This window comes from Muscardinus avellanarius (genome assembly GCF_963383645.1).
Source record: "Muscardinus avellanarius genome assembly, chromosome: 5".
NCBI classification, from domain to species: Eukaryota; Metazoa; Chordata; class Mammalia; order Rodentia; family Gliridae; genus Muscardinus; species Muscardinus avellanarius.
In genome coordinates this window covers 89,322,130-89,391,636 of record NC_137790.1, presented here as the reverse complement: position 1 = coordinate 89,391,636, position 69,507 = coordinate 89,322,130, and the positions used below count along the sequence as shown (strand labels likewise).

The 69,507-nt window shown below is 49.7% G+C and overlaps 5 protein-coding genes across 9 annotated transcripts in view; 3 read left to right on the top strand and 2 right to left on the bottom strand.

The window, feature by feature from the left end:
* Positions 1-15,258: 15,258 nt before the first annotated feature.
* Positions 15,259-31,046, top strand: VWA5B2 (von Willebrand factor A domain containing 5B2; the record flags this gene model as incomplete). 3 transcript variants are annotated; one of them, XM_080695829.1, is made up of 19 exons in its annotated part: positions 15,259-15,397; positions 15,465-15,635; positions 19,058-19,277; positions 19,461-19,618; positions 20,156-20,287; positions 20,497-20,621; positions 21,236-21,391; positions 21,852-21,962; positions 22,042-22,250; positions 22,331-22,442; positions 23,145-23,330; positions 25,820-25,991; positions 26,080-26,393; positions 27,046-27,235; positions 27,341-27,694; positions 29,799-29,936; positions 30,028-30,108; positions 30,212-30,411; positions 30,498-31,046. In XM_080695829.1, 19 exons carry the CDS (start codon positions 15,259-15,261, stop codon positions 31,044-31,046), a joined length of 3,717 nt encoding a protein of 1,238 aa, XP_080551955.1. The 3 variants fall into 3 exon arrangements, with proteins under 3 accessions (XP_080551955.1, XP_080551954.1, XP_080551953.1); XM_080695828.1 differs by having other exon boundaries at positions 30,188-30,411; XM_080695827.1 differs by having other exon boundaries at positions 19,058-19,289; positions 30,188-30,411.
* Positions 31,047-31,479: 433 nt separating this feature from the next.
* ALG3 (ALG3 alpha-1,3- mannosyltransferase) lies at positions 31,480-40,403 on the bottom strand (the record flags this gene model as incomplete). The annotated part of the gene is made up of 9 exons (XM_080695535.1): positions 40,202-40,403; positions 36,894-36,993; positions 36,652-36,799; positions 36,387-36,547; positions 35,671-35,791; positions 34,852-35,057; positions 34,391-34,469; positions 31,782-31,924; positions 31,480-31,642 (listed from the first exon to the last, which is right to left on the bottom strand). Exons 1-9 carry the CDS (start codon positions 40,395-40,397, stop codon positions 31,480-31,482), a joined length of 1,317 nt encoding a protein of 438 aa, XP_080551661.1. The 5' UTR covers positions 40,398-40,403.
* Positions 40,404-41,093: 690 nt separating this feature from the next.
* On the top strand, positions 41,094-52,059 carry EEF1AKMT4 (EEF1A lysine methyltransferase 4; the record flags this gene model as incomplete). The annotated part of the gene is made up of 3 exons (XM_080696310.1): positions 41,094-41,289; positions 50,987-51,270; positions 51,772-52,059. 3 exons carry the CDS (start codon positions 41,094-41,096, stop codon positions 52,057-52,059), a joined length of 768 nt encoding a protein of 255 aa, XP_080552436.1.
* Positions 52,060-53,554: 1,495 nt separating this feature from the next.
* CAMK2N2 (calcium/calmodulin dependent protein kinase II inhibitor 2) lies at positions 53,555-54,576 on the bottom strand (the record flags this gene model as incomplete). Its single annotated transcript, XM_080696057.1, has 2 exons — positions 53,555-53,625; positions 54,408-54,576. 2 exons carry the CDS (start codon positions 54,574-54,576, stop codon positions 53,555-53,557), a joined length of 240 nt encoding a protein of 79 aa, XP_080552183.1.
* A 12,727-nt stretch (positions 54,577-67,303) lies between these two features.
* LOC308263325 (endothelin-converting enzyme 2) overlaps positions 67,304-69,507 on the top strand; it is a gene marked incomplete at both ends in the record, with an annotated part of 20,672 nt that continues 18,468 nt past the window's right edge. The window contains 6 exons of one of the 3 annotated variants that reach the window (XM_080696308.1): positions 67,304-67,339; positions 67,641-67,727; positions 68,074-68,209; positions 68,393-68,608; positions 69,032-69,156; positions 69,241-69,387. In XM_080696308.1, the coding sequence (XP_080552434.1) occupies positions 67,304-67,339; positions 67,641-67,727; positions 68,074-68,209; positions 68,393-68,608; positions 69,032-69,156; positions 69,241-69,387 (747 nt within the window). Of the gene's footprint in view, positions 67,343-67,640; positions 67,728-68,073; positions 68,210-68,392; positions 68,609-69,031; positions 69,157-69,240; positions 69,388-69,507 lie in introns of all 3 variants that reach the window. The other 2 variants (XM_080696307.1, XM_080696309.1) reach the window with 2 other exon arrangements.

The following is a 69,507-nucleotide window of genomic DNA, read 5'->3' as shown; positions in this document are numbered from 1 at the left end:
TAACTTGTTTTGTTAGGTTTTTGCTTGTTTGTTTGATTGGTTAATTTTCTTGTTTGGTTAGTTGGTTGGTCTTTTGTTTTGGTTTTGTAGTATTGGGGTCTGAACCCGTGGCCTCCATGCTAGGCAAGCACTCTGTCACTGAGCTATACCCCCAGCCACCTACCATACCGTTTTGGTTACTGCAGCCTTGAAGTATGTCTTGTCTTGATATCTGGTAGAGCAAGCTCTACTCTTTATTCTTCTTTTTATACATTGACTTTGTTAATTTTGAAATTTATTTCTCTATACAAATATTGGAATATGTTTTTGTTTTGTTTGCTCATGGTCCTAGGAATTGAACCCAGGGGCATTCTATCTCTGAGCTATACCCCCAGTTCACTCCCTTTTTTTTTTTTTTTTTTTTTTTTTGCAGAACTAGGGATTAAACCCAGAGGCATTCTACCTCCGAGCTACACCCCCAGCCCTGTTTTTTATTCTTTATTTTGAAACAGGGTCTCACTAATTGCAAGGGCCTCACTAAGTTGCTGAGGCTGGCCACCCACAAACCTGCGATCCTCCTGTCTCAGCCTCCCAAGTACTGAAATTACAGTACACTACCACACCTGGCTCTGGAATACATTTTTTAGATTTTTCAGAAAATCGAACAGATCTAAATTAAGATTGCAGAGAGAGAGAGAGAGAGAGAGAGAGAGAGAGAGAGAGAGAGAGAGAGAGAGAGAGAGAGTTAGTTTTACAGTACTGGGTATTGAACCCAGGCACATTCTACTCCTAATCTACACCCTGGGCCCTATTTTTTTTTTTTTTTTTTTTTTTTTTTTAGGTACTTGGGGTGGAATCCAGGGGCATTCTACCTTTGAGCTACATCCCCAGTCCTATTCTTTATTTTGAAACAGGGTCTCACTGAGTTGTAAAGGGCCTTACTAAGTAGTAGCTGAGGCTGGCCACAAACCACAATCCTCCTGAAGTGCGCACCTCCACGCCTGACTTCAGCCTTATTTATTTATTTATTTATTTACTTACTTATTTATTTATTGGTACTAGAGGTAGAACCCAGGGTCATTCTACCTCCAAGCTACAACCCCCAGCCTTGTTTTTTATTCCTTTTTTTTTTTTTTTTTTTGGTACTGAGGGTGGAACCCAGGGGCTTTTCTACCTCTGGGGCTACACTCTCAGAGCTACATTTTTATATTTTACTGGAAACAGGGTCTCACTAAGTTGCTGAGAGCCTCACTAAGTAGCTGAGGCTGGCTTTGAACCATTGCAATCCTGTCTCTGCCTCCCAAGCGCAGGGATTGCAAGCGTGCGCCACCACGCCCGGCTTACTCTTTATTTTGAAACAAGGTTCTCACTAAGCAACAGAGGCCCTAAGTAGCTGAGGCTGGCCGCAAACCTGTGAGCTACTGTCTCAGCCTCCCAAGTACTGGGATTACAAGCATGCACCACTATGCTGACTTGTTCTTTTAATTAATTATTTTTTTTTGTACTAACAATTGAACCCAGGGGCATTCTACCTCCAAGCTCCATCCCCAGCCTCTTTTTTTTTTTTTTTTAATTTTGAAACAGGGTATTGGTAAGTTGCTGAGGCTGACCTAAAACCTGTAATCCTCCTGTCTCAGCTTCCCAAGTACTGGAATCACAAGCATGAATCACCACAACTGGCTTGTTTTGTTTGTATATATGTATGTGTGTGTATGTGTGTGTGTGTGTGTGTGTATGTATATGTATATATATACATGCATATATATACATATACATACATGTATGTATATATACATATATATGTATGTATATGTGTGTATGTGTGTGTGTGTGTATATATATATATATATATATATATATATATTTTTTTTTTTTTTTTTTTTTTTTTTTTTTTTTGGTACTGGGGATGGAAGCCAGGGGCATTCTACCTCTGAGAGCTACACCCCCAGCCCTACTTTTTAATCTTTATTTTGAAACATGGTCTCACTGTGTTGCAAAGGGCCTCACTAAGTAGCTGAGGCTGGCCTCAAACTGGGATCCTCCTGTTTCAGCCTCCTAAATGTGCCACCATGTCTGGCACTTAATTATAACTTACAAGCGTGTGCCACCATGTCTGGCACTTAATTATAACTTAATTCATCCCTCTTGTTTTGTCTTTTCTTTTTTTTTTCTTTTTTGCAGGACCAGGGATGGAACTCAGGGTGATTCTACCTCCACGCTACACCCCCAGCCCTATTTTTTAGTCTTTTTGTTTTATTTTATTTTATTTTTCTGGCACTGGGTGTGGAACCCAGGGGTTTTTTTTACCTCCAGGCTATACTCCCAGACATATTTTATATCTTATTTATTTATTTATTTATTTATCTATTTTGGTGGTACTGGGGGTGGAACCCAGAGGCTTTCTACCTCCGGGCTTATATTTTATTTTTTTTTATTTTGACTTTATTTTTATTTCTTTTTTTTAATTTATTTTTATTGGTGCATTGTAATCATATATCACATTGGAATACAAGACTTGAGAGGATATACAAGCACACATCATCCAATTAGCCCTCATCCAGTCCCCATCCCATTCCCTCCCCCTCCCTTGATTCCATGCTTGTTTGGTGATTAACTTTGATACATATGTTTATGTACCTCCTGCTTTTTAAAGAGGCTCCATCCTCCCCTATTCCATACCCTCTGATTGTTCACCTTAACTGCTTCACTATAGGGCCCTTTCTATAGCTCGACCACTTCCTGTTGCCTCTTTCCTCCTAGTTATTGCTGATTAGGGGAAGCATCTGGTTTTAATTTTATGCGATATTTCTCTGTGCATGCCGCGTTGCAAATACCATCCCACTCTTGACGGCCCCAGTTGTAGCCTGGCTACCCGGTGGACTGATCCAGACCTCGCTGGCTCAAGCAGCAGCCTTGTCTCATGGGAGGCCCCGATTCTGGTCTCGCTGGCCCCGACACTGGCCTAACCCCTCAGCTGGCTCTGACCTCGGCCTCAGAGGCCCCAGCACCGGCCTTCCTCATGGCAGGCTCCGATGCTAGCCGATGGCCCTGGCATCGGCCTAACCCCTCAGCAGGTTCCGATCCAGGCCTCGGAGGCCTCAGTAGCGGCCTTGCTTCACGGAAGGCTCCGATGCCGGCAGCTGGCCCCAGCACTGGCCTAACCCCTCGGCAGGCTCCGATCCTGGCCTCCGAGACCCCAGCACCGGCCTTGCCTTGCGGCAGACTCCGATCCCGGCCTCGCTGGCCCCAGCACCGGCCTAACCCCTTGGCAGGCTCCGATCCCGGCCTCAGAGGCCTCAATAGCGGCCTTGCCTCACGGAAGGCTCCGATGCCGGCCACTGGCCCTGGCATGAGCCTAACCCCTAGGCAGGCTCTGATCCTGGCCTCGGAGGCCTCAATAATGACCTTGCCTCACGGAAGGCTCCGATGCCGGCCGCTGGTCCCAGCACCGGCCTAACCCCTCGGCAGGCTCCGATCCCTGCCTTGGAGGCCCCAGCACCGGCTTTGCCTCATGGTAGGCTCTGATCCCGACCACGCTGGCCCCATCACTGGCCTAACCCCCTGGCAGGCTCCGATCCCGGGCTCGGAGGCCCCAGCACCGGCCTTGCCTCACAGCAGGCTCCGATTCCAGCCTCACTGGCCCCAGCACTGGCCTTGCCTCACGGTAAGCTCTGATCCCAGCCTTGTTGGCCCCGGCACTGGCCTAACCCCTCGGCAGGCTCTGATCCCAGCCTCTAAGGCCCCAGCACCGGCCTTGCCTCACGGGAGGCTCCGATTCCGACCTCACTGGCCCCAGCACCGGCCTAACCCCTCGGCAGGCTCCGATCCCAGCCTCGGAGGCCCCAGCACCGGACTTGCCTCACGGCATGATCCGATCCCGGCTTCACTGGCCCCAGCACCAGCCTAAACACTCAGTAGGCTCCGATCCCAAGGCTCCAGCACGGGCCTTGCCTCACGACAGGCTCCAATCCCAGCTTTGCTGTGTTCGTTGCCGACCTCAACCCTTGGCAGGCTCTAATCCGAGCACCCTCTTCGCCCAACCATTTGTCCCACGTTCTCGAGGGTGCATGGTGGTAGCAATCTGCCTCTGGGGTCATTACTTCAAAGGTTCCAGGTGTAATGCATCAGATCTCTGCCTCCCCTGAGTACTGGCCACTGCCATTGCCACTTCCTCCACTATTTCAAATCCTTCCCAAGCTCTTTTTCCACTCTGAATGTTGTCCAGTGTTCCTAAGCATGCGCGACGGTAGCATTCGACCTTTGGTGTAATTTCTCAAAAAAAAAAAAAAAATAATAAGGTTGGTAGGCTCCAATTTCTGCTTCTCCTGAATACAAGTCTCCACCGCCAACGCGGAGACCGCTTTCAGCACCGCCTTTCTCCTTGGTCTCCGCTAAAGTCTCTCTCCTTACAGGTGATGTCCAAGATTCTTAACAATGTAGAGAAGAAGCAGTCCTCCTTAGCGGGGAATTTTTCCAATAATTCCAGTTCATTTATGTTTGTGCTTATCTCTACTTCTTTCCTTTTTTCCTTCTTTTTACCCAGTGCTAGCAAGCACTCCACTACATCACCATATAGACTCCAACAGCCTCCTGAGGGAAACAGAAACATGCTTTTCAGTATTGGGGATTGAATCCCGGGGGGACTCTACTTCTGAGCTGTACCCCCAACAAGATCCCCAGCAACGTACAAGAATCTGCTTAAGAAAATAAAAAGGCCGGGCGTGGTGGTGCACGCTTGTAATCCCCGCGCTTGGGAGACTGAGACAGGAGGATCGCACAGGTTCGAAGCCAGCTTCAGCTACTTAGTGAGGCTCTCAGCAACTTAGTGAGACCCTGTTTCCAAATAAAATATAAAATAGGTCTGGGAGTATAGCCTGGAGGTAGAAAAACCCCTGGGTTCCATCCCCAGTACCACAAAAATAAATAAATGAAAAAAAGAAAGAAAGAAAGAAAGAAAGAAAGAAAGAAAGAAAGAAAGAAAGAGAGAGAGAGAAAGAACAGGGCTGGAGTGTAGCTCAGAGGAAGAATACCCCTGGGTTCAATCACAAATACTACAAAAAATAAAAATAAAAAGCCAGGCATGGTGGTACATGCTTGTAATCCCAGTGTTTGGGAGGCTGAGACAGAAGGATGGCAGGTTTGAGGCCAGCCTCAGCTACTTAGTGAGTTCCTCCAAGACTTAGTGAGACCCTGTTTCAAAATAAAGAATAAAAAATATGCAAGTGGGTATAGCTCAGAGGTCAAATGCCTCTGATTTTCATCCCCAATCCTGCAAAAAAATAAAAAATTAAGAATTAAAAAATAGGGCTGGGGATATAGCTCAGAGGTAGAATGTCCATGGATTCAACCCTCAGTACCACATAAATAAATAAATAAATAAATAAATAAATAAATAAATAAACAAACTGGGGTTGTATCTTGGAGGTAGAATGCCCCTGGGTTAAATTCCTATTATCACCAAAACAAAACAAATAAAAGGTAAATTAAAATTACTTCAAATGAATCAGAGATTTAAGTAAAATTCTAGAACTCTGAGTAGCTGACATAGAAGAAAGTACTTGAGACCAGGACTTGGTTAAGAGTTATTAAACATGATACCAAAGCAAGATTCATAAAAGGAAAAATGATAAATTGTTACTTTGATTTGTGTTGATGAAGATATAAAGTTGAAATCCTTATACATTGCTGATAGGAATACAAAACGTTCAGTTGGTGTGGAAAACCCCAATAAATTAAACACAGAATAGTTACTAAGTGACCTAGCAATTCTATTTCCAGGTATATGCACAAAAGAATTAAAAATACATAGGTGAAGCCCGGCGTGGTGGCACACGCTTGTGAGACAGGGGGATCGCGCAGGTTCGAAGCCAGCAGCGCACACTGGCTTAGGAGACCCTGTTTCCAAATAAAAAATGTAAAAATAGGTCTGGGAGTGTAGCCTGGAGGTAGAAGGGCTTCCAGAAACTCCAGTACCACCCAAAAACAAAAAAAACAAAAAAAAACAAACAAAAAAAAAAACATAGGTGAGCCGGACATGGTGGCCTACACTTATAATCTGAGCATTTGGGAGACTGAGACAGGAGGATCTGGGTAGGATCTGGGTTCTCAGCCTGCTTAAGCTACTTAATGAGGCCCTTTGCAACTCATTGAGACCCTGTTTCAAAATAAAGGACAAAAAATAGGTCAGGGGTGTAGCTTGGAGGTAGAATGTCCCTGGGTTCCAAATCCAGCACTGCAAAAATTAATTAATTAATTAATTAAATTAAAAAATAAAAATACATAGGTGAGCCAGACATGGTGGTGCATGCTTGTAATCCCAGTACTTGGAAGGCTGAGACAGGAAGATCGCAGGTTCAAGGACAGCTTCAGCAAGTAGTAAGATTTTTTATCAACCTAGTGAGACCCTTTTTCAAAATAAAAATAAAATACAGCTGAGGGTGTAGTTTAGAGGTAGAAATTCCCTAGGTTCAAACCGCATAGCTCCCATCAAAATAAATAAATAAAAATGCATCGGGGGAGCCAGGCGTGGTGGTGCATTCTTGTAATCCCAGCATTTGGGAGGCTGAGATGGGAGAATCGTGGTTCGCAGCCAGCCTCAGCTACTTAGTGAGGCCCTTTGCAATTCAGTGAGACCCTGTTTTAAATAAAGAATAAAAAATAGGGCAGGGGATGTAGCTTGGAGGTTGAACACCCCTGGGTTCCAGTACTGCAAAAAAAAAAAAAAAAATAGGTGGGCTGGGAGTTTAGCTCAGTGGATGGTAGAGTGCTTGCCCAGCCTGCCCAGCTTGCCCATGGCCGTGGGTTCCATCTCCAGCATATCTCTTCTCCCTTCTCTCCCCCCTCTCTCCTCTTGCACTTTCACTCTCTCTTTCCTCTGGAGACCCCTGACTAACTCTGCATCTTAATCACATGTTCAAAGTTAACATCAGTGGTAATATTAACTGACATGTACATCATCCTGATGTGATATAGCGAGAAGAATACATCATGTATGCAGTATCCCTGCCAAAAACGCATATCCTGAGTCTGATCATGAAGAAAGACAAACTCAAACAGGAAGACATTCTATAAAGCAACTGTCCAGTACTCTTTAAAAATTATCAGTATCGGCCGGGCGTGGTGGCACACGCTTGTAATCCCCGCACTTGGGAGGCAGAGACAGGAGGATCGCGCAGTTTCGAAGCCAGCCATGCACGCTGGCTTAGGAGACCCTGTTTCCAAATAAAAATGTAAAAATAGGTCTGGGAGTGTAGCCCAGAGGTATAAGGGCTTCCAGGATCCCCAGTACCACCAAATATATATATATATAATCAGTATCTGCAGTATCTGGCCAGAGGCAGTTGTGCACATGTGTGGTGGGGAGGGGGTTGAGGCTGAGGCATGAAGATCATTTGGGTCCAGGAGTTCAGGGTCAGCCTGGGCAACATAGAGAGTCTGTATTAAAAAAAAAAGAAAAGAAAAGAAAAGAAAAGAAAAGAAAAGAAAAGAAAAAGCCAGGCGTGGTGGTGCACGCTTGTAATTGCCCCAGCTTGGGAGCTGAGACAGGAGGATCACACAGGTTCAAAGCCAGCCTCAGCTACTTAGTGAGACTCATCGCAACTTAGTGAGACCCTGTTTCAAAATAAAGAATTTACGCCAAGCGTGGTGGCGCACGCTTGTAATCCCTGCGCTTGGGAGGCAGAGACAGGAGGATCGCGCAGGTTCAAAGCCAACCATGCACGCTGGCTTAGGAGACCCTGTTTCCAAATAAAAATGTAAAAATAGGTCTGGGAGTGTAGCCCGGAGGTAGAAGGGTTTCCAGGAACCCCAGTACCACCAAAACAAAAAACAAACAAACAAACAAACAAACAAAAAACAAAATAAAGAATTTAAAAAAAGGTCTGGGAGTGCAGCTCTGAGGTAGCATACCCCTGGGTTCCATCCCCAATACCAAAAAGAAGGCATTATGGCGCACACCTATAATCCTAGTACTTGGGAGGTTAAGATAGGAGGATCACAGTACCAAAAATGAATAAAAATAAGAATAAATAAATAAATAAGAGCTGGGCATGGTGGCACACACTTACAATCCCAGCATTTGGGAGGCTGAGACAGTGGGATTGCAGTTCACAGACAGCCTCAGCTACTTAGGCCCTTCACAACTCAGACTATGTTTCAAAATAAATAATAAAAAATAGGGCTAGGGGTGTGGCTTGGAGGTAGAATGCCTTGGGATCCATCTCCAGTACCACAAAAATAATAAATAAATAAATAAATAAATAAATAAATAAATGAGTAAGTCAGGAGCAGTGGCACAGACTTGTAACCCCAATGACTCCAGAAGCTGAGACAGAAGGTTGGTGACCAGCCTAAGAAATTATCGATTTCCTATCTCAAATAAAAAGGACTGGCCAGGTGTGGTGGTGCATGCCTGCGATCTCAGTGCTTGGGAGGTTGAGCCAGGAGGATTGCAGGTTTGAGGGCAGCCTCAGCAACTTAGCAAGATCCTGTTTCAAAATAAAAAAAAATAAAATAGGGCTGGGGTATAGTTTGGAGGTAGGATGCTTCTGGGTTCAACCTCCAGTACCCAAAAATGAAAATAAGTAAAAAATAAGGAGGACAAGGAGTGGTGTGTGGTGGCTTACTCCTATAATGCCAGTACTTTCGAGGCTGAGACAGGATCACAGCCTCAAGGTTGGTGCTCAGTAACTTAGTGAGACCCTGTTTCAAAATAAAAAATAGAGGCAGGGCATGGTGATGTAGACTTGTAATCCCAGTACTTGGAAGGCTAGACAGGAGGACTGGTTTGAGGATAGCCTCAGCAACTTACTGAGATCTGTTTCAAACTAAAAAAGAAAATAGGACTGGGAGAGCCGGGCGTGGTGGTGCACGCTTGTATTCCCAGCATTCGGGAGGCTGAGACAGGAGGATCGTGGTCCACAGACAGCCTCAGATACTTAGTGAGGTTCTCCACAAATTAGTGAAACCCTGTTTCAAAACAAAATAAAAAATAGGGATAGGGGTATAGCTTGGAGGTAGAATGCCCCTGGGTTCCATCCCCAGTACCACACAAAAATAATAACAAACAAATAAATAAATAAAACAGGGCTGGGGGTATAGGTCAATGATAAAGCATCCCTGGTGAACACCCAGTACTATAAGAAAAGGAAAAAAACGACTAAAAATGAAGCTCAGTAGTAGAACACCCTGGACTCAATTCCTAGCACTGAAATAAGTAAATACAAAAACGCTATATACTATCTATAGTAGTAATTTTTTAAATTTATTTATTTTTATTTTTATTTTTTGTATACTGGAGATGGGATCCAGGAGCATTCTACCTCCGTGCTACACCCCCATCCCTATTTTTTATTTTTATTTTTTTATTTTGGGGGTACTGGGGTTCCTGGAAGGCCTTCTACCTCCGGGCTACACTCCCAGACCTATTTTATACTTTTTATTTAAGTCTCACTAAGTTGCAAAGAGCCTCACTAAGTAGCTGAGGCTGCCAGCGAACCACCATCCCCCTGTCTCAGCCTCCCAAATTCTGAGATTACAAACATGGACCATCACACCCAGTTTATAGTAGTTATTTTATTTATTTTTTGTGGCACTAGGGTTGGAACCCAGGGGCCTTTACCTCTGAGCTACACTCCCAGGCCTATTTTATATTTTATTTAGAAACAGGGTCTCACTAAGTTGCTGAAAGATGAGCCAGGTGTGGCGACACACACTTGTAATCCCCGTGCTTGAGAGGCTGAAACAGGAGGATCACACAGGTTCGAAGCCAACCTCAGCTAATTAGCGAGGCCCTCCACAACTTAATGAGACCCTGTTTCAAAATCCCCAGACCCACGAGAAAAAAAAAAAGTTGCTGAGAGCTGCTAAGCAGCTGAGGCTGGCTTTCAACCTGTGCAATCTGCCTGTCTCAGCCACCCAAGTACTGGGATAACAAGCATGTGCCACCACACCCAGATTATAGTAGTAATTTTATTTATTTACTTTGTGGTTCTGGAAGTGAAACCCAGGAGTTTTCTACCTCTGGGCTATACTCCCAGCCCTATTTTGTACTTTATTTGGAAACAGGGTCTCACTAAATTGCTGAGAGCCTCACTAAGTAGCTGAGGCTGGCTTCGAACCTGTGTGATCCTCCTGTCTCAGCCTCCCAAGCACAAGGATTACAAGCGTGCGCCACCACGCCCGGTTTAGTTCTCTGATTTCAACCCCTTTGGAAAAATAGCAGGAGTGGTATAGCTGGATCATGGTGGATCTATCCCCCTTTGGAAAAATAGCAGGAGTGGTATAGCTGGATCATGGTGGATCTATCCCCCTTTGGAAAAATAGCAGGAGTGGTATAGCTGGATCATGGTGGATCTATCCCCAGTTTTCTAGGGAATCTCCACACCGATCTCCATAGCGGCTGAACTAGTTTATACTCCCACCAACAGTGTAAAAGAGTTCCTCTTCCCCCACATTCTCAACAGCATTTGTTGTTATTTGACTTTTTTTTTTTTTTTTTTTTTTTGCGGGTCTGGAGATGGAACCCAGGGGCATCTGACCTCCGAGCTACACCCCCTGCCCTATTTTTTCTTCTTTGTTGCAGAGGGCCTCACTAAGTAGCTGAGGCTGTCTCCAGTCTCAGCCTCCCGAATGCTGGGATTACAAGCGTGCGCCACCACGCCCAGCTGTTATTTGATTTCTTTATGCTTGCCACTCTGATTGGGGTTAGATGGAATCTCAGCGTAGTTTTGATTTGCAGCTCCCTGTGGCTAATGATGTTGAATATCTCTTCATGTATCTATTGGCTATTGGTATCTCTTCTTTTGTGAAGTGTCTATTCAGTTCAGTTGCCCATTTATTGATTAGGTTATTTGTTTTGCTAGTGTAGTCTTTTGAGCTCTTTGTATATTCTGGATATTAGCCCTCTATCAGAGTGGTGGCTGGTAAAGATCTTCTCCCATTTTGTAGGCTTTCTCTTTAGGTTCTTGATGGTTTCCTTTGATGAGAAGAAACTTTTTAGTTTGATGCCATCCCACTTGTTAATTCTTGCCTTAATTTCCTGAGCTTTGGAGGTCTTGTTGAGAAAGTTACTGCCTATGCCTATATGAATATAGTAGTAGTTTTAAAACATGGGTTCTGAGGTCAGACCATCTGAGTTCATCTTTTTTTTTTTTTTTAACGGAACTGGGGGTTGAATCCAGGGGAGTTCTACCTCTGAGCTACACCCCCAGTTTTTTATTCTTTATTTTGAAACAGGGTTTCCCTAAGTTGTGGAGGGCCTCACTAAGTAGCTATGGCTGGCTGCAAACCTGGGACCCTCATGTCTCAACCTCTTAAGACCTGGGATTACAGACTGGGTGTGGTGACACATATCTGAAATCCCAACATTCAGGATTACGGGGCTGGGGGGGGGGCTGTGAATACAAGTATGTGCCACCATGCCCAGCTTGAGTTCAACATCTTTTTATTTGTTTTTGTTTTGTTTGGTTTGTGGTACTGGGGATGGAACCCAGGGGCATTCTACCTTCAACCTATACCCCCAATCCTAATTTTTATTCTTTATTTTGAAACAGGGTCTCACTGAGTTGCAGAGGACCTCACTAAGTAGCTGAGGCTGTCCGTGAACTACGATCCTCCTGTCAGCTTCCCAAAAGCTGGGATTACAAACCTGTGCCACCATGCCAATTCTCCGGGCTTGACTGTTTTCTCTTAGGGCTATTTTGATTTATTTTTGGTGCTGGGGATTGAACCCATGGCTTCACATGTGGTAAGCATTTGCTCTACCATTGAGATATGCCCCAGACCCTGTTTCAAAAACATTTTTTAAACAGGTTCTCCCTAAGCTGCAAAGATTGGCCCCAAACCTGCAATCCTCTTGTCTCAGCCTTCCAAGTACAGGCCTGTGCCACTATGCCCAGACCTGTTTTGATTTTTTTTTTTTTTGTAGTGGTAGTACTGGGGATTGAACCCAGGGCATTCTACCTCCGAGCTATACCCTCAGCCCTATTTTTTTTTTTTTTTTTTGGTGGTACTAGGGGTGGAACCCAGAGGCTTTCTACCTCCAGGCTATACTCCCAGACCTTTTTATATTTTATTTGGAAACAGGGTCTCACTAAGTTGCTGAGAGCCTCACTAAGTAGCTGAGGCTGGCTTTGAACCCGTGCGATCCTCCTGTCTCAGCCTCCCAAGTGCAGGGATTACAAGCGTGCACCACCATGCCCGGCTAGCCCTATTTTTTATTCTTTATTTTGAAATAGAAGTTGCAAAAGGCCTAAGTAGCTGCAGCTGTCTGAACCACAATGTCCCTGCCTCGGTCTCCCAAATTCTGGGATTACAAGTGTGCACCACCATGCCTGCACCCCCACCCCACCTCTGTTTTGATTACTAAATGAGATAATCCATGCTCAGTGCAGTGCCTGGCCCATCATAAGTATTAGACAAATGTTAACTAAAACAAGAACACACACATCTATGTCTCAGGCCCTCTGGCTCTCCCATCTTTTCACAAGCTTATCTCTCTGCCGAAAACACCCCTTCACTGCCTAACTCCTATTTAGGATTCAGTTTAAATACCTCCCAGGTTAGGGGCCCCTGTGCAAGCCAATTGTTAAAAGCTTTCATAACACCCATCACTCCTTTGTAATGCAGCACTCATCTTAATTTACTATGACTGCATTTTCATCTGCCCTTCTCACTACTGTACAAACCTCTATAGAGGGGAGGCTGAGTCTGTTCAGTTATATATTCTTATCCTAGTTCCTCTTGGAACCAGGCTCCTGGGCCCTCTGCCACTGTGTTGTTCCCTCTTATCTCAGCTGCTATCCTGCCAGCCCCTTCACCACAGTGTCTCCCAGCAGGGCCTCAGAACCCTTCTTGCTGCTCCCAGCCAGCCAGCCTACACTGGCCTGACCTGTGGAACTGCTGTCCTCAGCTGAGACAGCCTTCCCGGCAAGGGCTCAGGACTGCTCCAGCCTCCCAGCCAGCAGAACTTCTGTCAGTGTGTGCATCTGGTCTCCCGCAGGAACACCAAGCTCTCAGAAGACATCTTCCTCCCTGCACTCATGGTTAGCTCTGGTTCACAAGGCACCTGGGGCAGATGACCACTGCCTGGATCTCCACGGGACCCTCCAGGACAGGGCCGGTCCTGCCTGGGGACGTGAATCACCTTGAAGGGACCATCAGCCCATCCATGGATTATCCTCAGTATTGAGGTGAGGTGTGGGCTCAGGCAGGGGGGACAATGGAACCCTGGCTGGGCTCAATATGGAAAGAGCAGAGCTGGGACCCAGAGGTGGGACCCAGAGGGTGCCTCTGGATGGCACTGGTGGGACAGTTGTGTCCTTGTGCTTGTCCACCCTGAAGTTACCTCTATTCTGCTAAAGGGTTTGAGCAAGGGAGAGAGTCGAGGTCGAGGGTTCCTGTGCTCAAGGAGCCAGGTGATCCCCTGGAGCTAGTGTGCTGATGGTGACTGGATTCAAAAGGATGGGGTTAATGGTTGGGGTGAGGACCCTAGGTCTGGCTTGGAAACCCATTCCCCACTGGCTGCCTCACCCCCTGCTCCCCTGTAGCTCTCTTTGCAGAATATGAGTGGGGCATCTTAAAAAAGCATGCATGATGACACCTAACACGCTCACCAGGGCATTCAGATTCTTTCACAGGGGTCCTAGGTGAGGGCCTACAGACTTCCCTAGTCTTTTGCAGAGAAACTGTCAAACACATGAAAATTCTGCCAATAATAAGGGATCTATTTTGCAAGCAGGGATGCTTTCTCCTGAGTTGCTGCAGTGATGGGTGTGTGTGTGGGGGTGTCACTGCTCTGGCAAAGACAGACTGCAGCTTTGAAAAGGCTGGAAGGCTTCACTCTCAAAACGCCAGGCAACGGAAGAAACCAGGGCCATATAGCCCGAGGGAGACATCCTGCACACCCTCCCTACACCCCACCCCCCCCCACCCCCCCCGTCAAAAGTAGGGGGATGGCGCTGCAGTGAGGACGAGGCTTGCTTCCGGGTACGGGTAGTCGCTGCAGTGAGGGGGATCCTCGCTTAGAGAGGGTAGTCGCTTCAGTGACCGTTCGAGCTGAAGGTACCTGCGGGGATGAAGGAGGTTTTCTGCAAGTCATTAAGGAGCATTTTGCGGAGGAAAGGGGCTGGGTTCTTGGGGGAAGAGTCTGCCTGTGATGGGGGCGCTGGTGCTCTCTGGGGTGAGGAGGGAGGGTCGCTGCAGGGATGAGAAACCCATCCAGGGCCGGGGGAGTGTTCTGGGTATGGCTGGGGTCGCCGCAGTGCTGGGGGGTGCAGGCTGAGCCGCTGTGGGGCGCTCCCAAGACGCCCAGTCTCCAGGAGGATGGGAGGGGTGGGGCCTCGGCCTCCGGCCCGCACTGACGGGGGCTGTGCGGCGGCGGGGGCGCTGTCCCCGCACTGCGGAGCCCAGCCTGGCTCGGGCTGGCCCGAAGGAGGCTCCGCGCCCGGAGCGGGGGGGGGGGGGGAGCGGCGGGCGGGCGGGCGGGGCGAGGGAGGCGGCCTCTCGCAGCGGGGCGGGACCACCTCCAGCAGGACCCGCGCCCCCGCCTCGACTCGCCGGCGCCGCAGCCGAGTCCCGAGCGGGCGCTGCGCGGGGGCCGTCAGCGCAGAGGCGGCACCACCCACCCTTGACGGGTATCGACACCCCGGACTCCGCCGAGAAGCGACGGTGAGGCTGGGGCTGTCCGCGGGGAGGGGGCGATTCCAAGACCCGGCCGCAGCATCCCCTGTGAAGACCGAGGGACCGCGGCGGCCCCCACTCCCGGCCGCCCCGCCCGAGTCGCGGGCTCCCCGGCTCCTCTGCGGGTCTGGCCTCCCAAAGACCCCCTCTTTTCGTTCCCTATCTTGTTCTTTTTACCCCCGACCCTCCACTCCGGTCTGCAGCCCCTCTCGGCGCCCCAGACAGGCCAGGCGCGCGGAGGATAAAGACTGCAGCCCTGTCACTCCGCCCGCCCGCCCGCCCGCTGGCCCTTTAAACCTGGCTCCCGCCCGGAGCACCCCCCCCGCGCCACTTCCGACAGCTGGCGGCCGGGGGAGCCCGGGGGGCGGCAGGTAGGGGCGCGAGGCCGGGCGGGTGCGGGAGCAGCTGTGACGGCCCCTTCCCCGCCCCAGCCGCGGGCGCCCCGGCCAGGTTGATCATTAACCCCGGGCTCCCCGGGCCGCTGGGCGGCGCCGGCCTCCAGGTAACGGCGGAGGAGCCGCCCCGCGCCCCGCGCCTTATCTCCCGCACCTGGCGCGGGCGCCGCTCAGCCCGGCCCCTTGCAGGCCCGCGTCCAGCGCCATGCCCGGCCTCTACTGCCCCGCCAGCTGGACGCCGCTGCCGCTCACCGACTCCTGCGTGCGGGCCTGCGCCCGCGGCCCCTGCCTCAGCCTGCGCGCCCGGCTCACCTACCGCAACCCGCAGCCGCAGCCCGTGGACGGTGAGGCGGGCCGGGCGCGGGAGGGGGCGCGGGGCCCCGCCCGGTCCGACGCCGCCTCCGCCCGCAGGCGTGTTCGTGTACCCGCTGGCGGAGGCCGAGGTGGTCTCCGGCTTCGAGGCCGAGGCCGCCGGACGCCGCGTCTCCTTCCAGCTGCAGAGCCGCCGCCGCTCGCAGGCCGCCTGCTGCCGCGCGCTGGGCCCGGCCCTGGGGGCCCCCACGCCCCGCCGCTGCGCGCAGGGTGAGTCCGCGCCGCGCCTGCCCGCCCCAGTGCTCACCCGCTGACCATCCTCCACCCAGCAGCCCTGGTGCACTGGGCACCTGGCCCAGGTTCGCAGCGAGGGAGACAGACACCGCAGACAGCACGAGGCTTGCTGGGGTGCCGTGGGCCCTTCCAGCCCAGGCGACAGCAGTCAGTGACCACCCGCTGTCCACAGCCGGCCCCTGGCAGCCCCTCTTTCCTAGGCTGCACACCTTCTCAGTCCCAACCCCGGGAAGCAGCCAGTTCCTGGACCAGGAGCAAACTTCTCTGCCCGGTAGCCCAGGTCCTCACTCGCCCCGTTCTGTCCCTCCAGCCCGCTTCCCACTCCAGGTGCCAGGAGCACGTTTGTGTTTTTCCTCTAAGATCCACTCAAATGGCACTCCTTAGGAAACCTGCCCTTAGCCCACAATAAGTAACTGCGTTCTCCCCTCGCCCCCCAGCCTTTTGTTCCACCTCAATACAACATTTACTAGTGGGAGTAATTGTCACAGGTCTGCGTGTCTGTCTCCCCTTCTGAAGAATTAGCCCCAGGGCTGAGGCTGTTCTGGTCATCCCCAGGTCCCAGCATGTCCCGCAGAACCTGGCACAAAGGGGCCCGGTGAGGGCTGGGGGAGGACATGGAAGAGGAGATGCTGGGTTCTGGGGCTTGCACCTCGTTTTCTTCATTCATTCACATGTTCATTTCATTCCTGCTCATGAGATTTACCATCTAAGTAAGAAAAGGGACAGAATCCAGTGACACAGAGAGTTGGCATAAGCCCAGCAGGTGATTAAAAGCAAGAGTAAGAGCTGGAGCCAGGTCCCAGGATTATTATAGAAGGAGGAGGAGCCAGCATTTGACTGAAAGGAAGAGTAGGACTTTGCAAAGTGGAGAGTAGGGGCAGCGGTATAAGTAGAATATATATGGTACTGGGGGTGGAACCCAAAGGCTTTCTACCTCCGGGCTATACTCCCAGACCCATTTATATTTTATTTTGGAAACAGGGTCTCACTAAGTTGCTGAGAGCCTCACTAAGTAGCTGAGGCTGGCTTCGAACCTGTGCGATCCTCCTGTCTCAGCCTCCCAAGCATGGGGATTACAAACATGCGCCACCACGCCCGGCCAGATTATATTTTTATTTTTTATTTATTTATTTTTTGTGTGGTATTGGGGGTGGAACTCAGAGGCTTTCTACCTCCAGGCTATACTCCCAGAACCATTCTATATTTTATTTGGAAACAGGGTCTCACTAAGTTGCTGAGAGCCTCACTCAGTAGCTGAGGCTGGCTTCGAACCTGTGCGATCCTCCTGTCTCAGCCTCCCAAGCACGGGGATTACAAGCATGCGCCACCATGCCCGGCTTCAGATTATATTTTTAAACCTTGCTAGTATCCCAGTACTTGAGAGGCTGAGAGCCTCACTAAGTAGCTGAAGCTGGCTTCGAACCTGTGCAATACTCCTGTCTTAGCCTTCCAAGAACGGGGACTACAAGCGTGCACCACCACGCCCTGTGTGATGTACAATTTAGAAACCCCAAGAACTCATTTGAATCCAGGAGAAGTATGTAGTGTGCATTCCTTTGAATCCAGAAGTATGTAGTGTGCATTCCTTTCCCTTTATTTATTTATTTATTTATTTATTTATTTATTTATTTAGTGGGTCTGGAGATGGAACCCAGGGGCATTCGACCTCCGAAACCCTATTTTGAAACAGGGTCTCACTGAGTTGCGAAGAGCCTAAGTAACTGAGGCTGTTCGCCAACTGCGATCCTCCAGTCTCAGCCTCTCAAATGCTGGGATTACAAGCGTGCGCCACCACGCCCGGCTTCCTTTCCCCATTTTACAAGTGATGAAAATAATAGCAATGGCCACTTACTTACCTGTTGGGTGTTTTGCATGCATTATCTCATTTATTTATCACCACAATCTTTGAGAAACAGTCATTTTATGAATGAGGGCATTAGGACTCCCAAGAAAGTTGCGAGAAGACACGATTAAAAGTCACAGAGCAACCGGGTATGGTGGCACACACTTGTAATCCCAGCATTCAAGATACTGAGACAGTAGGATTGAGGTTTGCAGACAGCCTCAGCTACTTAGGCCCTTTGCAACTCAGTGAAACCCTGTTTTAAAATAAAGAATATGCCGGGCATGGTGGCGCACGCTTGTAATCCCAGCATTCGGGAGGCTGAGACCTGGAGGATCACGGTTCGCGGACAGCCTCAGCTACTTAGTGAGGCCCTCTGCAACTCAGTGAGACCTGGTTTCAAAATAAAGAATAAAAAAATAGGGCAGGGGGGTGTAGCTCAGAGGTCAAATGCCCCTGGGTTCCATCCTCAGACCCGCAAAATAAAAATAAAAATAAAGAATAAAAAACGGGGCTGGGGGTATAGCTTGGAGGTAGAATGCCCCTGGATTCCATCTTCTGTACTGCAAAAAAAAAAAAAAAGAAAGAAAGAAAGAAAAAGAAAGAAAAGTAAAGAAAAGAAAAGAAGAAAAAAAGGAAAAGAAAAGAAAAAAAAAGTCGCAGTCTGAAACTCAGAACCTGATGCTAGCCGGGCATAGTGGCACATACTTGTAATCCCAGTACTTGGGAGGCTGAGACAGGAGGATCACAGGTTTTTGGCCAGCCTCAGCTCTTTAGTGAGACCCTTTGCAACTCAGCGAGACCCTGTTTCAAAATAAAAAATAGGGCTGGGGATATAGCTCGGAGGTAGAATGCCCCAGGGTTCCATCCCCAGTACTGCAAAAATAAATAAATAAATAAATAAATAAATAAATAAATAAATAAATAAATAGGGCTGGGCTGAAGCTCAGAGGTAGAATGCCTCTGGGTTTAATCCCCAAACCACAACAAAATATATAAATAAAATGGGTGATCAGAGAAATGTACTTTAGGTCCTCTAGCCTTATTCCAAGCAGATTGCTGCTCCTGAGTACCTCCCAGGTACAAACTTCTGAAGCCACCCTAGTGGGTGCTGGGGAGTCCCTGATGGTTCATGAGCAGGGAATTTGTGAGCAGAGTGGGTCCCCAGTCAAAGAGAGGTGTCAGTCCACAAGAGGAGTCCTTAGGGAAATGGTGCCCACAGGCTGAACAGAAAGGGGCAGGCAGGAGAACAGGGGCAGATGGTATGGGATCCCCAGAACCTTGAGAATGGATATGCTCCTTCTCCTCAGCCCTCTTCTAGTTGTGATATCACTGCTCCCTTGCCTGATGACAGCCAGGTCCTTCCACTACCAACTCCCTCTGCTACCATTGCTCATCCCTGCCTCCCTCCTGCATCACTAACGCCTTAGCCTGGTGCTCCATCAACCATGCAGTCCCCCTTGCCAGGCTTCCTGACTCATTCCAGCTCCTGCCTCTAACTGCCCCCATACTTTGCTCCCAGCCTCTTCTGACCCCTTTTTCTCACTCATCATAGGTCATCTTGTCTTGGATCTGGCCCAGGCCCAGTCCACGCTGGTGCTGCCCACGGGCCTTATCGCCGCAGCTGGCACCATGACAGTGACCCTGTGCAGCAGCCGGGAGCTTCCCTCTAGGCCCGATGGGGTGCTGTGTGTGGCTCTGCCCACCGTGCTCACCCCACTGGCCCCGCCAGGCCCGCCAGGGCCCCCCAGGCCTCCGGGGCTCTGTGACGACAGGTTGGGCCTATGGTGATTCTCTTCGTCCCTCCCTCGGCTTCTCTGGGTCTAGTGCGGGTGAGGGGGCCAAAGCAGGATGCCCCGGGGTATGGATGGAGGGTGGGGGAAGGACAGGGGCCAGTCAGCCAGAGGGGCTAGAGGCCTTCAGAGGCACCCAGTGACCCCCCTCATGCTCCCTTCCAGCCCTACCAGTTGCTTCGGGGTGGGCAGCCTTGAGGAGGAAGGGCTGGCCTGGGAGGAGCCGGCTGCCTCTCCAGACGTGTTCTCAGGCCCTGCCCGCTGCCCTGCCCCATATACCTTCTCCTTCGAGATGCTGGTGACTGGGCCGTGCCTGCTGGCAGGTGGGTAGAGCTGGCCTGGCCTGCCCACCCCTCTCCTGGTGTAGTGGACTAGGAAATAATTCAAGGCTCAGGGATGGGAAGTATGGAGGACAAAAAGAAGACAGGGCCCTAAGCCTTAGGGACCTCTAGATTAATGGTAGGAGCATCCCCTGGCTACCGCTACATAACACCCCCTGCCTAGTTTTATCTGTGTAATTTATTTATATCCCATTCCACCCACCCATGGCAGGAGACACTTACAATGGGATCAGTCTAAGTGATGATACGGGTTTTCTTTGTGCAAGAGTTGGGGGAGTATGCTAATTGGTTGATTTATAACTCTTTGGCCAGCCAGAACTGGAGCTGTGAACATCCAGCCTATGAGAGCAGACAGATTCCCCCTTGTTGATCTGATCCTACAGATCAGGTTCTGAGAGCTAAGTGGAATCAGCCTCAACCCCTGCCCACAGCCACAGTCACCAGGAAGGCGATGTCTGCTCCCTAGGTGCCGGCTCTGGGTGAGGTGACCATCAGCCCCCTTGCTCTTCTATCCCTCAGGCCTGGAGAGCCCCTCTCATGCTCTGCGGGCAGATGCCCCCCCTCATGCCAGCTCTGCAGCCACCATCTGTGTCACACTGGCAGAGGGCCACCGATGTGACCGAGCCTTGGAGATCCTGCTGCACCCCAGTGGTGAGAGACAAGGACACACGTGGGCCAGTTCCAGCCTGCTTAGGAACAATCCAGGGAGCAGTTATCAAGACCAAATTGACTAAGTCACCTGTGAGGGTGGGCCCTATGGTGCTGAAAGGCTGGACTTGTAGGGTCTTAAGATAGGGGGACTGGACAGTCGTGGTCCAAAGGCAGGAACTGCCCTGATAGAGTTGTGTCCTTCTTATTAGAGCCCCATCAGCCACACTTGATGCTGGAGGCTGGCAGTTTGAGTGTAGCAGAATATGAGGCCCAAGTGAGGGCCCGCCGGGATTTCCAGAGACTGCAGCGAAGGGACAGTGACGGGGACCGGCAGGTATGGCTGCATGGGGTCTTGGCCTGGCCTTCATGCTGGTTGCACTGGCTGTGTTGTGCTTGAGGAGCAGGCAGGCAGGCTCAGGCTGGGGTGTGGAGGGGTTAATAGTTCCCCAGCCTGTCACAGAGGGCAGATGAGTACTGTCACAGGAGGGCCTCCAGGAGTGAATCTCTCTGGGATATATCCGAGAAAATGGAAGCCAGGTCTGACATAGGCAGAGGAAAACCACTTGCCTTGGCCTCTGCCTTTATTTAGATTACACCAAAAAGTCCTCCCTCCAGATGAATCAGGTAAAAAAAAAAATAGTTCTCAGCTGGGTATGGTGGCTGTGCTTCCAGTACTTGGGAGGCTGAGACAGGAGGATGGAGGTTCTTGGCCAGCCTCAGCTATTTAGTGAGGCCCTCTGCAACTTAGTGAGACCCTGTTTCAAAATAAAAAATAAAAAATAGGGCTGGGGGTGTCGTTTGGAGGTAAAGGTCCCTGGGTTCAATCCCCAGTACCACACACACACACACAAAAAAAAAAAGTTCTCAGGGCCAGGTCCCACTGTCCCACTGCCCTGGATGGAGCTGTACTGAACCTGGCCCAGGTTGACTCAGGGCTCCTGTTCTCAGGTGAGGTTCCTGCAGCGACGCTTCCATAAGGACATCCTGCTGAACCCTGTGCTGGTGCTGAGTTTCTGCCCGGACCTGAGTCCCAGGCCTGGATACCTGGGGACAGCTACTCGGGAGCTCCTATTCCTGCTGGATGGCTGCAGTACAGCATACAAGGCCTGTGGGCTTGGTGTGGGCAGTTGGTTTGAGGTGGGCTGTGGGCAGCCTCTCCAAGCCAGGAGTCACCTTGATCTACCAAAGAGAAACCAGACAGCAACCCTTACAGACCTGCTCTTCCCAACACCCAAACAGAGACATGCACACAATCACACACAGTCTCTTTCTCATGCTCACACACACGTGTATTTCAGATTCCAAGAGTCCCTCTCATACACAGATTTATGCTCTCCAACTCAAACAGATATTCACGTTTCACATACACTTCTAGAAGTCCATACACAAATGTCTCTCATACACATTCAAAGACTACACATGCTCCCGGGTCCCACTTGTGCACTTCCCACACACAGGCCTCTCCCAAGTGTCCTCTTCAACGCTCATTTAATCACGGTCTGGAGAAAGCCAGCCTCAGTGCCTGTAGGGCCTGCCTCATGCTGTCCTTCCTAACCTTCCCCAGGATGCCATTGTTCTGGCTATGAAGTCCCTCCCAACTCAGACACTTGTCAACCTGGCTGTGTTTGGGACATCGGTGCAGCCACTCTTCCCAGAGAGCCGGCCTTGTAGTGATGTGAGTGTGGTCCAGGGATTGGGGGCCTCATGGAGATGTTTCAGCCCAGCCCTGCCCAGCCTGTGCCTTCTCTCTTCAGGACACTGTGCAGCTGATCTGTGAGGGCATTGAGACCCTGCAGGCTGTGAGTGGTAGCCCAGATGTGTTGGCTGCACTGGACTGGGCCTTGGGGCAGCCCCAGCACAGGACCCATCCTCGACAGCTATTCCTGCTCACTGCTGCCGCACCTACGGCTGCCACCACCCACCAAACCCTGGATCTCATGAGGTGGCACAGGGGAGCAGCCAGGTATGAAGTGGGCAGAGCCGGCTGCCTGAGGCTGCCCACCCCCGTTCCTGAAGGTCACAGCTGCTTCCCTTTCCCGTTAGGTGCTTCTCCTTCGGCCTGGGGTCGGCCTGCCGCCAACTGCTCCAGGGTCTGTCTGCCCTTAGCAGAGGCCAGGCCTACTTCCTGAGGCCTGAGGAGAGGCTGCAGCCCAAGGTGAGTTCAATCCTTAATCTGTTCTCTACTTCTGGAAGTCCTTTTCTTGTTACATATCAAATCTGAAACAGAACTGGGTTAGGCCACCAGGACGGGTGGTACATACCTGGAATCTGAGTACTTGGGAGCTGAGACAGGAAGATCCTAGGTTAGAGTCCAGGCTTGGCAATTTGGAGAGACCCTTAGCAACTTAGTGAGACCCTGTTTCAAAATAAAAAATAATAAGGCTGGGGGTGTCACTCGGAGTTAGAACACCCTGGGTCCAATTCCCATTACAAGGGAGGGAGGAGGGAACTGGGTCAGGTCATGGGGTCTTGGTATCCTCACCAAGGCTCCTCCATACTCCAGTCCTTCCTTTCTCTGAAATGCCAGCCATCAGATACACAGCAGTATTGTTACCGCTGTGGGGTAGAGCAAATGGCCAAAGGTATGGGGTCAGCCTTTGACTCAGTTTTGTTCTGGCGCCAAGCCTCATCTTCAAGAAGTTGTGACTCCTATGTGTGACAGAGCTCAGTCCAGGAGACAGACCAAGGCCTCAGGAACAAGCACTCGGCCCCTTGTTTCTACCCCACCCCTTCTGACCTCAGCCTGAGCCTGCTTCCGGGGGGGTCCAGGGCCGGCAAATGGCAACTGGGAAAGGAGCCTGCCTGCACTGGCCTTGACACCCTTCTCTCTGGGTCCCCCTCTGGCTGTTCCCCACAGCTGGTGCAGGCTCTGCGGAAAGCTCTGGAGCCTGCTCTCAGTGATATCTCTGTGGACTGGTTTGTGCCTGATGCTGTGGAGGCGCTGCTGACCCCCCGGGAGATCCCAACGCTCTACCCTGGGGACCAGCTGCTCGGTTACTGCTCACTCTTCAGGGTGGATGGCTTCCGGCCCCGGCCCCCAGGGGTAGGCCTGGCTGGTGTGGTAGGTGGCCTGGGCGCTAACGTCTGCCTCTTTTCAAAACCTTTCCTCCCTTCCCTGTGCCTCTTTCTATCAAGCTCCCCTACTGTTCTATAGGGCCACAGAGATCACACCAGGACTCCCCCCTCATGGGGTCTTCCAGTGAGTTGTCCTGTAAGGTGCTGCCCTAGCTTTTCACCAGAAGTCACTAAAGCCATAGCCACAAAACAGCTCCAGTATTTGCTATAAGGTTTTATTTTTTGTTTTTTCCGGTACTGGAGATGGAACTCAGGTGCATTCTACCTCCAAACTACACCCTCAGCTCTATTTTTTATTCTTTACTTTGAAACAGGGTCTCACTGACTTGTGGAGAGCCTAAGTAGTCGCTGAGGCTGGCTGCGAACCATGATTCTCCTGTCTCAGCCTCCCAAATGCTGGGATTACAAGCCTGGGCCACCATGCCTAGCTGCTGTAAGGTTTTTGTTAAAATTTGTTCACTACTACTAGCTGGGCATGGTGGCACACACTTGTAATCCCAGTACTTGGGAGGCTGAGACAGGAGGACTACAGTTTTACAGCCAGCCTCAGCTACTTCATGAGGATCTTGGCAACTTAGTGAAACCCTGTTTGGTAGCATGTCCCTGGGTTCAATTCCTAGGTCCAAAAAAAAAAAAAAAAAAAAAATTTTTTTCTTACTACTTCACACAGTGTCTTATAAAAAGCAATGTTCAGTCGGGCATAGTGGCGCATGTTTGTAATTCCCATGCTTGGGAGGCAGAGACAGAAGGATTGCGCTGGTTCAAAGCCAGCCTTGCTGGCTTAAGAGACCCTGTTTCCAAAAAAATATATAAAATAGGTCTGGGAGTGTAGCCTGGAGGTTAAAAAAAAGCAATGTTCAGCCAGCTGTGGTAGCCCTCCGAAACTTAGCGAGCCTATTTCAAAATAAGAGACTAAAATAGGGCTGGGGGTGTAGCTCAGAGGTAAAATGCCCCTGGGTTCAGTTCCCAGTAAAACACACACACACACACACACACACACACACACACACACACACACACACGAAATAAAATAAAAATAAAGCTGGGCATGGTGGTGCACACTTGTAATCTCAGCATTTGGGAGGCTGAGACAAGAGGATCTCAGTTCATGGACAGTCTTGGTTACTTAGTGAGGCCCTTCTCAACTTAGTGAGACCTTGTTTCAAAATAAAATATAAAGCCGGGCGTGGTGGCGCACACTTGTAATCCCCACGCTTGGGAGGCAGAGACAGGAGAATCGCACAGGTTCGAAGCCAGCCGCGCTGGCGTAAGAGACCCTGTTTCAAAAATATAAAATAGGTCTGGGAGTGTAGCCTGGAGGTAGAAGGGCTTCCAGGAACCCCAGTACCACCAAAAAAAAAAATAAATAAAATATAAAATAGGTCCGGGAGTGTAGCCAGGAGGTAGAAAGCCCCTGAGTTCCATCCCCAGTACCATATATACACAAAAAAAAGCAATGTTCAGGAGCTAGACATGATAGCACACATCTGTAATTCCAGTACTTGGAGGCTGAGACAGGAGGATTGCAGGTTTGATGCCAGCCTCAGCAGCGTAGTGAGATCCTGTGTTATCAAAATAAAAAATAAAAAGGGCTTGTGGGAGTATAGCTCAGTTTAATCCCAATGCCCCCCCCCAAAAAAAAGGCAACGTCCAGGTGCTGGTGATGTAGGCCAGTGATAGAGTGCTTGCCTAATGAGAAAGAACCATCTAACACTTCCTGTAACACTCAGTGACAGATGAGCTTAACAAAGGTGCAATCTCAGATCTCAACTCAAGCATATTCGGGAAGCTGAGACAGGAGAATCGCAGTTTGCAGACAGCCTCAGCTACTTAGTGAGACCCACTGCAACTCAGTGAGACCCTGTTTCAAAATAAAAGAATTAAAAATAGGGCTGGGGGTATAGCTCAGAGGTAGGATGCCCCTGAGTTTCATCCCCAGTACCGCAAAAAAAAAAAAAAAAAAAAAAAAAAATCAAATCTCAACTCTGACACTTACTAGCCACTTGATTTGGGAAAGTCACTTAACCTCCAAGTCCATTTCCTTCTATGTAAATTATGTTTTTTTATAGGTTGTTGTAGCCAGAGGTCATACCTCTGATGCCCTTGAAAGGACACTTGACATGTAATAGGAGTTTGACAAACAGTAGTTATATGTATTTTAAATGAAAAGCTGGCTCTCGTTAGAAGAAAGAGCAGAACTAAACAAGTCGCCTTTTTTATTATGAGAGCTTTATATTGCTTGTCTTTTTTGCCTGGCTGCTAGGAAGCAGACAGCCAAACCTAAAGCTCAGCTTCATAGGAGTTCTATTAACCATTACGAGTAACTTGTTTCCTTCTTCCTTAGTACTGGTCTTAAACCTCTTGCTGTGAACCATCTTAAAAGATAGTCATATAGCTATTTGGAAAAAGGTACACTTATAGCTACTTTCTTTTTCTCAATGCTATTATTCTACCTAGGGCCAAGAGACTGGCTGGCAGAGCTTGGGGGGCTCTGTGTTCCCATCTCCAGAGGAAGTGCCATCTGTTGCCAGCCCTGGCACCGAGCCCACTGGCACCTCAGAGCCACTGGGAACAGGCACTGTATCAGCAGAGCTGTCCAGCCCATGGGCTGCTGGGGACTCAGAGCAGAGTGAGTATCCTGGTGTACAGGTACAGCTGTGTTGGAGAGGGCAGTGAGAGGGGTCAGGGCTGGGGCCCACTGTCCTGCCTCCCCGCAGGTACTGATGCTCTGACAGACCCAGTCACAGACCCTGGACCCAATCCCTCCTCCGACACAGCCATATGGCGCCGCATCTTCCAGTCTTCGTACATACGGGAGCAGTATGTGCTCACCCACTGCTCTGCCAGCCCCGAGCCAGGCCCAGGCTCCACATGCAGCAGTGAGTCCCCAGGCTCTTATGGCCCTGGCTCTCCAGAGGGTAGTCTTCCCCTGGATCCCCCTTCTCAGCAGGGGTGTCGCAGCCTGGCCTGGGGAGACCCTGCAGGCTCCCGTTCCTGCCCCCTGCCTGCACCCCCATCGGCTTCATTCAAGGTGAGCGTAAGCCCACATTCATCCACCGTGTATCCAGCAAACATTTACTTACCACCTGCTGTGTGCCAGACATTGTGCAATGTTCACTATTAATTCTAGCTAGAAAGATAGATGGGTAAATCTATGATGACATCATGCAACAACCAGTGAACACAGGGACATTGTATTCTAAGGGGCTCAGAGTCAGGAGAGCTGACTCTGTCAGAGTGAGTCAGGAAAGTAAAAGCCATAGCAGAATAATAAGTAGACATTGGTTAGGCAAAAAAGGAGACAAAGAAAGACAGAGACAAGGAACAACTTTAAGTGGGAAATGGAGTGGAGTGAGGTGACAAGGGGCATGTAGCTAGCTGTGTGCGTGAGATGGCCAGGAGCTCTGCATTTCTTTTTTTTTTTTTTATTTTTATTTTGTGTGGGTCTGGGGATGGAACCCAGGGTTATTCGACCTCTGAGCTACCCCTCCTGCCCCCCTTTTTAAAATTATTATTCTTTATTTTAAAACAGGGTCTCCCTAAGTTGCGGAGGGCCTAAGTAGCTGAGGCTGTCCACGAACCGCAATCCTCCTGTCTCGGCCTCCCAAATTCTGGGATTACAAGCGTGTGCCACCACGCCCGGCTCTGTATTTCTTGACAGTGGCCTCACATCTCATATGCAGGCAGGAGCCTTGAGCGCTGAGGTCCTGGGCCGCCGGCACAGAGCAGCTCTAGCTGGCCGAAGTCTCTCATCCCCACCAGGCCAGGCAAATCCAGTACCTGGCCGACCCCGACACCCATCTCTGGGTGCAGTACCAGATGGGCCAGGCCCTGAGGCAGGCCAACAGTTGGGCCAGGGCCTGGATGACTCAGGTAAGGGTTGGATGGGGAGCTGGGTTCCCTGACACCAAGGAAGCTTTGGGCAGATGGAACCCAAGACAGCACATTGTCAGTGCCCCTGCCATCTTCTCTCCCCAGGAAACCTGCTCTCCCCAGCTCCCTTGGACTGGGACATGTTGGTGGAACCACCCTTCTTGTTCACGGCTGTGCCCCCCGACAGGGACTCAGCTCCTCCAGCAGCGCCAGCGCCTCCCCAGTCTCCACGTTGCCATGTAGTGATCCGGGCCTTGTGTGGGGAGCAGCCTATGTGTTGGGAGGTGGGTGTTGGGCTGGAGACGCTTTTGGGGCCTGGGGATGGCTCACAGCCTCCATCAGCTACTGAAAGAGCAGCTGCTTGGGACCAAGCATTCCACCGACTGACAGCAGCCTCTGTGGTCCAAGACAATGAACAGCTAGCTTTCCGAGGAGGAACTGAGAGCACAGTTGACCGGGGTGAGTTACTAGTGAGCATCACCAGAAAGCAGTGAGTCAGATCACTGTTCCCCAGCTTTGTTCACAAAGGATCTGAGGTACCTTGCACAATGACAAGAAATTAAGTAAGGCAAGGGGAAGAGTGAATAGGGTGTATTAAACGTGCACTCCATAAGGCTATATACTCTTGCAAACAGGGGACCCAAACTTGACAAGCTTCTTAGCAACCAATACTGAGGGAAATGTGATCATGTAATAATTGACAGGGTCCACACAGAAACAAGTCTTTTATCAATCTAGAAAAGACAATTAAAATTTAAATTATAGCCAGGTATATGGTGGCACATTCTTGTAATCCCATTACTTGGAAGGCTGAGACAGGAGGTTTGCAGATTTGCAGCGAGCCTTGGCAACTTAGTGAGGCCCTCCACAATTTAGTGAGATCCTGTTTCAAAATAAAGATTAAAAGCTGGGTTTGGTGGCACATGCCTGTAATCCCAATACTTGGGAGGCTGAGACAGGAAGATCACAGATTAAAGGACAGCCTCAGCAAGTAGTGAAATTCTCATCAACCCAGTGAGACTCCATTTCAAAAATAAAATAGGGCTGGGGTGGAGCTTGGAGGCAGAATGCCCCTCAGTTCAACCTCCAGGAACACACATACACACATACACAAGTAGACAGAGGGAGAAGCCTTAGGGAGTTTTGTTGTTGTTGTTGTTGTTTTGGTGGTATTGGGGATGGAACCCTTCTACCTCCAGGCTACACTCCCAGACCTATATTTTGTTTGAAAACAGGGTCTCTTAAGCCAGCCAGGCTGACTTCAAACCTGCGGGATCCTCTTGTTTCCGCCTCCCAAGCGGGAAGAGGGGGAGGGGGGAGGATTACAAGTGTGCGCCACCACGCCCGGCTTTTTTTTTTTGGGGGGGGTGTTGGGGATTGAACCCAGGGGCATCCTACCTCCAAGCTACATCCCTAGCCCTATTATTTATTTTTATTTATTTTTATGGTACTGAGGGTGGAACCCAGGGGCATTCTACCTCCAAGCTACACCCCCATCTCTAATTTTTTTTTTTTTTTTTTTTGTGGTACTGGGGATGAAATCCAGGGACATTGTACCTCCAAGCTGCAACCCCAGCCCTATTTTTAGTCTTTATTTATTTTTGCGGGTCTGGGGATGATGGAACCCAAGGGCATTCGACCTCCGAACTACACCCCCTGCCCTGTTTTTTATTTTGAAACCAGGACTCATTGAGTTGCAGAGGGCCTCACTAGGTAACCGAGGCTGTCTGTGAACCACGATCCTCTGGTCTCAGCCTCCTGAATGCTGGGGTTACAAGCATGCACCACCACGCCTGGCTTTTTTTTGAAAGTGTCTCACTGAGTTGTGATGGGCCTCGCTAAGTAGCTGAGGCTCTAGTCTCTGCCTCCTGAATGCTGGGATTACAAGCGTGTGCCACCATGACTGGCCCCTAATTTTTATTCTTTATTATTATTATTTTTTATTTTTATTTTTTGCAGTACTGGGGATGGAACCTAGGGACATTTTACCTCCAAGATACACCCCCAGACCTATTTTTTATTCTTTATTTTGAAACAGAGTCTTGAGTTGTAGAGGGCCTAAGTAGCTGAGGGTGGCCACAAATCTTGATCCTCCTGTCTCAGTCTCCCAAATGCTGGGATTACAAGCATGCACTACCACACCTAGCTTTTATTTACTTTTTGCGGTACTGGGGATTGAACCCAGGGGCATTCTACTTCCAAGCTACACCCTTAGCCCTATTTTTTTATTCTTTATTTTGAAACAGTGTCTCACTGAGTTCCAAAGAGCCTAAGTAGTAGCTGAGGCTGTCCTTGAACTGTGATCCTCTTGTCTCAGCCTCCCAAATGCTGGGATAACAAGTGTTTGACACCACACCTGGCTTATTCTTTATTTTGAAACAGGGTCTTATTAAGTTATTGAGAACCTCACTTAAGCTGGCTGTGAACCTGCAATCCTCCTGTGTAAGCTTCCCAAGTACTGGGATTACAAATGTGCACCACCACATCTGGCTGGAACATTCTATTTTCAAAGTAGCCCTCTGTAGAGGGTAAGAGTTCAGCATGGGGCTTCTTTGAGTCATAGGTCATACCCGGAGGTCCTGGCTTCGAGCCCTTCAGACAAGCAAAGTCAGCTTTGCCCCTTCCTGCTTTACCTGCCCTGTGGCTGTGGATGCTACTACCAGGGAGGTCCTGCCTGGGGCCCTGCAGGTGCGGAGCTCAGGTAGGGATCCTTCCCTGGTGACCTCTCAGATGTTCTCACCTCACTGGCTACCTACTCAGACAAATGACCCTTGCTGTCCATGCCCCTGCAGAACCAGCTGAGCCCCCAGGCACTTTTGTCTCTCAGGGCCATCTAGATGCAGCACCTCTGCCCACAGCAGTGCACTCTAAAGGTATAGCCCAATATGGGGGAAAGGGTTAGGGCACAACAGGGCCAAGACCACCAATGGGCGCTGGTCGGCCTCACTGAAGGACTTCAGCGAGACTCTCTGGCAGGCACACAGGACCTGGACCAAAATGACAACTCCAAGACAGCATTGGAGGAGCCCACAACTCCCACTGGAGGTCCTCGCCATCTGCCCCTGCAGCTTCCCCATAGGCTCAGCCTGGGCCGGCGACCTAGACTCTGCAGTTCCAATCCAGGCCATGCCATTGAGAGCAACAGTGAAGGCAGTGACCATGACTACCTGCCCCTGGTGAGGACTCGGGAGGTGGAGGGTGGTGTCAGCGGGGCCAGTGTATGGTCTCAGCTCATTTCTCCCCCCACCTCCTCTCTCCTCAGGTGCGGCTACAAGAGGCAGCAGGCTCCTTCCGACTGGACGCCCCCTTCTGTGCAGCTGTGTGTATACCTCAGGAGCGCTTGCGGCGCGCCTCACCCTTTGCTGCACACCGGGCCAGCCTCAGCCCCACCTCTGCCTCATCTCCCTGGGCACTTCTGGGCCCTGGTGTAGGCCAGGGTGACAGTGCCACAGCTTCCTGCAGCCCATCCCCCAGCACTGGCTCCGAGGGACCAGGCCAGGTGGACAGTGGGCGGGGCTCAGACACTGAGGCCTCGGAGGGGGCAGAAGGACCTAGTGGCTCAGATCTGCGCGGCCGAACCTGGGCCACAGCTGTGGCACTGGCATGGCTGGAGCACCGCTGTGCTGCTGCCTTTGGAGAGTGGGAATTGACTGCGGCCAAGGCTGATTGTTGGCTGCGGGCCCAGCATCTGCCGGATGGCCTTGAACTGGCCACCCTCAAGGCTGCAGCCAGAGGGCTCTTCCTGCTGCTGCGCCACTGGGACCAAAACCTGCAGCTACACCTGCTGTGCTACAGCCCAGCAAATGTGTGAGGGCTGCCTGCTGCTGCACATCCAAGTCACTGCCACCCAGGACCGTCCTCTCGGTGCTGGGAAGAGGTAGGCTGTGGTCAGCCTGCCCGCCACCGCTTCTCATTTCCTCCCTAGAATCCTCTCATCCACATCAAAAAGTGCCTGCCTGTGCTCTCTCCCTCTTCTCCCACCCTGTGTGCTCTGAACTCTGTGCAACAGGTGAGGGGGGAGAGCCACAGCGCCTCCATATCCTATGCAATAAAGTGCCTGTTGAGACCGCCTGAGTGAGCTCCTTATCTGCCAGGTGCATGCCCCTCAGAGCATGGTCCAGGCACCACCTGCTCCATCCTCCATGTAGGCTGTGTAGAAGTGGACATGGAAGTTTATTTGGAAAGGTTACAGAGTCCAGCCCATCCAGGGTCCTGAGAGTGGACAGGAGGGAAAAGGGTGGATTTCAATGGGCTTTCTTGCTGTGCTGGATGCTCTTGGGGAAGTGCTGTGTTCCCAGCCAAAGCTGCAGCAGGATGACAGCATGGCATATGTGCAGGGCAGCAGAGCTGCAGGACGTGGATGGGTATGTGTTCCAGGAGAGCTCAATGAGCCCCAGCACCAGCAACCTGCAGATGAGAAACAGGATCCAGCTTCTGTCCAGTTTCAAGGCCTGTAGCCCTTCAGCTTCTCATGCCCCTTGCCCTTCCATGCTCCACAGCCTTGGGAGTGGCCCTCCTCATTCCCCCAGGTGGTCCCAGCAGGTACCTGAGCAGGTGTGTGAGCCAGCGTGCAGGCATAGCCCATAGGAGGTAGGGCAGTGTGTGGAAATACCAGACATAGAACTGGTAGTGCAGGGAGCGGCTGAAGCAGATGCCAATGAAGTTGGAGGTGAAGAGGGTAGAAACGATCTGTATGTGATGGTTAAGGCAAAGGGCAGGAACAGAAGGGGCAGAAATTGGGATGGTTGTATCCCAAAACAAAGGGGCAAAAGTTTGAGGGTTGGAAAGCCCCTGGTGCTGCCATTCCTCCATGCATGCCTTCAGCAAGCTTCCTAACTTCAATCTAGTAAGGAAACAGTAATGTCTTGGGCTATAGGCCTAGTGAGTTTGACTCCCTTGCTAGCTGAGTATAAGTTATTTAACCTTGAAGTCCTTATTTTTGCCTTCTATAAAATGAAGTTAAAGCCGGACGTGGTGGCGCACGCTTGTAATCCCCGCGCTTGAGAGGCTGAGACAGGAGGATCACACGGGTTCGAAGCCAGCCTCAGCTGCTTAGTGAGGCTCTCAGCAACTTAGTGAAACCCTGTTTCCAAATAAAAATGTAAAAAAGGTCTGGGAGTATAGCCCGGAGGTAGAAAGCCTCTGGGTTCCACCCCCAGTACCACAAAAAAACAAAAAAAAAAAAAAAAAAAAAAATGAAGTTAATAAGATTACTTTCCTGCCAGGCATGGTGACACATGATTGTAATTCCAGTACTTGAGAGGCTGAGACAGGAGGATCGCAGGTTCTTGGCCAGCCTCAGCTACTTATCAAGGCCCTCTATGACTTAGTGAAATGGTTTCAAAATAAAGAATAAAAATAGGGCTGGGGGTGTAGCATCTAAGAGATAATATGCCTCTGAGTTCAGTCCCCAGCACCACACACACACACACACATACACACACACACACACACACACAAAAAAAAAAAAAAAAGCCAGGTATGGTACCTGAGAGGCTGAGATAGATGGATTGCAGGTTTATGGCCAGCTTCAACTAGTTAGTTGAGGCCCTCTATAACTTAATGAGACCCTGTTTCAAAAAATAAAGAATAAGCTGGGCATGGTGGCGCACGCTTGTAATCCCCGCATTCGGGAGGCTGAGACCAGAGGATCGCGGTTCGTGGACAGCATCAGCTACTTAGTAAGGCCCTTTGCAATTCAATGAGACCTAGTTTCAAAAAAAGAATAAAAAATAGGGCAGGGGATGGCCGGGCGTGATGACACATGCTTGTAATCTCCACACTTGGGAGGCAGAGACAGGAGGATTGTGCAGGTTTGAAGCCAGCCGTGCTGGCTTAAGAGACCCTGTTTCCAAAATTTAAAAAAAAAAAAAAAAGTATAAAATAGGTCTGGGAATGTAGCCCAGAGGTAGAAGAAGGGTTTCCAAGAACCCCAGTACCCCCCCCACACACACACACAAAAAAAAAAAAAAAAAAAAAAAGTCAGGAGGTATAGCTCAGAGGTCAAATGCCCCTGGGTTCCATCCCCAGACCCACAAAAAATAAATAAATAAGGAAGTAAGTATAAGCATTCAAGATGGTAGCTGAATAGTTAGAATTAAGAATGACCTGGGAAAGCCAGGTGTGGTGGCGCACGCTTGTAATCTCAGCATTTGGGAGGCTGAGACCAGAGGATCGCAGTTCTTGGACAGCCTCAGCTACTTAGGCCCTCCACAACTTAATAAGGCTTTGAGACCCTGTTTCAAATTGCTTGGAGGTCAAATGCCCCTGGGTTCCATCAAGAATGAACCGGGAATGGTAGCACACACCTGCAACCCCAGTACTTGGGAGGCCGAGACAGGAGAATCGTTCCAGCCCAGCCTTAGGAACTTAGTGAGACCCTGCTTCAAAATAAAAAAATAAAGCTGGGTGTGGTAGTGCATGCTTGTAATCCCAGTACTTGGGAGGCTGACATAGGAAGATCATAGGTTCATAGCCAGCGTAAGCTACTTAGGCCCTCCAAAACTTAGACCCCATTTCAAAATAAAGACTAAAAAATAGGGATGGGGTGTAGCTCAGAGGTAGAATGCCCCTGGGTTCCACCCCCAGTACCACAAAGAAAAGGAAAAATAAAAAAATAAAAATAAAAATAGGAAGCTGGGTGTGGTGGCACACACTTGTAATCCCAGTATTCAGGAGGCTGAGACAGGAGGATCATGGTTCATGGCCAGCCTAAGGTACTTAGTGAGGTTCTTTGCAACTCAGTGAGATCCTGTTTCAAAATAAAGAATAAAAAAATAGGGCTGGGGGTGTAGCTTGGAGATAGAATGCCCTGGGTTCCATCCCCAGTACCGCAAATAAATAAATAAATAAATAAATAAATAAATAAATAATCAAAAATAAAAATAGATATTAAAAAATAAAAAATAAAAATAGGGCTGGGCTAAAGCTCAGAGGTAGAATGCCCCTGGGTTCAATCCCCAGTACCAAAGAAGAAGAAGAAAAAAGAACAAACTATGCTTTAACATATAAACCACTCAGCACAATGTTTGTTACAGAAAAGCAACTCTATGAATGGGCTCACATTCCCAGGTCACCAGCCATTTGAGGCCAACAAACTGGGACCCCATCTGCACCTGGAGAGGGCAAGACTTACCTTCCCATGATTTAAAGGATATGATTGGGTGTGAGGGGTTGGGGTGGAACCTTCCTTTTGGAGGGATCCTTCAGCAGCGACAGGATACTTTCCCCTGTCCTGGGGAGAAGCCATTCAGACATTTATCAAGTCTCTATCATGGGCCAAACTCTAGACTCACCCCCATGAATTTAATACCTTCCTCAAGACCCTTTACTCTAGCCAGGTATGGTGGCATACACTTGTAATCCCAGCATTTGGGAGGCTGAGACTGGAGGATTGTGGGTTCTCGGACAGGCTCAGCTACTTAGTAAGGCCTTCTGCAACTTAGTGAGACCCTGTTTCAAAATAAAGAATAAAAAATAGGGCAGGGGGTATAGTTCAGAGATCCAATGTCCCTGAGTTCCATCCCCAGACCCGCAAAAAAGATAAAATAAAATTAAAAAAAGAACCTTTACTCTGTTCCCAAACTGTGTGTCCCGTGGCACTTCTTGTTTCTTACCTGTGCCATCGGCAGAGGGCAAATAGCAAGAGAAGTGTAAGGTGGGCTGCCAGCAGGGCCAGGTGGAAGGCTCGATGCAGGAAGAGGGCCTCAGGGAGGAAGCGCCAGTTTACTGTCCAGCGGAAGAGAAACTGGCGGCCAAGGTCAAAGGAGCGGGATAGGTAGCCAATAGGGTTCTCCAGCAGGAAGGGGAGACCCAACACCACCTGTGGACGGGTGTGATGTCAGCAGAGATGCCAAGGCTTGCCCCAGACTTCATGTTAATCACTGAGGGGAGTAAGGGAGTGGGATTGAGGCTTCAGGGGTTCCCGAATTCCCACCAGAAAAGCCGTCCCCCATAGCTCAGGCAGAGCCTGGCAGAGTCTAAGGAGTCAGGTGATAATGATGCTTTAAAGTTTGAATTTACCAAGTCATAAGAAGGCAGAGCTGTAAGCCTGTCAGAGGCCAGCTAGTTCAAGTCTTATTTTGGAGCCATGGAAACTAAGTACAGAGGTAGTGGCTCCTCAGCTCAGAATCAACTCCAAAAGAAAATCCAGGCAAAGTGGTGGCTCACGCTTGTAATAATTCGAGAGGCTGAGACTGAAGGATCGTGGTTCGTGGACAGCCTCAGCTTTTTAGTGAGGCCCTCCGCAACTCAGTGAGACCCGGTTTCAAAATAAAGAATAAAAAACAGGGCAGGGGCTGTAGTTCGGAGATCGAATGCCCCTGGGTTCCATCCTCAGACCCTCAAAAAAAAAAAAAAAAAAAGTCTTAAGGGATGGAAGGAGGCCAGACTAATAGATTCCTCATCAGGGAGGGGAAGACTTGGGGGGAGGTTACCTGAAGGACAGCACAGATGCCTAGCTTGGGGACAGTACCACGCAAGCCAAACTGCATGAGGAGAAGGAACAATAATCCGGGGGCAAAGAGTAGCACGTTCATCTTCACAGAGACTGCCAAGCTGTAGTGGGCAGGGGAGAGAAGGGTGGAGATGAGCAGAGAGGCAATCGTTATCACCATAGTACTTTGTACCACTGGCCAGGATGGGGTCCACACTCAGAACTGCAGAGAAAAGATAAGGTAACATGGGAGCCTGGAGGGAGGGGACAGATAATGTGTCCCTAGCCCAGACTGACTGAGCAGATACTGAGTGGTATATTTAAATGTGCAAGGGCTGCTGGGCGTGGTGGTGCACGCTTGTAATCCCCGCGCTTGGGAGACAGACAGGATGATCGCGCAGGTTCAAAGCCAGCCGCGTGCGCTGGCTTAGGAGACCCTGTTTCCAAATAAAAATGTAAAAATAGGTCTGGGAGTGTAGCCCGGAGGTAGAAGGGTTTCCAGGAACCCCAGTACCACCAAGAAAAAAAAAAAAAATGTGCAAGGGCCAACTCCAACACTGGATGCTGTCTTGGGGGCAGATGGCATTGGCTGGGAGAGGGCGTGGGGAAGAGACTTTATAGATCTTAGACTTGCTTTGGGGGCATTAAGTGACCTACATTATCTGCCCTCTTCTTTACTCCTCTGTTGGAAAAAATAAAGAAGTGAGGGGTGTTGACCTGAAACAGCAGCAGCCCCAGCTCCAGCGGTGGGCCAGGAAGAGGTTGATACTGAGAAAAAGCAGTGCCATGGCCACTGGGTCATTGAAGAGCCGTAACACAAAGATGGAGTGGACACGGTAAGAGGCACAGCACATGAAGAAAAAGACGAAGGGAGGTACCTGAGGGTGAGCAATGGAGAACAAAGTCAGTTCCCAAACCTGGGCCATCCCCACCACCCACCCTCCCAAGCTGGGGCCCTCTGATCCTGGTAACATGGACTCACCTTGGAAGTCTGGTGGTAGATCAAGAAAACAAGTAGCAAGGTGGCCAGGTAAAGCACAGCAAAGATGTTCTGTGCCATGTAGATGTCAGTGCCATGGTCAGTGGCATAGTACAATCCCATAAAGATGTACAGGAAGCCAGCTGGGTAGCTGGAAGATGAGGAAATGTTAGTCTAGGTCAGGCCAACCAGTCTGTACCCAGCTAGCCCTTCACACCCTCCCTGAACCTCCTACAGTCACTCACACAAGAGGTCCAGTGTCACCCTGCAGCTGTGTATAGTCATATGTGCCATTGATGACACCTTCCACCTGGGCCATGTAAGCCTTCCAGTCAATTTCCGTGTCTGGAAGAGGACAAGATGGTCTCGTTATTGAGTCCAGAATTTATCTGTCCCCTACCCCCATGCTTCGAGAACATCAAAGCCCAGAGTTCTAGCTTATTTCCAGAGCTTCCATCATCACTCCTTATCTAACTTCTTATTTTTTGGGTGACCCCAGGCATCTTAAATTTAACATGTCTGTAATTGAACTCATGATCTTTCTTCCAACCCCAAATCTGCTCTTCCTTTTGGGTTCCATGATAGTACCACCAACCTTGCCTAGGTCACAAGACTGGGTAACACCTTTGATACATTCTTCTCTCTCCTTTCTAATCCTTAGTCAACAAGTTCTGTCTACTCTTCATCCTAAATTTCTCTACTGGTTCATCCTTCTCTGCTACTACATATCAATTTCGGGTCTAATATAATCTCTACCTTCAATGATACAATAAACTATTAATTAGGCTCCCAGGTTCTACTTTTACCCCACTACATTATATTTTCCACACTACACCAGGCAGCTTTCCTAAAATACAAATCATCAGGTGTTCCTGCTTTGTGTATGTGTAGTACTGGGAGTTTAACCTAGTAAGTGCTCTTCCTTTAAGCTACATCTCCAGGCCTATTTTATTTTGAAACAAGGAGTCTTGCAAAGTTACTGCACACTGGCTTCAAACTTGTAATCCTCCGGTCTCGTCTCAACCTCCCAAGTATTGAGATTACAGGCTTGTGAAATAGCACCTGGCTATCAGGTCTCTGCTTAAAACCCTTCAGTGATCCCTCAAGGCTCTGAAGATAAAGATCAATCTCTAATAAGGTTAAAGAGACTAGATTAAGATAGTTAGGAGGAAGACTAGAGGTGGGGGGGGGTCCCGGGTTCTTATTTATTTATTCATTTATTTGCAGGTCTGGAAATGGAACCCAGAGGTATTTGAGCTCCAAGCTATACCCCCTGCCCTATATTTTATTCTTTATTTTGAAACAGGGTCTCACTAAGTAGCTGAGGCTGTCCCGGAACTGCGATCCTCCGCCCCAATGCTGGGATTACAAGCGTGTGCGGCCACGCCCGGATTCCCAAGTTCTTAACAACCATGCTATTGCCTCATTAGTCTTTTAAATCTCTTCACAATGTGATCTCAACTTCTGTAACCTGATTTCTCACTACCACTTTCATTGATTCTATATTCCATTTATTTTCCTCGTGGTACTTGGTGTGGAACCCAGGGGCTTTTCTACCTCCGGGCTATATTCCCAGACCTATTTTATACTTTATTTGGAAACATGGTCTCACTAAGTTGCTGAGAGCTTCATTAAGTAGCTGAGGCTGTCTTTGAACCTGTGCGATCCTCCTGTCTCAGCCTCCCGAGCGCTGGGATTACAAGCGTGCGCCACCACACCTGGATGATTCTATATTCCATTTCTAAAAAAATTCTTGGAGCTGGGAGTGGTGGCATATGCTTGTATGCTTGTAATTCCAGCATTTGGAAGGCTGAGTCAGGAGAATCAGGGTTTGCGGAGAGCCTCAGCTTTTTTTTTTTTTTTTTTTGCGGTACTGGGGATGGAACCCAGGGGCATTTACCTCCAAGCTGCACCCCCAGCCCTATTTTTATTCTTTATTTTGAAACAGGGCCTCATTGAGTAACTGAGGTTGTCCACAAATCGCCATCCTCCCGTCTCAGCCTCCCAAATGCTGGGATTACAATCTTGAGACACCATGCCTGGCCAGCCTCAGCTACTTAGTCCTCAGATAAGACTAAACAATAGGGCTGGGGGTGTAGCTCATAGGTAGAAATGCCCCCATTTTAATCCTCAGTAACACACATACACACACACACACACACACACTCTCTCTCTCTCTCTTTTTCAGGTCTTCAAAGAATCCAGGTTATTTTTTTGACTGGAGGTTTTCTATATAAAATCCCTTCTGACTAGAGCACTTTTCCTTCTTTCCTCATTTGGCTAGTTCCTACCTGCCTTTCAAGGAGGACACTATGTAACTGCTCCTGACCTCTCAGGTCTGGGCCTCCTGTGTGGGTGTGTGGTTTTTTTGTTTTGTTTTGCAGTACTGGAATGGAACCCAGGAGCATTCTACCTCTGAGCTACACCCCTAGCCCTATTTTTTATTATATCGAAACAGGGTCTCTCTGTGTTGCAAAGGGCCTAAGTACCTGAGGCTGTCCATGAACGGCAATCCTCCTGTCTCAGCCTCCTGAATGATGGGATTACAAGTGTGCTCCACCATTCCTGACTGTGGATTTTTTCTTTTAAATAGGGTTTTGCTAACTTACCAGCACACTGGCCACCAACTTGCCATCCTCCTGTCTCACCTTTCCTCCTGTGTTCTTTACAGCTCCTTGATGAATAAAGTACCTATTGTTAAGCTGGGTGTGGTGGCGCACACTTGTAATCCCAGCTTTTGGGAGGCTGAGACAGGAGGATCACGATTTGCAGACAGCCTCAGCTACTTAGTGAGGCCCTTTGCAATTCAGAGAGACCCTATTTCAAAATAAAGAATAAAAAATAGGGCTAGGGATGTTGCTCGTAGATAGAATACCCCTGGGTTCCATCCCTAGTACTGCAAAATAAATAAATAAATAAATAAATAAATAAATAAATATAAAGGACCTATTGTTAATTGCCTGCTAACTTATCTTTGTTCACCCATATACTTCAAAAAGACATCTCTTATTCACCACTGTACTTCTGGCGCCTAGCATAATGTCAGGCATATAATAAGAACTCAATAAACGTGTTGAATGAATTATTCTCGGCAGGAAAGTAATGTGCCATTAGCCCAGTGTCTAGATTCAGCCTGGACAGGAGCTACCAGTAACGCTTAGTGGTCTCAAGTAGTCACAAAATGCCATCGTTAAGAAGGCACTTTCAAGACTTCAAACATAAATGTTTTAGAAAACTGAGATCCAGAAGGGGAAGTGATGTGTCCTAAGACACAGAAAGCAGCAGCAGCGCATTAACTCTGGCACAGAACTGAATTCCCAGCTGGTTTTCTTTCTAAGCCTGGCAGGCAGAAGGACAACCTCCCCTGTCACCCTTCATGGGTGCGAGATTAATTTTCTGTCCAGCAGGCTTGGGGCTTCGGCAAGGGAAATGGGTCTGCAAACGATGAATGAGTGGCTCTAGAGTCTCGTTTTGAATTCCCGACCTACGACCCAATTTGGGTCAGGGGTTCGGGTTTCCCTCCCTCCCCTCCTCTCCCATTCGGCGCACTCACATGCCACCCTGTGAATGACCCAGAAGGTGATGCCCACCTCCGCCAGGCAGAGGCAGGAGGCCACCAGCAGGGTGTAGCGCGGCTCCCGCAGCAGCAGGCGCCGCTCTTGCCAGGCCCGCTGTAGCCATTGTCCGCAGACTCCCGCCGGCTGGGCCGCGGAACCCGCCCGGCCGCGTTTCCGCAGCCCAGCCGCCATTTTGACGGTGCGCAGCTCTTGTGGGCCCCTATCCCGGAAACTCAGCTCTTCGACACTTAGGTTCCGCGTTCCGCTCTCCGCGCTGGGCGTCCACCAAACTCCGGCGACCCGAGTAGTCAGAATCCTTGTGTGCGCCACGAAAATTTATTTCTTCCAATCTGTCTCTTCGTGTGGACTACACACTCCGTCAGAGCAAGAACAAGGTTTTACTTCTGTCTGGCCACACAGACGCTAATATAAAACAAGCGTTTTGCATTCCTCTTCGCCTGGGCTAGGTATACCTGTGTTCACGCTGGAGGGCAAATTCTTGGTCTGCACCTCTCCCACCTCCCTTCAGAGCCTTACGGTTGCTCAAAAAAGCGGCTTGGGAAAAAGTGAATCTTTAGTTTTTTAGCTCTTAATGAAAGGAGCCGCTCAAACTGAAATATGAGAAGGTAGTGTTGAGCCCGAAGAGTCTGACACCAGGCGTGTGGTCCTTGGAGGTCAACTGGCAGTTATAGCAGAGGCTGCACAACCCGGACGATCGGCTTTCCCAGCCGGAGGATTCTTCAGGGAACGCCCAGCAGACGGCGGAAGCTCCACGTGTTTGTGTTGAGCAACTGCATGTGGTGGGCGGAGACACACGGGCCCCGCCTCCACGTCCCGCCCTCGTGATTGGCTAGCGAGGGCGGAGCTGGCGGCCCGGCGGCGGGGAGCATGGCCTCTCCTCCGGCCCCCGCACCCTCGCCGGAGTTACCCGAGCGGAACTTTGAGTACTGCGAGGTCCAGTACTGGAACCAGCGCTACCGAGGCGCGGCCAACACCGCTCCCTACGAGTGGTTCGGGGACTTTTCCTCTTTCCGTGCCCTCCTAGAGCCGGAGCTGCGGCCCGAGGACCGGATCCTCGTGCTAGGTGGGTAGTCCGGGTGCTGCCCGGCGCTGCTGGGGGATCCGTCCCCTCCTGGCCGGACCCCTCTGTTTGCTCCTATCAGAGCACGGCCCTGTGGGGCGACAAGATCCAGTACCTTCAGAATCCCGTTGTATTTAGTCAGGGAAAACTGGAGTAAAAACAGTTCCTCGGGATCTAAGCATGGGTGGAAGCGCGCGCGCGCGCGCGCGCGCGTGTGTGTGTGTGTGTGTCAGACAGACCGACCGACCCGGGAGCCTGTTTCAGGCACTGGAGAGATCAGAGGACCTAGTTCAATTCCCAGTTCAATTCCCAAAGCTAATTGGCTGTATAACTTAGAACAACATGGATCTGTTGTGAGATTCAGGTTTATTTCTAGAAATGGGACTGCTAGTTCAAGCGGGATAAGGGCCTTGCAGGCACCAAGCGCTTTTGTTTATTTTTATTTATTTATATATTTTTTGTGGTACTGGGAGTGGAACTCAGGGGCTTTCTACCTCTGGGCTATACTCCCAGACCTATTATATATTTTTTATTTGGAAACAGGGTCTCACTGAGTTGCTGAGAGCCTCACTAAGTAGCTGCGATCCTCCTGTCTCAGCCTCCCAAGTGCAGGGATTACAAGTGTGCACCACTATGCCTGGCTATTCTTTTTAATTTTGAAACAGAGTCTGAATTGCAAAGAACCTCACTGAGTTGCTGAGGCTGGCTTTGAACCTGTTATCCTCCTGTCTCAGCCTTGTAAGGACAGGGATTACAGGTGTGTGCCACCATGCTTAGCTGGCTCAGCTCATTTTTACTGTAATTTTATTTATTTATTTAAATACGTTTGTTTGTTTATTTATTTATTTATTGTGGTACTGGGGATGGAACCCAGAGGCATTCTACCTCTGGGCTACATCACAGCCCTGTTTTTTATTTTTTTGTTTGGAAACAGGATCTCAGTAGGTTGATGAGAATCTTTGTACTTGCTTAGGCTGTTCTGTGTGTGTGTGTGTGTGTGTGTGTGTGTGTGTGTGTGTGTGTGTGTGTGTTACTGCAAAAAAAAAAGGCTCGGGTCTTCCTTGCCCCCCCAACCTTCTTCCTTTCAGAAAGAAACAATTTCTTTAATTTTGTGGTTGTAAACTTTTACGTGAACTTATAGATTTATCATACAGCTATGTTTCTCAAGCTTTAGTGCGCATCAGAATCACCTGGAAAGCTAAACCCCACTTGAGGTTATAATTGTAATTGTAGGGATGGTCTAAAATGGATTCCAGGAATATTCATTCTCTCTCTCTCTCTCTCTCTCTCTCTCTCTCTCTCCCTCCCTCCCTCCCTCCCTCCCTCCCTTTCTCCCTCTCCCCCCCCCTCTTTTGTGGGGTACTGGGGATGAAACCCGGGGCATTCTACTTCCAATTTACATCCTCAGCCCTATTTTTTATTCTTTATTTTGAAACAGAGTCTCACTGAGTTGCAAAGGGCCTCACTAAGTAGCTGAGGCTGGCCGTGAACCCAGATCCTCCTGTCTCAGCCTCCCAAATGCTGGAATTACCAGCGTGTACCACCGTACCTGACTCAACCTGTTTTCTTTCCTTTTTTGTGATGCTGGGGATTGAATGAGCCCAGGGGCACTCTACCTCTGAACTATATCCCCAGCCTTATTATTATTATTATTATTATTATTATTATTATTAATTATTTTGTGGTACTGGGGATTGAACCCAGAGTCATTCTACCTCTGAACTATGCCCCCAGCCCTATTTTTTGTTCTTTATTTTGAAACAAGGTCTCACTGAGTTGCAAAGGGCCTCACTAAGTAGTAGCTGAGGCTGTCCTCGAGCTGCGATCCTCCTCTCTTAGCCTCCCAAATGCTGGGATTGTAAGTATGCACCACCATGCCTGGCTTTCCTCAACCCTATCTTATTTTTTATTTTTTAAAATTTTTATTTATGTATTTATTTATTTACTTATTTATTTTTGCAGTACTGAGGATGGAACCCAGGGGCATTCTACCTTCAAGCTACACCCCAGCCCTATTTTTTATGCGAACCTGGATCCTCCTGTCTCAGCCTCCCAAATGCTAGGATTACAAGCATGTACCACCATGTCCAGCTCCTATTTTTTATTTTGAAACAGAGTGTCACTAAGTTGCAGAGGCCTCACTAAGTTGCTGAGGTTGGCCATGAACTTGCAAACCTGTGATCCTCCTGTCTCAGCCTTGAGGTTCACAGACAGCCTCAGCTACTTAGTGAGGCCCTCTGCAACTTAGTGACACCCTGTTTCAAAATAAAGGATAAAAATTAGGGCAGGGGGTATAGCTCAGAGGTAAAATGCCCCTGGGTTCCATCCCAAGACCTGCAAAAAAAAAAAAAAAAAAAAGACTTAACTCTAGGTTAGGGTGTCTTTTTTTTTTTCTTTGTTTTATTTTCTTTTCCTTTTTCTTTTTTCTTTTTTCTTTTTTTTTTTTTTTTTTTTTTTTGTGGTACTGGGAGATGGAATCCAGGATTCTTCTACCTCCGGGCTATACTCCCAAACCTATTTTATATTTTGTTTGGAAACAGGGTCTTACTAAGTTGCTGAGACCCTCACTAAGTAGCTGAAGCTGGCTTTTAACCTGCACAATCTTCCTGTCTCAGCCTCCCAAGTACTGGGATTACAAGTGTGCACCACCATACCCAGCTTTTATAAGCTTTTTCTGAATGTGGCCAAATGGTAAATATTTTAGGCTTTACAGCCTCAGTCACAGGTACTCAGTTTTGTTGTAGTGGACAAACAGCTACAGACAATACATAGGTAAGTATAATAGCTATGCTCCAATAAAACTTTATTTATGAAAAGAGGTGGCAAGCTGGGTGTGGTAGTGCATGCCTGTAATCCTGGTACTTGGGAGGATGAGACAGAAGGATTATTGCAGGTTCAAGGCCAGCCTCAGCAACTTAGGCCCCTCTGCAACTTAGTGAGACCCTGTTTTAAAATTTAAAGGGGGGTGCTGGGGGAGTAGCTCAGAGGTAGAATGCCTCCTGAGTTCAACCCCAACCCACACACACAGAGGTGGCAAGCTAGATCTGGCAACTCTTGATGTGGGTCATTGTCTTAGGTTGGATCCCCCAGAAGCAAATTCTGAGGTAAGGATAAGTCATTTGTTAGATCTTTTCCCAGGAGAAACTGGTGAGAAATTGAGAGAGTGGAGAAAGGAAGAAGGCAAGCAAAATTATGGTCTCAGGCAGTTTCCCTGAGGGTAATTTCAGCTTGAAGAGTCACAGATGCAAACTTTTACAAGTAAACACATCAAAACCTAGGGATATACAAAAATTGCTTAGAGGCTTCCCAGGAGATCTGATCAGAGCATCAATAGTATCTACTACCTTTACTGCAGCAAAGTGAAGTAAAAAATGCCCTCTGACTCCAGAGCTTCTAGTTCTGCTACTGCACCATCCAGATGGACAGAGAGGTGTCTAGCATTCCCTTGAAATTGGTCCAGCAACTACATTGTGAACTCTAGCCTAATATCATGTTGATGTAGCTAAAGATGGGCTGTCACCACTGAGGGTGAGTGAACATGCCTCTTGAACATAGAAGGTAGTTGAACAGAGTGATTTAGAACTCTGGAATAAGGTAGACCTGGGTCCAAATGCTGGCTCTACCTCTGACTATAATTTTGTGTTTCTGATCCACTCTCCTCAAATTCCCAGTCTGGAAAATGAAAAATATATATATATTTCCTTTTTTCCTATCTTTTTTTTTTTTTTTTTTTTTTTTTTTTTGTGGTACTGGATGTGGAACCCAGAGGCCTTCTACCTCTGGGCTACACTCTCAGAACTATTTTTTTTTTTAAACAGGGTCTCACTAAGTTGTTGAGAACCTCATTAAGTATCTGAGTACTGGGATTGTAAGCATGCACCACCAAGCCTGGCTCTTCCCTTTTTTCTTTTTCTCTTTCTTCCTTCCTTCCTTCCTTCCTTCCTTCCTTTTTTTTTTTTTTTTTTTTTTTTTTTGGTACCGGGGATTAAACCAAGGGATATTCTACCTCTGAGCCACATACCCCCAGCACTTTTTATTTTGAAACAGGGTCTTGCTAAGTTGCCAAAGGTCTCTCTGAATTACTGAGCCTAACTTCATACTTGTGATCCTCCTGTCTCAGCCTCCCAAGTACTAGGATTACAAGCGTGTGCCACCATACTTGGAAATAATATCTTCTAAGCCAGTCGTGGTGGCGCACGCTTGTAATCCTAGTGCTTGGGAGGCTGAGTCAGGAGGATCACATGGGTTTGAAGCCAGCCTCAGCTACTTAGTGAGGCTCTCAGCAACTTAGTGAGACCCTGTTTCCAAATAAAGTATAAAATAGGTCTGGGAGTATAGCCAGGAGGTAGAAAGCCCCTAGGTTCTACCCCCAGTACCACAAAAAATAATAATATCTTCTTTATGAATATACCGTGAAAATAAACTGAGACAATTCTATTTATTTATTTATTTATTTATTTATTTATTTATAGTGCTAGGGATAGAACACAGCCCCATTCTACCTCTGAGCTACATCCCCAGACCTATTTTTATTCTTTATTTTGAAAAAAGGTTTCACTGAATTGCAAAGGGCCTCAGTAGCTGAGGCTGTCTGCGAACAGGGATCCTCCTGGCTTAGCCTCCCAAATGCTGGGATTACAAGGGTGTACCACCACGCCTGGCTGAGACAATTCTTATAAAGTGCTTAGCATAGTATCTAGTGTTCATTTCAGTGACTGCTAACTATTGTTATGGAACTACACTTTTGGGGGGGCGGGGATCAAACCCAGGGCCTTATGCTTACTAGGCAAAAACACTATCACTGACCTACACCCCCCAATTGTCATTATCATTGAAAATAGGAGTCAGAGCCAGGCATGGTGGTGCATGCCTGTAATCCTAGTACTTGGGAAGCTAAGTCCGGAGGGTTGCAGGTTCGTGGTCAGCCTCAGCAACTTAGTGAGGTCCTCTGCAATTTAGGCTCTGTTTCAAGATTAAAAATAAAACAGTGCTGGTGGTGTAGTTCAGAGGTAGAATATCTCTGGGTTCAATCCCCAGCACCACAAAAAAGAAAGGAAAGAAAACAGGAGTCAGAGAGTTTCTTCAGGATTGTTCAGAGACCCTGCCTGAGCTCTATGTGTCCAGTTCCTGTGACTAGAATATCCTCATGGCAAGTGAGAACATGGCTGGGCGGCCCAGCTTTCCTGCCATTCTTCTTCTCTGATTCTCTGTCCTTGATTCCAGACTCTTTAGAAATCTTCTGATCAGAGCTGGGCGTGGTGGCACACGCTTGTAATCCCAGCATTTGGGAGGCTGAGACAGGAGGATTGAGGTTTGAGGACAACCTCAGTTACTTAGTGAGGCTCTTTGCAACTCAGTGAAACCCTGTTTCAAAATAAAGAATAAAAAAATAGGACTAAGGGTGTAGCTTGGAGGTGGAATGTCCCTGGGTTCCATCCCCAGTACTGCAAAAACAAAAGAGAATAAAACAAAACAAAAAACTTATAGTTTGATCTCCAATTTCTTATAGGGAGAAAAGGGACCAACAAGAGGATTTAATTATCCATCCCCATGATGCTTATTTTTCCTGTTATAAATTCATGAATTGGAACCACATATGGTGATGCATACCTGTGAGGCCACGATTTGGGAGGCTCAGACAGGAGGATCATGGTTTGAGGACAGTTTCAGCAAGTAGTGAAACTCTCATCAACCTAGCAAGATCCTGTTTCAAAATAAATAAAATTGGGCTGGGAGTGTAGCTCAAAGGTAGAATGCTTCTGGGTTCAATCCCCAGTACCACACCAAAAAAAATATTAAAAAAAATAAGCATGGTGGCACATACTTGTAATTCCAGCATTCAAGAGGCTGAGACTAAAGGATTACGGTTCACGAACAGCCTCAGCTACCTTAGCAAGGCCTTTTGTAACTCAGTGAAACCCTGTTTCAAGAAATAAAAAGACTGAAAAATAGGGCTGGGGTGTAGCTCAGAGGTATAATGCCCCTGGGTTCCATCCCCAGTACTGCAAAATAAATAAATAAATAAATAAATAAATAAATAAATAAATAGGCTTGGAGTGAAGGTACACATTGTAATTGTAATACTTGGAAGGCTGAGACAGGATGATCTCAGGTTTGCAGCCAGCCTCAGCTACTTAGTGAGGGTCTCAGCAACTTAGTGAGACCCTGTTTCAAAAATAAGTAATAGAAGCTGAGGGTGGTGGCATATGCTTATAATCCTTGTACTTGGGAGGCTGAGACAGAAAGATCCCACCTTCATGGCCAGCCTCAGCTACTTAGGCCTACTGCAACTTAGTGATACCCTGTTTCAAAATTTAAAAATAGGGCTGAGGGTGTAACTTAGAGGTAAAATGTTCCTGGGTTCAATCCCTAGTACTGAAAAAAAAAAAATAGGGCTGGGGGTGTAGCTTAGAGGTCTGCCCCTGGGTTCAATCCCCAGTATGTATGTATAAATAAATAAATAGGCATTTAGGGCTCGGGCACTCAGTCTCTTGCCGTTGGGTTAGCATCCTCATAGTTCTAGACTTCTGTGTGATGTGTTCTTAGATTTGGGTCATTCTCCCTAGTTTTACTTCCCTAAAGTCCCATCATAGGTGGCAGTGGCCTTCCCAAGCTTTTTCTTAGTTATGGGCTCCATATCACCGAGGCAGAAATCAGAAATCACTGCTTTGTAAGTATGCTTTGTATGCTGGCCCTGGGGTCAGGCTTTATTCTCTCTTCCTTGTTAAGTTCTCTACGATGATGCCAGCCTGTATCAAGGGAAACAAAGTAAGGAGATGTGGGTTTGTCTTCAGTTGGGTGGAGCTCTGCAGGCAAAAAAGATCAGATAGCAGCTGGTGAAGGGATTGTGGGCAGAGAACCCAGTGGATTTCAGCCTAGGACTGAGTTAGGGTCTCCTACACAGCTACCCTTAACCCTCTCCTGTGTGCTGTATCTACCAGCACTTGTGGCTCCAATGTGGGGAAGTATATGTGAGGTTTTCCCAGGCCAGACAGTACTTTCTCTGAGCTCCAGGGCCTGGGCTGATGAGGAGCATGGAGCAGACTGCTGAGGACTGGCCTGGTGCTTCTGGATGTCCTGTCCAGGTGCCAGGCTCTGTTAGATTAGGACTATCCTAACAAGTGATCCTATGATCCTCTTAGGGTGGTAAATGAGGATTAAAAGCAGCATAATTCCAGAACCTAGGGATCCCCTCTGTGGGTCTGATAAGAGCTGTCATCCAGCCCTATCTCAGCCTGAGCCTGACTGTGGAAGGGCCTGGAAGAGGCCACTGGATCTTTTAAAGCAGTCATGTCATGCCCACTGAGCTATAGATCCACTCCTCCTTCAACCTGACACTACCCTCTTTGAGACTGCATTCTAGGTATTTCCCACTAGACTGTTGTGATTTACATTTTCAAGATGCTACTTGGAGCCAAGCATGATGACACATGCCTGTAATCCCAGTACTTTGGTTGCTGAGACAGGAGGATTACAGGTTCAAGACAACCTCAGCAAGTAGTGAGATTCTTATCAACCTAGTGAGACCCTGTTTCAAAATAAAAGTAAAATAACAGGGTTGTGAGATGTGGCTTGAAGAAAGAATGCCTCTGGGTTCAATCCCAGTACAAAAAAAAAAAAAAAAAAAAAACACAGTTATTTAGCAAGACTCTTCAGTAATTTAGCAAAACAGTGAGACTTTTGAAATAAAAAATAAAATAGGGAGCCAGTTGTGGTGGCGCACACTTGTAATCCCAGCGTGTGGGAGGCTGAGACAGGAGGATCACACAGGTTCGAAGCCAGCCTCAGCTACTTAGGCTCTCAGCAACTTAGTGAGACCCTGTTTCCAAATAAAGTATAAAATAGGTCTGGTAGAAAGCCCCTGGGTTCCACCCCCAGTATCACCAAAAATGAAATAAAATAGGGGTGTAGCTCAGAGGTAGAATGCCTCTGGCTTCAATCCCAATGCCACTTGGTTGTCAGCTCCCCTAAAACTCACCAGCTGAGATGGGGTAAAGGATGCTGTGTGCTCCCACAGCCTGTTCCTATTGAGAGAGAGAGAGAGAGAGAGAGAGAGAGAGAGTGTGTGTGTGTGTGTGTGTGTGTGTGTGTGTGTGTGTGTGGTGTTGAGGGTTGAACTCAGGAGGCATTCTACTCCAAGGTACACCCTCACCCTCAGCCCTATTTTTTATTCTTTATTTTGAAACAGGATCTCATTTTATTTTTTTATTTTATTTTATTTTTTTTTTTTGTGCTACTGGAAGCCCTTCTACCTCCGGGATACACTCCCACGGGCTACACTCCCAGACCTATTTTTTTACTTTTTTATGTGGAAACAGGGTCTCTTAAGCCAGCAAGGCTGGCTCTGAACCAGCGCGATCCTCCTGAAACAAGATCTCACTGAGTTGCAAAGGGCCTCACTAAGTAGTAGCTGAGGCTGTTTGTGAACCACGATCCTCCCATCTCAGTCTCCCAAATGCTGGAATTATAAGCCTACGCCACCACACCCAGCTCCAATTGAAATATTTATTCTAATATATGTTAGTTACCCGATTCCACATTTGCTTTTTGCACCAAAGCAGGAGCTCCTTGAGGGAAGATACTTTTAATCAACAGAGATCAATATGTAGTTCTAAATACACACATGAAGAATTACAAAGGATCTGTTCCACTCTATGTCCCACTTAGTTTCCCTTCACTTATTAATTCTGCCTTAGAAATAAAAATAAGCCAGGCATGGTGGCACACACTTGTAATCTCGGCATTTGGAAGGCTGAGACAGTATCATGGTTCAAGGAGAGCCTCAGCTACTTAGTGAAGCCTTCTGTAACTTAGCGAGACTTTGTTTCAAAATAAAGAATTAAAAAAATAATAGGGCTGGGGGTGTAGCTCAGAGATAGAATACCCCTGAGTTCCATCCTCAATACCAGTACTGCAAAAAAAAAAAAAAAAAAAAAGGTAAGATAATGTTGAAGCCTTTCCAGGGCTGATTTCTTCTGAGATCCTCTGAATAGTTACGAATTAAAATAAAACTAAAATTATGGTCCTAATGATGCCATTATTATCCCCATTCTGAGTTTGAGGAAATTGAAACTCAACATGGAATAATTTTCTATGGCTGTGTAACTAGGGATAGCATAATCTTAACCTTTGAATCTTTAAGTTCTTAGCTTCTTTAGCTACTACATAGATGTTTTAGTTCTTAAATTTAGTGCATTGCCAGCCATAGTGGCACACACTGGTGGTCCCAATACTTGGGAGTCTGAGATAGGATTGCTGGTTTACAGCCAGCCTCAGCAATTTAGTGAGAACCTGTTTCAAAAAAAATAAAAAAGAAAATAGGTATACCTTAGAGGTAGAATGCCCCTGGTTTCAGTCCCCAATACCAAACATACACACATACAAAGAATTTAGTGCATTGGATCCTGCATGTAGACAACCTATTAACTGCTACTTCCATTTTTTTCTTAATAGAAAATCCAAGTTCTCGGTATTAAGACAATCTGGTCTAATCCACATAGCCAGCCAGGAATAATAGAGCTAGGGTTTGTGCCCAGTTCTGTGTGATTCCAAAGCTCATACTCTTCTGCACCCTTTGCCTGTCCCTCAGTACTTCAGGGTTTGGACTAAGAGAAAATGGAGCCAAGAAAGGATGAGTAATTAGGGGGAGGTGAGAACCAAAGCTAATCTCCTTTTGCCACCCATCCCATTCCCACTCCAGGTTGCGGAAACAGTGCTCTGAGCTACGAGCTGTTCCTTGGAGGCTTCCCCAATGTGACCAGTGTGGATTACTCATCAGTAGTGGTGGCTGCCATGCAGGCTCGCTATGCCCACATACCCAGGCTGCGCTGGGAGACCATGGATGTGCGAGCATTGGCCTTCCCCAGTGACTCCTTTGATGTGGTCCTTGAGAAGGGCACACTGGATGCCCTGCTGGCTGGAGAGCGGGATCCCTGGACTGTATCTTCTGAAGGTGTCCACACTGTGGACCAGGTGCTGCGTGAGGTGAGGAAGCAAGAGAGGACAGAGGAGGAGATGGGGTGAGGGGATGCATTTTGGGGAGGTTGGAAGAAGTCAGAAGCCAGAAGTCTGTTTTGGACAGATAGGGGTTACTCTCATTCTTTGACAAATGGAGAGGGTTACGCTGGGTCAAGGTTAGAGGAGGCCACAGAAGGCTGGAGTGGCCAAGCTCACCAAAGCCAGTGATAGATGGCTGTTGGGTTGCCATAGGGGTGAGGTAGCAGCTCAGTTCCAAACAAGTGACACAGACTGGGAAGGTGAGCAGTTGATAGGGAAGCTGTGCCTCCTGCACTGCTGCGCTCCTCCCCGTCTAGAATATAGCCCTACTTTCATGGAATGGCCGAGGCAGAGAAGGTGGCCTATTCTTTGCCATGGAAAGCCTGAGCTCCTAGGTGGAGATTTGACTGGGAGGGCATCTGGGGCACTACTGACCTTTGAGAACCTGCAGATGATTCATCACCGATGACTTCTCTGTCTGCCTTGCAGGTGAGCCGGGTGCTGGTCCCTGGGGGCCGGTTCATCTCCATGACCTCTGCAGCCCCCCACTTTCGGACCAGACACTATGCCCAAGCCCATTATGGCTGGTCCCTGAAGCATTCAACCTATGGCAGCGGTTTCCACTTCCACCTCTACCTCATGCGCAAGGGTGGGGAGCTCAGTGTGACGCAGCTGGCCCTGGGAGCCCAGATCCTCTCACCACCCAGCCCTCCCAGCTCACTATGCTTCCTCCAGGACTCGGATCATGAGGATTTTCTCAGTGCCATTCAGCTGTGAGGCCAGAGCATAGTCCTCCAGCCCTTGGTGCCCTTCTGCCCTGGGCTCCTCAGGGACTTAGCATGCCTGATCAGCATTGGTAGTAGGTACTCCTACCCCAGAGGCCTTGTGTGTAAGATAGAGCTGGGTGAGAACAAGTCCATACGAGCCTATACAGCTCACGTCCAACAAGTTCCAGAGCTCAGATGGCTGCTTTCTTCCTTCACCATATCAAAGCACCAGTGCCTGGGGTATAAAGCTCAAGACCACCTCTCTGCATAGCAGCCAGCCTCAGAGACCCCCATCTAACCTGCATTCATCCACAAGAAGTGGCTGAGTTTAGATTGCTTTATGCTTCTGACTCCAGCCCCAACACTAGTGACCTGTCCTGCTTGGGCTGTACATGTACCCAAGAAGGCCACATCAGAATGATGTTCCCAGGCCAGGCTGTCCTGCCTGGGTTCACTTTGGCAACCCTCCCCCCACCAGCAGCTTTGCACCTGAGATTCCCAAGTACCTGCCTCCCTCCCATTTAGGCCTGACTCATGAGCAGACCAAAGCAGCAGCCACACACACACACACACACAGAGGAGGTCTGTGTTTATTCACACACTCCTGATACAGTGAGGATGGAGGGACATTTACAAAGGACACCCCTGGGTTGAGAACATCTCCAGGTCCACAGGTGTCATCCAAAGGTGCAGAGCAGTCCCCGTATGGGTTCCCAGGAGTAGGAGAAAGGGGTCCAAGGTAAAATCAGATCTGGGTCCTTAGAAGGTGATACCTTGGGGGAGGAGTCTGCTCGAGAGCCTCTTGCGGTCAGGCCCAAGCAGACTGGCCTTGTGGTTGTTGACCATGTTGGGGACTTTGTCCCACCCCAGCCTCAACACCCATCCTATCTGCCAGGCGCAGAAGAGCATGATGGAGGCTGTGGGGGAGGGCACAAACCATGAGCGGAGCCAGTAAACAAAGAATCGGATATAAAAATACAAATGTGCTGAGGAAGTTCCTTAGAAAGAGGCTGGGGTCACGCCAGACAGGGGTGAGGGTCAGGGACAGCCCTGGAGGGCTGGGCTCAGGTGGGTGGGAAGCTCATGCAAATACGCAGCCAAACATCCCTGGCCGCGCCGGTCCGACGCCGGCAGCCTGGGTCTGCAGCCCAGACTGGCCGCAGGGGGGACTGGGCAGGGGAGCCGTGCGGGAGTGGGTGGGCCGGGACTGGGGCCGCGGGTCTCCGTCCGTTCCGGTGTGCGGGGTGGGGCTGCGGCCCGAGGTTCTAAAGTGCATGAGCGCGGCGGCGGGCTCCCGGCAGGTCCGCGCCGCCGCTGCCGCCGCCGTGGTGCTGAAGCGGACAGCTCCGGAGTGCCCGGCAGCGGCGGTAGCGACGCTGACCTGGCGGCGGTGTGGCCCTGCAGCCCCCGCCCGCGGGCGCCTGGGCCGGGGCGGGGGGCGCCGGCAGCCGCATCGCCGGCCCGCGCTCCTGGCCGCTGCGGGGCTGGGCCCGGAGCCGGCGCTTCTACACTCCGGACGGCGGCTTCTCCCCCATCCCCTTCAGCACGTCGTCTATCCGGTCATCCTCGATCACCACTGCGCAGGGAAAAAGCGCGTCAGGCGCGCGGCCTCGGGGGGCGGCGGCGAGAGCGGCCCGTCCTCAAGCCCCGCGCAGCTGCTGCTCGTGGCCCTGCGGCGCCCTTCGGAACCCCGCTCCGCCCAGCTCTCCTCCGGACTCTCCCGGTCCCCGCCCGGCCGCCGAGCCTAGCTCCCAGACCCCTCCCCTCCCCGTGGTGGAACGCCCCTCTCCCAAAGGCTCCGGCTATTCTACCAGTGCCAGCCCTCCCGCCACCGGAGCTGGTCGGAAACCTCTAGCAAGTAGAGCCCCCTCCTCAAACGGAACATCCAGCCGGTCCACCCCCAAAGCTCTCGCCACTTGAAACCCTCTCTGATCCTAGCTCCGAAAGAGACCCTTCCCCATGCAAACAACCGGTACAGCCGAGCCCCCGGCCTCCCTGCCCTCCAGTCGGACGCCCCTCTACCCGAAGGTTCTTCGTGGCATCAACCGCCTCGCATCTGGTCCCCGGGAACTGGACCATCACCCTGTGTCCCCACTCCAAGCAGCCCCAATGCCCCGGCCGGCCCCTCCCCCTCGCCCAGGTGCCCGGGCTCGGCTCCAGCGGTGCGAGTATCGAATCCGGGGCACTGTGTTCCCAGGAGAGGGGCACAACGCTGCAGCAGGGACCCCCAGCCCGGGCGGGAGGGCAGCCGGCTGCGCTGGTCTGCGGCACGAGCTGCGGCCACTTGGCGGGGAACCGCAGCCGGCGCCCGCTGGAGGGTTTCTGGGTCAGGCGGCGACTCCGAGCCCGGCCGCGTACCTCGCTTGGCTCGGCCGATCTGGCCCAGCTTGGGGGGCCGCTTGGCCTGGTTGCCCGCGAAGAAGGAGTTGGTGTCCTGCAGGCGGCAGCTGAAGGAGAGATCGGAGCCCTCGGGATCTGCGCCGAAGCGGCCCATCTTGTCCTCACTGTAGGGTAGGATCTCGGACATGGCGGGCACCGGTGGGCGCGGGACTGCGGCGGGGCGCGGGCGGCGGGCTAGCTGCCGGACCGGCCCTAGCTCAGCAGGGGAGCCGGCGGAAGGATGAAGTCATGCAGCATCCGGGACTGCGGAGCCGAGCGGGGCCTCCTCCCCCGCGCCTCCGCCTCCCGGGCCGCTGGGCAGGCGGCGGCAGCGGCGGGGACCGGGCGGGGGCGGGGCGGGGGCGGCGGCGGCGAGCGCGGAATGACGATGAGCGCCCGACTGCGGCAGAGCGGCGGGCGGGCGGGCGGGGGCGGGGCGGCCGGCCGCGCGGGAGGCGGGAGGCGGGAGGCCGCGCGGTGGGAGGCGCCGGCGCCGGCGGGAAGCTGGCGGGCCGGGGAGGGGGCGGGCGGGCCGGGGAGGGGGCGGGCGGGCGGGCGCCCGGGGCCGGGCCGGGAGGCCGGCGGGCGAGCGGCGGCAGGGAATCGGTGCGGAGGGCGGGAGCGCGGCGGCGGGCGGCTCCCGCGCTTGGCGCGCTCGGGGATGCTGTCGCGCTGCGGGTCAGGTCCTGTCCATGCCTGTCATCCAAACGCCTCTGCCTAGCTGCGGACCTGCCCCTGGAGCTCGTGTGGCCGCCTGTGTCTGTCGGCGTGACGGCGTAATGTCTCCACGCCTGGCCCTGTGTCTCTGTGCCACTGTCTCCCAGGGTCCTGATCTGTATTTCGGTCTCTCCTAGGAGGGGTGTTAGTAACTCGGCAACCCCTGGCGCACCGAAACGGACCCCCAACACACACACACACGCACGCCCTGGCGCCAAAGTCCGGGCTCAAAGAGCCCGCGGCCCCGCAGCTCCCCGCGCGGGAGGCGCCCCGCCGCGCAGGAGTGAGTGGCAGCGCCGCGGGCTGCGGGCGCGGGAAGCCGGGAGCGCGTGAGGACGCGGCGCCCCGCCCTCGTGCGGGCCGCGGAGAGCTCCTGCCGCACTGACCGGAGCGAGCCCGCTCCCTCACCTTAGCCGCCCCGTCCCCGCCCGGCGGCCGTCAGCGCGGCGTCACCTGCCCGCCCGCGCCAGGCTGTGGCGCAATCGCTGGCCCGGGAGGGGGCGTCTCACATTCATCCACAGTGACGACAGCACTGATAAGGAAAGGACCGTCCTGCGCTCTCGGTCCACACCCGAGGTGGAGGCGCGCTCTCCCATGTGCCTGACCAAATCACACAGGTAGCGAGACTGCCTGGTGTTGGGTTTCATTATTCCAACACCTTCTTAAGGGTTAGTCCCAGGGGCACCGCGGCAAACACCACAGGGAAATGGATGTGTGGGGCGGGAAGGAGATTCCAGAAACACCTGGGTGTCAGCATTGCTCAAGGCCGGAGGCCTGGGGGCCCATTCTCACTAAGCCCTCCTTTGCTTGGGGCTGGAGCCGACCGCATGCCCAGCCTGGAGAAGGCCCTGATATCTCCTGGAAGCGCGCGCGCGCTCACACACACACACACACACACACACACACACACGCACACACACACGAATTGCTCAGCCAACGAGTTCCAATCAGTCTTGCTTTCTGCGTGACCTTGAAATAAAGACCCCATAATAAGGTTTTTTGTTTGTTTGTTTGTTTGTTTGTTTGTTTGCAGGTCTGGGGATGGAACCCAGGGTCATTCGACCTCCGAGCTACACCCCCTGCCTTATTTTTTATTCTTTATTTTGAAACAGAGTTTCACCAAGTTGCATAGGGCCTCACTAAGTAGCTGAGGCTGTGCGCGAACCGCGATTCTCCTGTCTCAGCCTCCCGAATGCTGGGATTACAAGCGTGTGCCACCATGCCCTGCTATAACTATAACTATGGTTTTTTGTTTTTTTTTTTGTTTGTTTGTTTGTTTGTTTTTTGGTGGTACTGGGTTCCTGGAAACCCTTCTACCTCCGGGCTATACTCCCAGACCTTTTTTTTTTTTTTTTCCTTTCTTATTTGGTTGTCTCTTAAGCCAGCGTGGCTGGTTTCGCTATCCTCCTGTCTCCGCCTCCCAAGCGCGGGGATTACAAGCGTGCGCCACCACGTAGGGCGCTATTTTATTTTATTTTATTTTATTTTATTTTATTGCAGTACTGGGGATTGAACCCAAAGGCATCTACCTCCAAGCTATACCCTAAGCCCTATTTTTTTATTCTTTGTGTGCGTCACCACTCCCGGCGCTATATTTTATGTTTTTTTAATTAATTAATTAATTAATTAATTAATTTATTTATTTATTTATTTATTTATTGGTGGTACTGGGGTTCCTGGAAGCCCTTCTATCTCCGGGCTACACTCCCAGACCTATTTTTACATTTTTATTTGGAAACAGGGTCTCCTAAGCCAGCGCGCGCGGCTAGCTTCGAACCTGCCCGATCCTCCTGTCTCTGCCTCCCAAGCGCGGGGATTACAAGCGTGCACCACCACGCCCGGCTATAATTATGTTTTAAAAAAAGAAAAAACTCAAAAGCCGGGCATGGTGGCGCACGCTTGTAATCCTGGCGCTTGGGAGGCTGAGACGGGAGGATCACACAAGTTCCAAGCCGTCCTCAGCTTCGAGTGAGGCTCTTAGCAACTTCGTGAGACCCTGTTTCCAAATAAAATATATTTAAAAAAAAAAATAGGTCTGGGTGTATAGGCTGGAGGTAGAAAGCCTCTGGGTTCCACCCCCATTGCCACCAAAAACAAAAAACAAAAAAAAAAAAAAAGAAAGAAAGAAAGAAAAAACTAATTTATAGCCAGGTGTAGTGGCACACACCTGTAGTCCAGGCCAGCCTCAGCAATTTATCAAGACTGGAGGAAGGAGTTGGCGTGGTGTGGACAGTCAGCTACTTAGTGAGGCCCTTTGCAACTCAGTGGGACCCTGTTTCAAAATAAAGAATAAAAAATAGGGCTTGGTTGTCCCTTGGAGATAGAAGGTGCCTGGGTTCCATCCCCAGTACCACACACACACACACACAAAATTGAAGGAAGAGGCTAAAGGTGTAGCTCAGAGGTAGAATACTCCTGAATTTAACCCTCAGCACCAAAATAATAAAATAAAGAATAAAAAATAGGGCTGGGATGTGAGGCAAGGCCGGTGTTGGGGCCTTCGAGGCAGGGATCAGAGCCTGCCGAGGGGTTAGGCTGGTGCCGGGGGCCAACAGGGCCGGGATTGGAGCCTGCCATGAGGCAAGGCCGGTGCTGGGGCCTCCGAGGCTGGGATCGGAGCCTGCCGAGGGGTTAGGCTGGTACCAGGGCCAATGGCCGGCATCAGAGCCAGCTGTGAGGCAAGACCGCTACTTGGGCCTCCGAGGCCAGGATCAGAGCCTGCTGAGAGGTTAGGGCGGTGCCGGAGCCAACAACCGGCATCGGAGCCAGCTGTGAGGCAAGGCCTGTGCTGGGGCCTCCAAGGCCGGGATCAGAGCCTGCCGATGGGTTAGGCCGGTGCCAGGGCCGACGGCCGGCATCGGAGCCTTCCATGAGGCAAGGCCACTATTGAGGCCTCCAAGGCCAGGATCGGAGCCTGCCCAGGGGTTAGGCCGATGCCGGGGCCATCGGCTAGCATTGGAGCCTGCGGTGAGGAAGGTCGGTGCTGGGGCCTCCGAGACCGGGATCGGAGCCAGCTGAGGGGTTAGGCCAGTGTCGGGGCCAACGAGACCAGAATCGGGGCCTCCCATGAGGCAAGGCTGCTGCTTGAGCCAGCGAGGTCTGGATCAGTCCACCAGGTAGCCAGGCCACAACTGGGGCCGTCAAGAGTGGGATCGGTATTTGCAACGCGGCATGCACAGAGAAATATCGCATAAAATTAAAACCAGATGCTTCCCCTAATCAGCAATAACTAGGAGGAAAGGGGCAACAGGAAGTGGTCGAGCTATAGAAAGGACCCTATAGTGAAGCAATTAAGGTGATCAGTCAGAGGGTATGGAATAAGGGAGGATGAAGCCTCTTTAAAAAGCAGGAGGTACATAAACATATGTATCAAAGTTATTCACCAAACAAGCATGGGATCGAGAAAGGGGGAGGGAATGGGATGGAGACTGGATGAGGGCTAATTGGATGATGTGTGCTTGTATATCCTCTCAAGTCTTGTATTCCAATGTGATGTATGATTACAATGCACCAACAAAAATAAATTTTAAAAAATTAAAAAAAAAAATAGGGCTGGGAAACCGGGCATGGTGACTCAGGCTTGTAATCCCAGCATTCAGGAGACGTGGATTCCGGTTTGTGGACTATCTCAGCTACTTAGCAAGGCCCTTCACAACTCAGTGAGACCGTGTTTCAAAAATTAAAAAAAAAAAGCCCTAAAAAAAAAATAGGGCTGGAGGTGTAGCTCAGAGGTAGAATGCCCCTGGGTTCCACCACAAAAAGAAAAAAAAAAAAAATAGATTGGAGGACGAAGCTGAGGGTATAGCTCAGAGGAAGAATGCCCCTGAATTCAACCCTGAGCACCAAAATAATAATAAAAGCATGTGAGAGGCTGAGACAGGAGGATCCCGGTTTGAGGAAAGCCTCAGCTACTTAGTGAGCCCCTTTCTAACTCAGTGAGACCATGTTTCAAAATAGGGCTGGAAGTGTAGCTCAGAAGTAGAATGCCCCTGGGTTCCATCCCCAGTACTGCAATAATAATAACAATAACAATAATAATAATAATAATAATGCTGGGCGTGGTGAAACATGCTTGTAATCCCAGTATTCAGGAGACTGAGACAGGAGAATCTCGGTTCATGAACAGCTTAAGCTACTTAGTGAGGCTCTTTGCAACTCAGTGAGACCCTGTTTCAAAATAAAGAACAAAAAGTAGGGCTGAGGGTGTAACTTGGAAGTAGAATGTCCCTGGGTTCCATCCTTAGTATGGAAAAAAAAAATCATAATAAGCCGGGCGTGGTGGCGCACACTTGTAATCCCCGCGCTTGGGAGGCAGAGACAGGAGGATCGTGCAGGTTCGAAGCCAGCCACATGTGCTGGCTTAAGAGACCCTGTTTCCAAATAAAAATGTAAAAATAGGTCTGGGAGTGAGCCCGGAGGTAGAAGGGCTTCCAGGAACTCCAGTACCACCAAAAAAAAAAAAAAAAAAAAAAAAATTATAATAATAATTCATTTGTATTTGTATAATTTTAGGATACAAGGAAAATCACAAATACCTTTGCATATGTCCTTGGCCTTTTTCCCATGTGAATGCACCATATGCATACCTCTCTATTATAGCACAGGAATGAAATGGTCTAGTCTGTAGCATAGAAATGACAACTGTCCTGAGGTGAGGTATGTTGTCTCTGGAGGTAATGGGTGGTCCCTCTCCTAAAGTGCTAAAGAAAGGACCTGGAGGGCTATCGCCAAGGCTGAGATGATAGCACTGTTTGGGAAACTGAAACAATTCTCTGTTCTTTCCCCAGAGGGAGCAAAATTGAAGGATTAACAATTTCAGCAGGGATTCATTTGGTTAGTTCCTTTTTTTTTTTTTTTTTTTTTTTTTTTTTTTTTTTGTGGTACTGGGGTTCCTGGAAACCCTTCTACCTCTGGGCTACATTTCCAGACCTATTTTTTATATTGTTTATTTGGAAACAGGGTCTCTTAAGCCAGCAAGGCTGGCTTTGAACCTGCTCCATCTTCCTGTCTCTGCCTCCCAAGCGCAGGGATTACAAGCGTGTGCCACCACACCCGGCTAGTTAGTTCCTTCTTAATCTCATTCCTGTCCTTTACATACTGGATCATGGTTCAAGAAAAAGACCTAAAGCCGGGAAAACCAGGAAAGTCTTACTAAATTATTGAGTAATTATTATTGAGTTATTATTATTATTATTAAGTATTATTGACTACTAAATTATTGAGTAATCATTGGAAACCAGGAGAGTCTTACTAAATTATTGAGATTGACAGCCCATTTTATTTTATTTTATTTTATTTTTGGTGGTACTGGGGTTCCTGGAAATCTTTTACCTCTGGGCTACACTCCCAGACCTATTTGTATATTTTTTTATTTGGAAACAGGATCTCCTAAGCCAGCAAGGTTGGCTTCGAACCTGCACTCCTGTCTCTGCCTCCCAAGTGCAGGGATTACAAGTGTGCGCCACCATGCCCGGCTAGCCCATTTTATTTTTATTTTGAAACAAGGTCCATAAACTGCCCAGGTTGGCCTCAAACTTTTTAATTCTCCTACCTCAGCCTCCTAAATAGTTGAGATTATAAAGCTATATAAGAGCATCCGGAATGGTGTGGGGGGGAATTCTTTAAATTTTAGCACTCTACTTAAAATTCTGAGGTGTTAGGCAGGCATGGTGGCACATACCTGTAACCCCAGTACTTGGAAGGCTAAGACAGGAGAATTGCAAGTTCAAAACCAGCCTTGGCAATTTAGCAAGGCTCTCAGCAACTCAGTAACTTAGTGAGACCATGTTTTCAGATGAGCCAGGCATGGTGGCTCATGCTAGTAATCACAGCTCTTGGGAGGCTGAGACAGGAGGATTGCACAGGTTCAAAGCCAGCCTCCGCTACTTAGCAAGGCTCTCAGCAACTTATTGAGACTCTGTTTCCAAATAAAATATAAAATAGGTCTGGGAGTATAGCCCAGAGGTAGAAAAGCCCCTGGGTTCCACCCCATTACCACAAAAATAAATAAATAAATGTTTCCAGATGAAAAATACAATAGGGCTGGGAGTGTAGTTCAGAGGTAATTGCTTGCTTCAATCCCACACACACACACAAAGAATTCTTTTTTGTGTGTGTGTGGGGGGGGGTCTGGGGATGGAACCCAGGGGCATTTGACCTCCAAGCTACACCCCCTGCCCTATTTTTTATTCTTTATTTTGAAACCAGGTCTCACTGAGTTGTGGAGGGCCTCACTAAGTAGCCGAGGCTGTCCGCGAACCGCAATCCTCCAAGTCTCAGCCTCCCAAATACTGGGATTACAAGCGTGTGCCACCACGCCCAGCTTTTATTCTTTATTTTGAAACAGGGTCTCACTAAGTTGCAGAGGGCCTCACTAAGTAGCTGAGGCTGTCCGCAAACCGTGATCCTCAGGTCTCAGCCTCCCGAATGCTGGGATTACAAGTGTGCGCCACCACGCCCAGCGACAGAATTCTGATGCGTTGTTCATGAGAGGAAAATTTATCTTCACAACTAAAATAAAGTAAAATTTGGACTTGTCTGATAAACCATTGGGTTTCTCAACTGAATGTTCCTCAAAACCTAGTGTACTTGCTCCATTTGTTTAAAGAAAATAACATGCATTTTGGCAACTGAATATTAACAGCTAGTCTTTCTTTTTTCTTTCTTTTTCTTTTCTTTTTTTCTCCTTCTTGTGGTATTAGGGATTGAACTCAGGGGTATTCTACCGCCAAGCTGCAACCCCTAGCCCTATTTTTATTTTGAAACAGGGTCTCCTTAGGTTGATGAGAGTCTCACTACTTGCGAAGGCTGTCCTCAAACCTGTGATCCCATCTTAGCCTCTCAAGTACTGGGATTACAAACATGTGCCATCATGTCTGGTTTAACAGCTTTTTTTTGTGTGTGTGTGTGTGGTACTAGGGGTTGAACCTGGGGACATTCTACCTCTGAACTATGCCCTCAACCCTGTTTTATTTTTTATTTTGAAACAGGATCTCATTAAGTTGTGGAGGGTCTCACACATTGCTGAGGCTGGCCAAAAACCTGTGATTATCTCGTCTTGGCCTTCCAAGTACTGGAATTACAAGTGCATGCCACCATGCCTGGCTTTTTTTTTTTTTTTTTTTTTTTTTAAGAAACAGAGTCTTAATAAGATGTGAGGGGCCTCACAAGGTTGCTGAGGCTGGGTTTAAACCTGCAATCCTTCTGTCTCAGCCTCTAAAGTACTGGGATCACAGGTGCCCAGCTAACAGTATTTTTATTCAAATGGAAACTGCATGTGTAGTGGGTTGAATCCTCAGTACCACAAACACTCTAATTCATGTCCACCCTATCACCTCAGAGCAAACTTATCGGGAAATAAAATCTTTCCAGATATAAATAATTTTGGGGGGCATGTGGGTCTGGGGATGGAATCCAGGGACATTCTGCCTCCAAGCTACAACCCCTGCCCTATTTTTTATTCTTTATTTTGAGACAGGGTCTCACTAAATTGCAGAGGGCCTCACTAAGTAGCTGAGGCTGTCTGTGAACCACGATCCTCTGGTCTCTGCCTCCTGAATGCTGGGATTACAAGCGTGTGCCACCTCATCTGGCTCAGATATAAATAATTTAAATCAAGATGAGGCCACTCTGGATTAGGATGACGCCAAATCCAGTCACTGGTATCTTTATAAAAAGAGGACAGAGACACACACAGAGGGAAGAAGGCCACACAAAGAAAGCAGAAATAAAGAATGGTGCACTCCAAGCCAAGAATTGCTGGGAGCTAGTAGCAGCTGGAGGAGGGACGCACAGAAGGTGTCTTCCCTAGAGCCTTCCTAATACTCGATTTTGGACTTCCAACAGCCTCCAGAACTGTTAACAGAATGCTTCTGTTGTTTCTAGCCACCCAGTTTGTGGCACTTTGTTACAGCAGCCCTAGGAAACACATACAGGCTGCTATAAATATTTTGGGGCAATCTTTTTACTATCATGCCTCATGATCATGTTTCTCCTTCCTGAAACTCTCTCTGGGGGCCCTTTGTTCCTACTCTGACCACTCAGAAACCTGTATCATGAGGGTTATTTCCAGGACTCATTCTATTTATTTTATTTATTTATTTATTTATTCATTACGGTACTGGGGATGGAACCCAGGCATTCTACCTCTGGGGTACACCCCCAGCCCTATTTTTTTTTTTTTTTTTTTGGTGGTACTGGGGTTCCTGGAAGCCCTTCTACCTCTGGGCCACACTCCCAGACCTATTTTTATATATATATTTTTTGAAACAGGGTCTCTCAAACCAGCTCGGCTGGCTAGGAACCTGCGCAATCCTCCTGTCTCCGCCTCCCAAGCGCGGGGATTACAAGTGTGTGCCACCACGTCCGGCCAGCCCTATTTTTTATTCTTTATTTCAAAACAGGGTCTCACTAAGTTGCAGAGAACCTCACTAAGTAGCTGAGGCTGTCCACAAACCAATGATCCTCCTGTCTCAACCTCCCAAGTATTGGGATTCCAAGCTTGTACCACCATGCCCAGCTGGACTCATTCTATTTAAAAGATGCTGATAGACAAATGAAACTGTTATGTGAGATTATCATTGTTAATTTTGGATAAATTGCTATAATACTAGATGTCAACCACTAAGCCAAGCATGGGAAGGAGGGATGGGGAGGGAACGGGGTGGGGATCGGGTAGGGGCTAATTGGGCGATGTGTGCATGTATGTCTACAAAAGTTTTTTTTTTTTATCCCATTATGATGTATGAATACAGTGCACCAATAAAAAAGAAAATTAAAAAAATTAAAATAAATAAAAATAAATAAATAAAAGATGCTGATAAGCCAGGTGTGGTGGCGTAGGCTTGTATTCCCAATACTTGAGAGGTTGAGATAGGAGGATCTCAGGTTTGCAGATAGCTTCAGCTACTTTGTGAGGCCCTCAACAACTTAGAGAGACTTTGTTTCAAAATAATGAATAAAAGTTGGGCGTGGTGGCACACACTTGTATCCCTACGCTTGGGAGGCTGAGACGGAGGATCACACAGGTTCAAAGCCAGCCTCAGCTACTTAGTGAGGCTCTCAGCAACTTAGTGAGACCCTATTTCCAAATAAAATATAAAATAGGTCTGGGAGTATAGCCCAGAGGTAGAAAGGCTCTGCGTTCCACTCCCAGTACCACCAAAAAAAAAAAAATTAATAAAATACACACACACACATATATATATATATATATATATATATATATATATATATATAGAGAGAGAGAGAGAGAGAGAGAGAGCGCGCTGGGTGTGGTAGCACACGCTTATAATGCCAGCATTTGGGAGGCTGAGACAGGAGGATCGCAGTTCACGGCCAGCCTCAGCTACTTAGTGAGGCTCTTCACAACTCAGTGAGATCCTGTTTCAAAATAAAGAATAAAAAAAACAGGGCTAGGGGTGTGGCTCAGAGGTAGAATGCCCCTGGGTTCCATCCCCAGTACCGCAAAAAAAAAAAAAAAAAAAAAAAAAAAAGTGTGTGTGTGTATATATATATAGATGCAGTCATATTGACTTTTTTTCTTTTTTTTTTTTTGTGGTCTTGTCTTGGCGTTGGAGGGTGCTGTGATGCCACATTGTCATCAGAGTGAACATGGACAATGCCAGGATTGTCAGAAGTAGATTTCCCAAGGCCTTGTTGATTCAGAATCCAGTTTGGCTAAAAGTGAAAGCTCCTTGCTCAGGGAACTTTGGGCTAACCTAGTAGCCATCTGCCTCATCTACCATCTGAGAAACAGAAGCTTCTTTCAGGCTGTTTTTTTGTTTTTTTTTTTTTAGAGATTGAACCCAGGGGCAGTTTACCTCTGAGCTGCACCCCCAGCCCTTTTTATTATTTTGAAGCAGGGTCTCACTAAATTTCTGAGAGTCTTGCTAAACTGCTGAGTCTGGCCTCAAACCTATGAGCTTTCTATCTCAGCCTCCCAACTACTGGTATTACAGGTATGTACCAATGTGTCCAGCTCTTCTTTCAGACTTAAATTCCCATCTAGGTATAGAGTTTGAGTGATAATGACTTGAATAAAATAAAAATAACAACACAAGTACTCTGTATGTGCCATGCACTGTCTGAATTAAAGTCTTTAATTCTCAGAACTACAGAGTGTGTGTGTGTGTGTGTGTGTGTGTGTGTGTGTGTGTGTGTGTTACTAGAGAGGGAATCCAAGGGCACTTTGGCACTGAGCTACCTCTCCAGCCCTTTTTATTTTGAAACAGTGTTTCACTAAGTTGCCAAGGCTGGCCTCAAACCTGCTAGCTTCCTGCCTCAGCCTCCCAAGTCCCTGGGATCCAGACCAGAACCACTCCTTGGAGTAGGTACTATTTTTAATTCCATTTTAAACATGGGAAAGCCAGGTGTGGTGGCGCATGCCTGTAATCCTAGTTTTGTTTTTTTTTTTTTTTTGGTTTTTTTTTTTGCCGGTCTAGGGATGGAACGCAGGGGCATTTGACCTCCAAGCTACACCCCCTGCCCTATTTTTTATTCTTTACTTTGAAACAGGGTCTAACTAAGTTGTGGAGGGCCTCACTAAGTAGCTGAGGCTGCCAGCGAACTGCGATCCTCCAGTTTCAGCCTCCTGAATGCTGGGGTTACAAGCGTGCGCCACCACGCCCGCCCGGCTAATCCTAACAGTTGAGAGGCCAAGACAGGAGGTTTCAGGTTCACCGACAGCCTCAGCTACTTAGTGAGGCCCTTTGCAACTCAATGAGACCCTGTTTCAAAATAAAGAATAATTAAAAAAAATAAAAAGTAGGGCTGAGGGTGTAGCCCAGAGGTAGAATTTCCCTGGCTTCCGTCCCCAGTACTTGGGGGGGGGGGGGTGGATGGGGAAACTAAGTGTGAATCCAGAGTCTTTCAACTTGTTACACTGTACTGCCTCCTGTTTGAGAACATGCAGTCTGGAGGTGGGAAAATGACTAAGAAAGCAATCCAACACTTCTCAGCCTAATCCATTCATCATCCACCCTCTCAGCCTCAAGAATATCTCATGCTGGAACCACTTGCAGCAAGATGTCTGAGAGATGAGGTGAGAGTCAGGAAATGGATTATGTATTTGCTACCACTTCAAGCCTACCGGGGTCAAACTCTTGTATTTTCTTGGTAGAGGGGGCAGGAAAAAGGAGGACTGGCTCTCTCTCTCCCTAATTGTAAAAAACACTAGGCATCTTCAGTGAAGCTACTGTAACAACACCAGGCCTGATTAAGGACTGACAATATGGAAGGCAGATGGCAGATGCACGGCCGCCACACTATTGCATTTCAGTTAAATATTGCTTGGTTTTTTTTCTCTCTTGTAAACCTCCCAAATAAAATCGTTTGCTTTCCCCAAGTTAGAAGTGTTAGCACGTCTTTTCTTTAAATATCTGTGCATGGCTGTTTTTTTCCCTGCCAACTTGTCACCATCTGTAACCCTCCGTTTATGACATGATCTGATGACAGCAGTTATCTTGGAGAGTAAAAGTGCGGTCTTGAAGCCACTTGTGAGAGCGGCGTCGTGCGGGCCGTGCGCGGACCCTGTGCTCGGCGTGCCCCGCGGTGCGTGCCCGCAGCAGTGCGCCTTGGCTCCGGGCCACCGTGAGTACGCAGCGCGCGGTGCCTGTGTGCGGGACCCTGTGCGGGACCCTGTGCGGGACCCTGTGCGGGTCGCGTCCCTCGGTCGGCCTGTGTCCTCTCGAGTGTAGCTGTGCCGTGCACGCCTGCATGGGGGTGGGCTGCCGGAGCCTCTGTACTCGTTGAGGAAGGGCTGTGCAACGACTGGGGATGTGCTCCGGAGGGCGTGACTTCTCTAAGGTCTTTAACGGGGTTGGGGAAGGCCTACATTTTTGAGAATTGGGCCATAGAATATGAGCAGGGATTGGGGGTGGGTCAGGGAAAGGAAACTGTGGCTGGCAGGAGGGCGCTCCCGAGCTAGGGATCGGACGCTGAAGCGCGGAGGCGCGGGGGTCCCCTGCGTGGCGGGCGGGAGCAGCCGCCCCCCCCCCAGCCCGGGCGCGCCGCGGGGGAGGGGCCGGCGGCCGAGCGGGGGCCGCGGCGGCGGCGGCGGTGATGGCGCACCGTGGCGGGGCCGGGCCGGGCGTCCGCGCCGCGGCCCGGGAAGGGGTCAGCCTCCGGGAGCCCTGAGGCGCCGCCCGGCCCGATTCACCATGAATGTCGCGCTTCAGGAGCTGGGCGGCGGCGGCAACGTGAGTGCCCCCTCCCCGGCTGGGGGAGAGGACCGGGCGGAGGGGGAACGAGGCGGAAAGGTCGGCCGGAGCCACAGGGCGGGACAGGCCGGCGAGGGCTCGGGCTCTGGGAGGTAGGGCTGCTTGTGGGATTTGGGGACGGTGTGAGAGAGCACCCCAGGCCCAGAACCCAGCAGATGGGGAGGGGCCCTCACGGCTGGCGGGAAGGGGTCCTCTGGGCGAGGGGTACTGGGGCAGGGCCGCGGGCATCATCTCTCCGCCTGACCTCGGTTGCCGCCCGCCCGGGACTGTCTGGCAGATGGTGGAATACAAACGGGCCACGCTTCGGGATGACGACGCGCCAGAGACCCCCGTAGAGGGCGGGGCCTCCCCGGACACCTTGGAGGTGGGCAAGGGGGTTCCCCCTTTCTCACCAGGCCCCAGCCGTGGCGCAACCCTGGCACACCCAGGAGCTCTGGGCTGTTCTGGAGGGTCACCTGCCCCGGTCTCTGTTCCATCTCTGGCCTCTGCACTGGGACTGTGGCGAGGCGATTCTAAGCCATGACGTTGCACAAAACAGGCTCAGGGCTCAGCTTTGCTTGTCTCGTTGCCCCTGGACCCAGGGTTAAACCCAGTAGTTTCTTTGCTCCCTGGCTTTGGAAGCCGCCTGAGCCTTCACCCTCTAGGAGTGCTTCTGCAGTCTCAACTGTCCCCTGCTGTTTAATAGCTCTTTGTCCCACTGTGTTCCCCAGGTGGGATTCCGAAAGGGGACCAGACAACTCTTAGGCGCACACACCCAGCTGGAGCTGGTCTTGACAGGTGTCTCTTTACTGCTGGCTGCGCTGCTTCTGGGCTGCCTTGTGGCCCTGGGTGTCCAGTACCACAACGGTAGGTGGGCCCCACACCTGTCACCACCCCTTCTCATTCTGGGATCACTGGAGGCTGAAGAGCCTCTAAAATTTTCTCTGGTTGGAGCCAGCCTTTCCAGCCATCCAGCCCTTCCAAAGGGTTTGCCTCTCCCAAGTTAACTGACAGTCTCTTATCCCCCTCTGGCCATGTCCCCTGCCACAGACCCATCCCATAGCACCTGCCTCACAGAGGCCTGCATCCGAGTGGCTGGAAAAATCCTAGAGTCTCTGGATCGAGGGGTGAGCCCCTGTGAGGACTTTTACCAGTTCTCCTGCGGAGGGTGGATTCGGAGGAACCCCCTCCCCGATGGGCGTTCTCGCTGGAACACCTTCAACAGCCTCTGGGACCAGAACCAGGCCATACTGAAGCACCTGCTCGGTGAGTGGGGCTGTCAGGGAGGTGTGGTCCCAAGTACATGCTTCATGTCCTATACAGGGAGGACCTGGCACTTAGGTACTCGGTAAAAGTGAAGAAGAGGGTGGATTTCCTTGTATACACTCTTGAGGGAGAGCATGCAGAGAGCCGGGGTTCCTGAGAAGCAGAGATGGCTTGAAGGGCAGATCCTGAGGGCTCCTCCCTGCACTCTTGAGGGGTGGTAGGCACCAGGATCCTGTAGTGCTTAGATATCTTTGAGGGTCTCCATGGAGAGGGGAGAAAAAGCCACAATTATCTGCTTCAGTCTTCTTAGATCCACATTAGAAGGATTGCTCACTGACTGGGGCAAAGAGAGGGACAAGCGAGGCACAGGGACTCTCCCTCAGCAGTTAACCTAATTGCACCTGGACTCTGCTCTGCCTACAGAGAACACCACTTTCAACTCCAGCAGTGAAGCTGAGCGGAAGACACAGCACTTTTACCTGTCCTGCCTGCAGGTGGAGCGCATCGAGGAGCTGGGAGCCCAGCCACTGCGTGACCTCATTGACAAGGTAGGATAGGCTACGGGAGAGGGTGTGGCCCACGAAAGCTATGGGGGGCCTGTGTCAGAGGCGCCATTTATGATCTCTACTCAGATCGGTGGTTGGAACATTACGGGGCCCTGGGACCAGGACAACTTCATGGAGGTGCTAAAGGCAGTAGCAGGGACCTACAGGGCCACCCCGTTCTTCACCGTCTATGTCAGTGCCGACTCTAAGAGTTCCAACAGCAATGTCATCCAGGTGCTTGGCTGGAAAGGGTGGGGAGGGATTCATGGACCCTTCGCTGAGCCCAGACTCCTCTCCCCTGCACAGGCGTCCGGGTTCCAGGGGAAAGGGAGACTTACCTTCTTCCCATGCTAT